The sequence below is a fragment of the Crinia signifera genome, chromosome 6 (assembly GCF_055691185.1).
Source record: "Crinia signifera chromosome 6, ASM5569118v1, whole genome shotgun sequence".
NCBI lineage: Eukaryota > Metazoa > Chordata > Amphibia > Anura > Myobatrachidae > Crinia > Crinia signifera.
The window spans coordinates 8,516,160-8,573,045 of NC_139222.1; the positions used below are offsets into that span (position 1 = coordinate 8,516,160).

The 56,886-nt window shown below is 50.5% G+C and overlaps 2 protein-coding genes across 5 annotated transcripts; one reads left to right on the top strand and one right to left on the bottom strand.

The window, feature by feature from the left end:
- Positions 1–1,489: 1,489 nt before the first annotated feature.
- LOC146009972 (uncharacterized) lies at positions 1,490–27,035 on the bottom strand. Of its 4 annotated transcripts, none has more exons than XM_083150671.1 (5): positions 26,856–27,035; positions 19,239–19,397; positions 17,604–17,795; positions 15,699–15,822; positions 1,490–3,566 (listed from the first exon to the last, which is right to left on the bottom strand). In XM_083150671.1, exons 2-5 carry the CDS (start codon positions 19,329–19,331, stop codon positions 2,632–2,634), a joined length of 1,344 nt encoding a protein of 447 aa, XP_083006797.1. In that variant the 5' UTR covers positions 19,332–19,397; positions 26,856–27,035; the 3' UTR covers positions 1,490–2,631. The 4 variants fall into 4 exon arrangements, with proteins under 4 accessions (XP_083006797.1, XP_083006796.1, XP_083006798.1 ...); XM_083150670.1 differs by having other exon boundaries at positions 19,239–19,393; positions 26,820–27,035; XM_083150672.1 differs by having other exon boundaries at positions 1,490–3,563; positions 26,820–27,034.
- On the top strand, positions 27,035–35,081 carry LOC146009944 (uncharacterized). Its single transcript, XM_083150614.1, has 6 exons — positions 27,035–27,473; positions 31,100–31,297; positions 31,708–31,831; positions 32,567–32,664; positions 32,793–32,904; positions 33,367–35,081. Exons 1-6 carry the CDS (start codon positions 27,375–27,377, stop codon positions 34,443–34,445), a joined length of 1,710 nt encoding a protein of 569 aa, XP_083006740.1. The 5' UTR covers positions 27,035–27,374; the 3' UTR covers positions 34,446–35,081.
- Positions 35,082–56,886: the final 21,805 nt, after the last annotated feature.

A 56,886-nucleotide genomic window follows, 5' to 3' on the forward strand; every position in this document is an offset into this window, starting at 1 on the left:
TCGATAGCTAAAACTATCGATGGTTATCCATCAAATAGTTTGCCACTATCGATGGCTGGGTGCAGAATTGCCATCGATGGCGTCTGCACGAATGGCCATCCCTAGTGTATTTTCCTTGTGTATTTGCCCGGTAATTAGCAGCCGTATTTTCAATAGGTCACTTAGTAAATTAGAAATCACCATTCTTTTGAATGGTGATTCCTAGTCGTATTCGGTCGATGGCGTAAATACAAATACGAATGTGCCATGAATACGAATTGCCGAAATTTCGGCATAGACATCTTTCTGTGCAGTGCATGAATCTGGGCCGCTGCAATACGATCGTACGGAACTGATCTGTCACTGAGAGGTATAGGTCCGTTTCCGTGGACGGCAGAGGTCGGACAACTGAGAAAAGGCAAACCGCATCAGACAGCGCAGGGGCGGTTTCATGAGAAAAAACATTCTTTGCTGGGGCAATCGCTGATCATGGGTAAATGTCACTACGGGAGACGTCTTATCCAATTACACTTGAGCCGCCAAGGAACCTCATGGTTCGTATGATCTCGAGCTGCATTGTGCTCTGGACCACAGCTCTTTTGTAGAACTAGGTATAGACCGTGGAGGCCGATCCTCACAGCCGGATGTTCCGGAGTACTCAGTGACGGTCTTCTCCACAGGAGGCAGCCATCAACGTGTTTCGGGCGGGAATGCACTTCTTCAAGATGAAACAACTGCTTTGTTTGTTTTGGGGTTTTTTTATTCGGAAAACTTTATTTATAAAACAGGAAAAGGTCATTTATTTTTTTGGGCGGGAACAACATGTAAAAAAATGTAAAAAAGCCCAAGTTGAATATGAAAAAAGTTGAATATAGGTTTAGACGCTAGGGGGTCTCGTATATGAAGGGTCTAGTTAGAGGGTCAACTTTAAATCAATAGCAGCGATATACCGGAGAAAACCAGAAGGCAAACAACAAACCAATATTACTACAGAAGGACGCTATTACGTTATATGTGGCCTACGTGACAACACTTCCAGAGTGCCCTGCAAAGGTGTTTTTATCATTACAGCCAGGGTAATCCCATGCAGCGCGGCCAAGATGGCCGCCTCACTTGGTAACTTGTGATAAAACCTTAAGTCCTGTTGCTGATAGTGTGCTATATAAATAATACGTACTTACAGGAACTGCAACAGTTGTAGCATGGACAAATATCAAAACTGTAGTGGGTGTGAGAGGTGTAGTTCAACAACAACTCGATCACTGGTCTATAAAAAGGAATTCAATTCAAAAGCTATGGGCCCAATTTGTTTGATCGCACAGGTTTAGAATTCGCACTATCGATGTACTGCGTCTGTGTACTGCCCCTGGATTAGTTCTTCTTAGCCCAATCCAGAAGGCTTTTGTCATTTCTACATGTGGTTACTGCCCCCCCCCCCCCCAACCCCCCATCAAACTAATGACCATTTCCAGTTTTCATTTTTCACATTTATTTTTTATTGAAGCTTTTGCATCGATGTAAATAACTCCAACAATCACAGATAAACAAACCGAATAGAAGAAAAAAAACCACAATGGGACTAATAGCTCTGATAGTACAACATGTTGAAAATATCACATACTGTAATGGTAAGTACTGTATAAAACAGAAAGAAAGAAATTAAATCAGCCATATATACATATTGCTTTAAGGATACATAGCTTCAAATCTTCCAATTTTCAAGTTTTCCAAATCCTAGAAAAGGAGGCGGAAGCTACGTCCGTATCCCGCGTCCTGGTAACAAACAATGAGTTAACAGGATCAGCAACCTCAAAGTCTTCCTGTAACAGGGGAGGCACATTTGCCAATGGGGTAGTAAAACCAGTAACGTCAGGCATTCTGAAAGTGTATACAGTATACACAAGTCACTAAGTGAACAAAAAATAATATAGGATAACATCAAAATGAATAGTGTACCAGAAAGAGCAATGTACTAAAGCAGACAGTGAATCCAATTCAATGCACTAATACAATACGCCACTAGGCGGTGCTGTTGCTGTGCCACTAAACGAATTCACCTGAACAATACATAGCAAAGTCTATTAAATAACTTTATAGCCTTCGATAGTGTATAGCGATCAGCAGGCTCTTCCTCCAGGTGAGTAAGGAGAAGTAACACTGGGTTCAGAGGAATCCTCGCTGCTTAATCTACACAATACTGCATAGCTTGCCCCCCCCTGAGGAGCCCGTGAAGTGGAGGATTAAAGCGCACAGCAACCACTTACTCCCTACAGACTGTGCACCATCTTTTTGCTGTTTATCCAGATTATCCAATGTGAACCATCGAGGTAGGGGGACAAGCTAGCCCACACTTCCACAGACAATATCATGCTCCACAAAAGAGCTGTTATCATTAATCCCTTTTTTCCCCCCACAAGTGCCATCTTTTGTATATTCAGCAATGACTTCTGTGTAAAACATTTCCCACACTCAGAACATGAAAAGGGATTCTCACTTGTGTTTTATTTGATGATAAACAAGAATGGATTTATGTGCAAAACGTTTTCCACACTCAGAACATGAAAAGGGCTTCTCACCTGTGTGACTTCTCTGATGTTTTTCACAAAAGTCATTGCTGGATATACATTTCCCACACTCAGAACTTGAAAATTGCTACTCGCCTGTGTGAATTCTCTGATGGCTAACCAAAGTTTGTTTAGCGATAAAACCTTTCCCACACTCAGAACATGAAAATGGCTTCTCACCTGTGTGAATTCTCTGATGGATAACCAAATTTTGATTAGAGGTAAAACATTTCCCACACTCAGAACATGAAAAGGGCTTCTCACCCGTGTGAATTCTATGATGGGCAACAAGGTTTTGTTTAGTGCTATAACCTTTCCCACACTCAGAACATGAAAAGGGCTTCTCACCCGTGTGACTTCTATGATATACATCCAACGAATACCTCTGTGTAAAACATTTCCCACACTCAGAACATGAAAACAGCTTCTCGCTTGTATGAACCTTCCGATGCACATACAGCGAAGACTTCTGTGTAAAACATTTCCCACACTCAGAACATGAAAATAGCTCATCACTTGTGTGACTTCTCTGATGTATAGCCAGCGATGCTTTCCGTGTAAAACATTTTCCGCAATCAGAGCATGAATATGGCTTCTTACCAGTGTGCGTTTTCAAATGAATGACAAGAGGTGATTTGCACGTAAAACTTTTCCCACACACAGAACACACATAAGGCCCATTGTCTTTGTGAATTTTTTCATGATTATGAAGCTCGGATATGTGTGTGAAACATTTCCCACACTCAGAACATGGAAAAGACTTCTTGTCCGAGTGATGTGGCTGGTGGCTAATATATTTATCCTCCCCTATAGAAACTCTATGAGCTGTACCAAGTGGTACAATGTCTGATGTATCATGCAGAGAGGGACCACAGGATGTATTTGCACTGGGAGGTGCCGGATCTATATGTGGGGTAATGGGGATCTCTCCTGGAGAATTCTGCGTGATGTCATCTTCTATTCCACACTTAGCAGGTAACGGGATATGTTCTGCCGCGGTATTCCCGATGTTCTGTCCATCTGCTGGGAAGAAGTCATTATTAGTAAAGTGAAGATGCTTTATAGTACAGGTTGCGTATCCCTTATGGGAAATGCTTGGGACCAGGAGACTCAGACTACACGGAAGACGGGACAGTAACTGATCTATCAGGAGAGGACGACGACCCAGCAGTCAGGAATGTAGTACGTATATATAAAGGTGCAGCACAGAGCAGGGTGACGGGATGGGACAGAGGGGGTGGTTGACAAGGACAGAACAGCAGCTGTACAAAGCAAAGGGCGGAGCAGCAGACAGAGAGAAGTGGGCAGCACAGAGCAGGGTGACGGGATGGGACAGAGGGGGTGGTGGACAAGGACAGAATAGCAGCAGGGAGGGGCGGCGCTGTACAAAGCAAAGGGCGGAGCAGCAGACAGAGAGAGACGTAGGAAGCACAAAGCAGGGTGACGGGATGGGACAGAGGGGGTGGTGGACAAGAACAGAACAGCAGCAGGGAGGGGCGGCGCTGTACAAAGCAAAGGGCGGAGCAGCAGACAGAGACGTAGGAAGCACAAAGCAGGGTGACGGGATGGGACAGAGGGGGTGGTGGACAAGAACAGAACAGCAGCAGGGAGGGGCGGCGCTGTACAAAGCAAAGGGCGGAGCAGCAGACAGAGAGAGACGTAGGAAGCACAGAGCAGGGTGACAGGATGGGACAGAGGGGGTGGTGGACAAGGACAGAACAGCAGCAGGGAGGGGCGGCGCTGTACAAAGCAAAGGGCGGAGCAGCAGACAGAGACGTAGGAAGCACAAAGCAGGGTGACGGGATGGGACAGAGGGGGTGGTGGACAAGAACAGAACAGCAGCAGGGAGGGGCGGCGCTGTACAAAGCAAAGGGCGGAGCAGCAGACAGAGAGAAGTGGGCAGCACAGAGCAGGGTGACAGGATGGGACAGAGGGGGTGGTGGACAAGAACAGAACAGCAGCTGTACAAAGCAAAGGGCGGAGCAGCAGACAGAGAGAAGTGGGCAGCACAGAGCAGGGTGACGGGATGGGACAGAGGGGGTGGTGGACAAGGACAGAATAGCAGCAGGGAGGGGCGGCGCTGTACAAAGCAAAGGGCGGAGCAGCAGACAGAGAGAGACGTAGGAAGCACAAAGCAGGGTGACGGGATGGGACAGAGGGGGTGGTGGACAAGAACAGAACAGCAGCAGGGAGGGGCGGCGCTGTACAAAGCAAAGGGCGGAGCAGCAGACAGAGAGAGACGTAGGAAGCACAGAGCAGGGTGACGGGATGGGACAGAGGAGGTGGTGGACAAGGACAGAACAGCAGCAGGGAGGGGCGGCGCTGTACAAAGCAAAGGGCGGAGCAGCAGACAGAGAGAAGTGGGCAGCACAGAGCAGGGTGACGGGATGGGACAGAGGGGGTGGTGGACAAGAACAGAACAGCAGCTGTACAAAGCAAAGGGCGGAGCAGCAGACAGAGAGAAGTGGGCAGCACAGAGCAGGGTGACGGGATGGGACAGAGGGGGTGGTGGACAAGGACAGAATAGCAGCAGGGAGGGGCGGCGCTGTACAAAGCAAAGGGCGGAGCAGCAGACAGAGAGAGACGTAGGAAGCACAAAGCAGGGTGACGGGATAGGACAGAGGGGGTGGTGGACAAGAACAGAACAGCAGCAGGGAGGGGCGGCGCTGTACAAAGCAAAGGGCAGAGCAGCAGACAGAGAGAGAGAGACGTAGGAAGCACATAGCAGGGTGATGGGATGGGACAGAGGGGGTGGTGGACAAGAACAGAATAGCAGCAGGGAGGGGCGGCGCTGTACAAAGCAAAGGGCAGAGCAGCAGACAGAGAGAGAGAGACGTAGGAAGCACAGAGCAGGGTGACGGGATGGGACAGAGGGGGTGGTGGACAAGGACAGAACAGCAGCAGGGAGGGGCGGCGCTGTACAAAGCAAAGGGCGGAGCAGCAGACAGAGAGAGACGTAGGAAGCACAAAGCAGGGTGACGGGATGGGACAGAGGGGGTGGTGGACAAGAACAGAACAGCAGCAGGGAGGGGCGGCGCTGTACAAAGCAAAGGGCGGAGCAGCAGACAGAGAGAGACGTAGGAAGCACAGAGCAGGGTGACGGGATGGGACAGAGGGGGTGGTGGACAAGAACAGAACAGCAGCAGGGAGGGGCGGCGCTGTACAAAGCAAAGGGCGGAGCAGCAGACAGAGAGAGACGTAGGAAGCACAAAGCAGGGTGACGGGATGGGACAGAGGGGGTGGTGGACAAGGACAGAACAGCAGCAGGGAGGGGCGGCGCTGTACAAAGCAAAGGGCAGAGCAGCAGACAGAGAGAGACGTAGGAAGCACAGAGCAGGGTGACGGGATGGGACAGAGGGCGTGGCGGACAAGGACAGAACAGCAGCAGGGAGGGGCGGCGCTGTACAAAGCAAAGGGCGGAGCAGCAGACAGAGAGAAGTGGGCAGCACAGAGCAGGGTGATGGGATGGGACAGAGGGCGTGGCGGACAAGGACAGAACAGCAGCAGGGAGGGGCGGCGCTGTACAAAGCAAAGGGCAGAGCAGCAGACAGAGAGAGACGTAGGAAGCACAGAGCAGGGTGACGGGATGGGACAGAGGGGGTGGTGGACAAGGACAGAACAGCAGCAGGGAGGGGCAGCGCTGTACAAAGCAAAGGGCAGAGCAGCAGACAGAGAGAGAGAGACGTAGGAAGCACAGAGCAGGGTGACGGGATGGGACAGAGGGGGTGGTGGACAAGGACAGAACAGCAGCAGGGAGGGGCGGCGCTGTACAAAGCAAAGAGCAGACAGAGAGAAGTGGGCAGCACAGAGCAGGGTGATGGGATGGGACAGAGGGGGTGGCGGACAAGGACAGAACAGCAGCTGTACAAAGCAAAGGGCGGAACAGCAGACAGAGAGAAGTGGGCAGCACAGAGCAGGGTGACGGGATGGGACAGAGGGGGTGGTGGACAAGGACAGAACAGCAGCAGGGAGGGGCGGCGCTGTACAAAGCAAAGGGCGGAGCAGCAGACAGAAGTGGGCAGCACAGAGCAGGATGACGGGATGGGACAGATGGGGTGGCGGACAAGGACAGAACAGCAGCTGTACAAAGCAAAGTGCGGAGCAGCAGACAGAGAGAAGTGGGCAGCACAGAGCAGGATGACGGGATGGGACAGATGGGGTGGCGGACAAGGACAGAACAGCAGCAGGGAGGGGCGGCGCTGTACAAAGCAAAGGACGGAGAAGCAGACAGAGAGAAGTGGGCAGCACAGAGCAGGGTGATGGGATGGGACAGAGGGGGTGGTGGACAAGGACAGAACAGCAGCTGTACAAAGCAAAGGGCGGAGCAGCAGACAGAGAGAAGTGGGCAGCACAGAACAGGGTGATGGGATGGGACAGAGGGGGTGGCAGACAGGGACAGAACAGCAGCAGGGAGGGGCGGCGCTGTACAAAGCAAAGGGCGGAGCAGCAGACAGAGAGAGAAGTGGGTAGCACACTTGGCAGACACGGCGCTGCCCCAGCATATACCGGCTCCCATTACTAGTAGTTTAATAAATAGAAGGTAAGATAGGAAGCGCTTGAGATAAAGAATCTATACATTTATTAAATAAAACACAAACAACGGAAACACAGGACATGGACAAGAATTAAATAGTAAACGCCACAATCCGGTCAGTAACTAACTCTGGGATATCGTCCGCATTGAATTATTTGAAAAGAGCAAATCCTGCCAAATAACGTTCCCAATAAAGGTCTCCAGCATCCCAATTATTCCATCACTTAAAGGCAATAGATCGGACTTCATAGAAGAAATATGATGATCTTTGGCAAAGTAACAGAAGCACGAATCCCATAAACAGCGTCAGTATCTGCAATGCAGCATTATCACACAGGATTCACAGTGTCAGTACCTGCAATGCAGCATTTTCACACAGGATTCACAGCGTCAGTACCTGCAATGCAGCATTATCACACAGGATTCACAGTGTCAGTACGTGCAATGCAGCATTATCACACAGGATTCACAGCATCAGTACGTGCAATGCAGCATTATCACACAGGATTCACAGCGTCAGTACATGCAATGCAGCATTATCACACAGGATTCACAGCGTCAGTACCTGCAATGCAGCATTATCACACAGGATTCACAGCGTCAGTACGTGCAATGCAGCATTATCACACAGGATTCACAGCGTCAGTACGTGCAATGCAGCATTATCACACAGGATTCACAGTGTCAGTACGTGCAATGCAGCATTATCACACAGGATTCACAGTGTCAGTACCTGCAATGCAGCATTATCACACAGGATTCACAGTGTCAGTACATGCAATGCAGCATTATCACACAGGATTCACAGTGTCAGTACATGCAATGCAGCATTATCACACAGGATTCACAGTGTCAGTACCTGCAATGCAGCATTATCACACAGGATTCACAGTGTCAGTACATGCAATGCAGCATTATCACACAGGATTCACAGTGTCAGTACGTGCTGCATTGCAGCATTATCACACAGGATTCACAGCGACAGTACGTTCAATGCAGCATTATCACACAGGATTCACAGTGTCAGTACGTGCAATGCAGCATTATCACACAGGATTCACAGTGTCAGTACGTGCTGCATTGCAGCATTATCACACAGGATTCACAGTGTCAGTACGTGCAATGCAGCATTATCACACAGGATTCACAGTGTCAGTACCTGCAATGCAGCATTATCACACAGGATTCACAGTGTCAGTACCTGCAATGCAGCATTATCACACAGGATTCACAGCATCAGTACGTGCAATGCAGCATTATCACACAGGATTCACAGCGTCAGTACATGCAATGCAGCATTATCACACAGGATTCACAGCGTGAGTACGTGCAATGCAGCATTATCACACAGGATTCACAGCGTCAGTACGTGCAATGCAGCATTATCAAACAGGATTCACAGCGTCAGTACCTGCAATGCAGCATTATCACACAGGATTCACAGTGTCAGTACATGCAATGCAGCATTATCACACAGGATTCACAGCGTCAGTATGTGCAATGCAGCATTATCACACAGGATTCTCAGTGTCAGTACGTACAATGCAGCATTATCACACAGGATTCACAGTGTCAGTACGTGCAATGCAGCATTATCACACAGGATTCACAGTGTCAGTATGTGCAATGCAGCATTATCACACAGGATTCACAGCATCAGTACGTGCAATGCAGCATTATCACACAGGATTCACAGCATCAGTACGTGCAATGCAGCATTATCACACAGGATTCACAGCGTCAGTACCTGCAATGCAGCATTATCACACAGGATTCACAGTGTCAGTACGTGCAATGCAGCATTATCACACAGGATTCACAGCGTCAGTACGTACAATGCAGCATTATCACACAGGATTCACAGCGTCAGTACGTGCAATGCAGCATTATCACACAGGATTCACAGTGTCAGTATGTGCAATGCAGCATTATCACACAGGATTCACAGCGTCAGTACGTACAATGCAGCATTATCACACAGGATTCACAGTGTCAGTAACTGCAATGCAGCATTATCACACAGTATTCACAGTGTCAGTACGTGCAATGCAGCATTATCACACAGGATTCACAGTGTCAGTACATGCAATGCAGCATTATCACACAGGATTCACAGCGTCAGTACCTGCAATGCAGCATTATCACACAGGATTCACAGTGTCAGTACGTACAATGCAGCATTATAACACAGGATTCACAGCATCAGTACGTACAATGCAGCATTATCACACAGGATTCACAGTGTCAGTACCTGCAATGCAGCATTATCACACAGGATTCACAGTGTCAGTACATGCAATGCAGCATTATCACACAGGATTCACAGTGTCAGTACATGCAATGCAGCATTATCACACAGGATTCACAGTGTCAGTACCTGCAATGCAGCATTATCACACAGGATTCACAGTGTCAGTACATGCAATGCAGCATTATCACACAGGATTCACAGTGTCAGTACGTGCTGCATTGCAGCATTATCACACAGGATTCACAGCGACAGTACGTTCAATGCAGCATTATGACACAGGATTCACAGTGTCAGTACGTGCAATGCAGCATTATCACACAGGATTCACAGTGTCAGTACGTGCTGCATTGCAGCATTATCACACAGGATTAACAGTGTCAGTACGTGCAATGCAGCATTATCACACAGGATTCACAGTGTCAGTACCTGCAATGCAGCATTATCACACAGGATTCACAGTGTCAGTACCTGCAATGCAGCATTATCACACAGGATTCACAGCATCAGTACGTGCAATGCAGCATTATCACACAGGATTCACAGCGTCAGTACGTGCAATGCAGCATTATCACACAGGATTCACAGCGTGAGTACGTGCAATGCAGCATTATCACACAGGATTCACAGCGTCAGTACGTGCAATGCAGCATTATCAAACAGGATTCACAGCGTCAGTACCTGCAAAGCAGCATTATCACACAGGATTCACAGTGTCAGTACATGCAATGCAGCATTATCACACAGGATTCACAGCGTCAGTATGTGCAATGCAGCATTATCACACAGGATTCTCAGTGTCAGTACGTACAATGCAGCATTATCACACAGGATTCACAGTGTCAGTACGTGCAATGTAGCATTATCACACAGGATTCACAGTGTCAGTACGTGCAATGCAGCATTATCACACAGGATTCACAGTGTCAGTATGTGCAATGCAGCATTATCACACAGGATTCACAGCATCAGTACGTGCAATGCAGCATTATCACACAGGATTCACAGCATCAGTACGTGCAATGCAGCATTATCACACAGGATTCACAGCGTCAGTACCTGCAATGCAGCATTATCACACAGGATTCACAGTGTCAGTACGTGCAATGCAGCATTATCACACAGGATTCACAGCGTCAGTACGTACAATGCAGCATTATCACACAGGATTCACAGCGTCAGTACGTGCAATGCAGCATTATCACACAGGATTCACAGTGTCAGTATGTGCAATGCAGCATTATCACACAGGATTCACAGCGTCAGTACGTACAATGCAGCATTATCACACAGGATTCACAGTGTCAGTAACTGCAATGCAGCATTATCACACAGTATTCACAGCGTCAGTACGTGCCATGCAGCATTATCACACAGGATTCACAGTGTCAGTACGTGCAATGCAGCATTATCACACAGGATTCACAGTGTCAGTAACTGCAATGCAGCATTATCACACAGGATTCACAGTGTCAGTACCTGCAATGCAGCATTATCACACATGATTCACAGCGTCAGTACGTGCAATGCAGCATTATCACACAGGATTCACAGTGTCAGTACGTGCAATGCAGCATTATCACACAGGATTCACAGAGTCAGTACGTGCAATGCAGCATTATCACACAGGATTCACAGCGTCAGTACGTGCCATGCAGCATTATCACACAGTATTCACAGCGTCAGTACGTGCAATTCAGCATTATCACACAGGATTCACAGCGTCAGTACGTGCAAAGCAGCATTATCACACAGGATTCACAGCGTCAGTACGTGCAAAGCAGCATTATCACACAGGATTCACAGTGTCAGTACCTGCAATGCAGCATTATCACACAGGATTCACAGTGTCAGTACCTGCAATGCAGCATTATCACACAGGATTCACAGCGACAGTACCTGCAATGCAGCATTATCACACAGGATTCACAGTCTCAGTACATGCAATGCAGCATTATCACACAGGATTCACAGTGTCAGTACATGCAATGCAGCATTATCACACAGGATTCACAGCGTCAGTACCTGCAATGCAGCATTATCACACAGGATTCACAGCGTCAGTACATGCAATGCAGCATTATCACACAGGATTCACAGCGTCAGTACATGCAATGCAGCATTATCACACAGGATTCACAGCGACAGTACCTGCAATGCAGCATTATCACACAGGATTCACAGCGACAGTACCTGCAATGCAGCATTATCACACAGGATTCACAGTGTCAGTACCTGCAATGCAGCATTATCACACAGGATTCACAGTGTCAGTACCTGCAATGCAGCATTATCACACAGGATTCACAGCGACAGTACCTGCAATGCAGCATTATCACACAGGATTCACAGTCTCAGTACATGCAATGCAGCATTATCACACAGGATTCACAGCGTCAGTACATGCAATGCAGCATTATCACACAGGATTCACAGCGTCAGTACCTGCAATGCAGCATTATCACACAGGATTCACAGCGTCAGTACATGCAATGCAGCATTATCACACAGGATTCACAGCGTCAGTACATGCAATGCAGCATTATCACACAGGATTCACAGCGTCAGTACATGCAATGCAGCATTATCACACAGGATTCACAGCGTCAGTACCTGCAATGCAGCATTATCACACAGGATTCACAGTGTCAGTACATGCAATGCAGCATTATCACACAGGATTCACAGTGTCAGTACGTACAATGCAGCATTATCACACAGGATTCACAGTGTCAGTACCTGCAATGCAGCATTATCACACAGGATTCACAGTGTCAGTACGTGCAATGCAGCATTATCACACAGGATTCACAGTGTCAGTACGTGCAATGCAGCATTATCACACAGGATTCAGTGTCAGTACCTGCAATGCAGCATTATCACACAGGATTCACAGCGTCAGTACGTGCAATGCAGCATTATCACACAGGATTCACAGCGTCAGTACATGCAATGCAGCATTATCACACAGGATTCACAGCGTCAGTACATGCAATGCAGCATTATCACACAGGATTCACAGCGTCAGTACATGCAATGCAGCATTATCACACAGGATTCACAGCGTCAGTACGTGCCATGCAGCATTATCACACAGTATTCACAGCGTCAGTACGTGCAATTCAGCATTATCACACAGGATTCACAGCGTCAGTACGTGCAAAGCAGCATTATCACACAGGATTCACAGCGACAGTACCTGCAATGCAGCATTATCACACAGGATTCACAGTGTCAGTACCTGCAATGCAGCATTATCACACAGGATTCACAGTGTCAGTACCTGCAATGCAGCATTATCACACAGGATTCACAGCGACAGTACCTGCAATGCAGCATTATCACACAGGATTCACAGTCTCAGTACATGCAATGCAGCATTATCACACAGGATTCACAGTGTCAGTACATGCAATGCAGCATTATCACACAGGATTCACAGCGTCAGTACCTGCAATGCAGCATTATCACACAGGATTCACAGCGTCAGTACATGCAATGCAGCATTATCACACAGGATTCACAGCGTCAGTACATGCAATGCAGCATTATCACACAGGATTCACAGCGACAGTACCTGCAATGCAGCATTATCACACAGGATTCACAGTGTCAGTACCTGCAATGCAGCATTATCACACAGGATTCACAGTGTCAGTACCTGCAATGCAGCATTATCACACAGGATTCACAGCGACAGTACCTGCAATGCAGCATTATCACACAGGATTCACAGTCTCAGTACATGCAATGCAGCATTATCACACAGGATTCACAGCGTCAGTACATGCAATGCAGCATTATCACACAGGATTCACAGCGTCAGTACCTGCAATGCAGCATTATCACACAGGATTCACAGCGTCAGTACATGCAATGCAGCATTATCACACAGGATTCACAGTGTCAGTACGTGCAATGCAGCATTATCACACAGGATTCACAGTGTCAGTACCTGCAATGCAGCATTATCACACAGGATTCACAGCGTCAGTACATGCAATGCAGCATTATCACACAGGATTCACAGCGTCAGTACATGCAATGCAGCATTATCACACAGGATTCACAGCATCAGTACCTGCAATGCAGCATTATCACACAGGATTCACAGCGTCAGTACGTGCAATGCAGCATTATCACACAGGATTCACAGTGTCAGTACGTGCAATGCAGCATTATCACACAGGATTCACAGTGTCAGTACCTGCAATGCAGCATTATCACACAGGATTCACAGCGTCAGTACGTGCAAAGCAGCATTATCACACAGGATTCACAGTGTCAGTACGTGCAATGCAGCATTATCACACAGGATTCACAGCGTCAGTACGTGCAATGCAGCATTATCACACAGTATTCACAGCGTCAGTACGTGCAATGCAGCATTATCACACAGGATTCACAGCGTCAGTACCTGCAATGCAGCATTATCACACAGGATTCACAGCGTCAGTACCTGCAATGCAGCATTATCACACAGGATTCACAGCGTCAGTACCTGCAATGCAGCATTATCACACAGGATTCACAGCGTCAGTACCTGTAATGCAGCATTATCACACAGGATTCACAGCGTCAGTACGTGCAATGCAGCATTATCACACAGGATTCACAGCGTCAGTACCTGCAATGCAGCATTATCACACAGGATTCAGTGTCAGTACATGCAATGCAGCATTATCACACAGGATTCACAGTGACAGTACATGCAATGCAGCATTATCACACAGGATTCACAGCGTCAGTACGTGCAATGCAGCATTATCACACAGGATTCACAGTGTCAGTACCTGCAATGCAGCATTATCACACAGGATTCACAGTGTCAGTACATGCAATGCAGCATTATCACACAGGATTCACAGCGTCAGTACGTGCAATGCAGCATTATCACACAGGATTCACAGTGTCAGTACCTGCAATGCAGCATTATCACACAGGATTCACAGCGTCAGTACGTGCAATGCAGCATTATCACACAGGATTCACAGCATCAGTACGTGCAATGCAGCATTATCACACAGGATTCAGTGTCAGTACATGCAATGCAGCATTATCACACAGGATTCACAGTGACAGTACATGCAATGCAGCATTATCACACAGGATTCACAGCGTCAGTACGTGCAATGCAGCATTATCACACAGGATTCACAGTGTCAGTACCTGCAATGCAGCATTATTACACAGGATTCACAGTGTCAGTACATGCAATGCAGCATTATCACACAGGATTCACAGCGTCAGTACGTGCAATGCAGCATTATCACACAGGATTCACAGTGTCAGTACCTGCAATGCAGCATTATCACACAGGATTCACAGTGTCAGTACCTGCAATGCAGCATTATCACACAGGATTCACAGCGTCAGTACCTGCAATGCAGCATTATCAGGATTCACAGAGAGAAGCGATATGCAGTAGGCTGGGGGGAATCGGTACATCTCTCAGTCCAGACTTAGGTCTACAGTCATTAGGTCGACCTCGGAAAGTCGACTGGCCCCAAGGTCGACAGGGTTAAAGGCCGACATGGGTCAAGGTCGACATGGGTCAAGGTCGACATGATTTTTTCCACTGTTTTTTTTACCCGAATGTCGACACAGTCAACATGGACACAGTTGGAGTTGAACCGCAGCCCCTCGCATCGCTCGCAATGCTTCGGGCACAGTGCCTCGCTACGCTCGGCACACTATTTTATTCTCCCACCACGCCCTAGTGGATGGTAGGGCATGAAATACCGCCTGTCGGCACATGTCGGCTCAAAAAACAGTGAAAAACTCATGTCGACCTAATGACTGTCAACCTAAAACCATGTCGACCTTTAATCATGTCCACCTTGACCCATGTCGACCTTTAACCTTCCGGGGTCGACCTAAGTCTGGTATGACAGGTGACGGGGCGAAGGGGGGGGGGGGGCGGTCAGCAGGACTGGGTAGCACTGGAGGAAACCCAGCAGATAGAGCGCAATAGGCACAGGGGTTCTTGACAAACAAACTACCCTCTGGGAGTGCGCACACACAGGGCACACACAGCGCACACACAGGGCACACACAGCGCACACACAGGGCACACACAGGGCAGTCCCAGATTTACACCAGGAATATACATAAAATAAATATACAACAAGGCTGCCCCGTTTTATGTGTCCATGTTGCCAGGGTCCTGTTGAACAGATATTGATAGCAAACTATAATAAAGGCCCTGTAGTAACGGGACAGGTATATTATCTCACAGCCCCTCACTGACCACCGCTGTCTCTGTAATTACAATAGGTACGTGCAGCAGGGCACAGGACAGGTTACAGACAATACTGTCATTACTAAGAATTATCTGTCCTATGGATCTTATAATATAAAATCTTCTTCTTACCCAGTGATGTGAGGGGTCGGTGATTCTCCATCATCACGTCCTTGTACAGATCCCTGTGTTCCTCTATATACTCCCACTCCTCCATGGAGAGATAGACAGTGACATCCTCACACCTTATAGGAACCTGACACACACAAGGATACAGTCATCACCCAAACATATCCCCCGGTGTTACTGTATAACGTCCCATTCCCAGCAGTCACCTCTCCGGTCACATCCCCCCCGGTGTTACTGTATAATGTCCCATTCCCAGCAGTCACCTCTCCTGTCACATCCCCCGGTGTTACTGTATAACGTCCCATTCCCAGCAGTCACCTCTCCAGTCACATCCCCTGGTGTTACTGTATAACATCCCATCCCCAGCAGTCACCTCTCCAGTCACATCCCCCGGTGTTACTGTATAACGTCACATTCCCAGCAGTCACCTCTCTGGTCACATTCCCCGGTGTTACTGTATAACATCCCATTCCCAGCAGTCACCTCTCCGGTCACATCCCCCGGTGTTACTGTATAATGTCCCATTCCCAGCAGTCACCTCTCCGGTCACATCCCCCGGTGTTACTGTATAACGTCCCATTCCCAGCAGTCACCTCTCCAGTCACATCCCCCGGTGTTACTGTATAATGTCCCATTCCCAGCAGTCACCTCTCCGGTCACACCCCTCGGTGTTACTGTATAACGTCCCATTCCCAGCAGTCACCTCTCCGGTCACATCCCCCGGTGTTACTGTATAACATCCCATTCCCAGCAGTCACCTCTCCAGTCACATCCCCCGGTGTTACTGTATAACGTCCCATTCCCAGCAGTCACCTCTCCGGTCACATCCCCCGGTGTTACTGTATAACGTCCCATTCCCAGCAGTCACCTCTACGGTCACATCCCCCGGTGTCACTGTATAACGTCCCATTCCCAGCAGTCACCTCTCCGGTCACATCCCCGGTGTTACTGTATAACGTCCCATTCCCAGCAGTCACCTCTCCGGTCACATCCCCCGGTGTTACTGTATAACGTCCCATTCCCAGCAGTCACCTCTCCGGTCACATACCCCGGTGTTACTGTATAACGTCCCATTCCCAGCAGTCACCTCTCCGGTCACATCCCCCGGTGTTACTGTATAACGTCCCATTCCCAGCAGTCACCTCTCCGGTCACATACCCCGGTGTTACTGTATAACGTCCCATTCCCAGCAGTCACCTCTCCGGTCACATCCCCCGGTGTTACTGTATAACGTCCCATTCCCAGCAGTCACCTCTCCGGTCACATCCCCCGGTGTTACTGTATAACGTCCCATTCCCAGCAGTCGCCTCTCAGGTCACATTCCCCGGTGTTACTGTATAACGTCCCATTCCCAGCAGTCGCCTCTCCGGTCACATTCCCCGGTGTTACTGTATAACGTCCCATTCCCAGCAGTCACCTCTCCGGTCACATCCCCCGGTGTTACTGTATAACGTCCCATTCCCAGCAGTCACCTCTCCGGTCACATCCCCGGTGTTACTGTATAACGTCCCATTCCCAGCAGTCACCTCTCCGGTCACATCCCCCGGTGTTACTGTATAACGTCCCATTCCCAGCAGTCACCTCTCCGGTCACACCCCCGGTGTTACTGTATAACGTCCCATTCCCAGCAGTCACCTCTCCGTTCACACCCCCGTTGTTACTGTATAACGTCCCATTCCCAGCAGTCACCTCTCCGGTCACACCCCCGGTGTTACTGTATAACGTCCCATCCCCAGCAGTCACCTCTCCTGTCACATCCCCCGGTGTTACTGTATAACGTCCCATTCCCAGCAGTCACCTCTCCGGTCACATCCCCTGGTGTTACTGTATAACATCCCATCCCCAGCAGTCACCTCTCCGGTCACATCCCCCGGTGTTACTGTATAACGCCCCATTCCCAGCAGTCACCTCTCCGGTCAGCAGCTGAATGATCTTGTTGGTGAGTTCAAGGATCTTCTGGTCATTGTGCCTCTCATGTATCAGTGAGTGAGGTGGTGGCACCAGGATGGGGCTCTGGGTCCTGCTCAGTCTTTTGGACATACGGGGTCGGCTTCTGTATGACACACGCTCCCCAGCTTTTTTCTTCACTACTATTTGATCCTGTGTATTAAGAGACAGTATAGTTATAGAGATAAGAGTGATGTCACTGTGACGCTCCCAGACCCCGTCACCTCCCCGGTCAGGTCCCTGTGTCAGTTATAGAGATAAGAGTGATGTCACTGTGACGCATCCAGACCCCCTCACCTCCCCAGTCAGGTCCCTGTGTCAGTTATAGAGATAAGAGTGATGTCGCTGTGGCGTTCCCAGACCCCCTCACCTCCTCAGTCAGGTCCCTGTGTCAGTAATAGAGATAAGAGTGAGGTCACTGGGGCGCCCCCAGACCCCCTCACCTCCCCGGTCAGGTCCCTGTGTCAGTAATAGAGATAAGAGTGATGTCACTGTGACGCCCCCAGACCCCCTCACCTCCCCGGTCAGGTCCCTGTGTCAGTAATAGAGATAAGAGTGATGTCACTGTGACGCTCCCAGACCCCCTCACCTCCCCGGTCAGGTCCCTGTGTCAGTAATAGAGATAAGAGTGATGTCACTGTGACGCTCCCAGACCCCCTCACCTCCCCGGTCAGGTCCCTGTGTCAGTAATAGAGATAAGAGTGATGTCACTGTGACGCTCCCAGACCCCCTCACCTCCCCGGTCAGGTCCCTGTGTCAGTAATAGAGATAAAAGTGATGTCACTGGGGCGCCCCCAGACCCCTCACCTCCTCAGTCAGGTCCCTGTGTCAGTAATAGAGATAAGAGTGATGTCACTGTGACGCTCCCAGACCCACTCACCTCCCCAGTCAGGTCCCTGTGTCAGTAATAGAGATAAGAGTGATGTCACTGTGACGTTCCCAGACTCCCTCACATCCCCAGTCAGGTCCCTGTGTCAGTAATAGAGATAAGAGTGATGTCACTGTGACGCTCCCAGACCCCCTCACCTCCCCGGTCAGGTCCCTGTGTCAGTAATAGAGATAAGAGTGATGTCACTGTGACGCTCCCAGACCCCCTCACCTCCCCGGTCAGGTCCCTGTGTCAGTAATAGAGATAAAAGTGATGTCACTGGGGCGCCCCCAGACCCCTCACCTCCTCAGTCAGGTCCCTGTGTCAGTAATAGAGATAAGAGTGATGTCACTGTGACGCTCCCAGACCCACTCACCTCCCCAGTCAGGTCCCTGTGTCAGTAATAGAGATAAGAGTGATGTCACTGTGACGTTCCCAGACTCCCTCACATCCCCAGTCAGGTCCCTGTGTCAGTAATAGAGATAAGAGTGATGTCACTGTGACGCTCCCAGACCCCCTCACCTCCCCAGTCAGGTCCCTGTGTCAGTAATAGAGATAAGAGTGATGTCACTGTGACGCTCCCAGACCCCCTCACCTCCCCGGTCAGGTCCCTGTGTCAGTAATAGAGATAAGAGTGATGTCACTGTGACGCTCCCAGACCCCCTCACCTCCCCGGTCAGGTCCCTGTGTCAGTGATAGAGATAAGAGTGATGTCACTGTGACCTCACCTCCCCGGTCAGCAGGTAGATGATCTCCATGGTGAGGTGTAATATCCTCTCAGTCATGTGACTCCTGTCCTGGTCCATTTTCGGGGACTCCATACTAGTCGAGTGTTACATTCACGTGACTTCCAATAAAGCCTATTCAGTTACACAGAGCTCAACTACCTGGGAATAAATAGAATAATGACTCCACAGAGCAGACATCCAACATTAACATTCCGTGGACAGATCGCTTTATTCTTCATGGGTCATATATATTTATATATGAGAGTACAGAGGTGTGTATTCTGAGTGTCTGCACTATACAGTTCACCCGCAGAACCGAACCCACACAGTGTGTACCCAGCGGCCCACATTGCCCCTTGAGCCCCAATATATTCCTTGGAAAAGAAAGAATGTGCCAGCTCTGGCTGAAATCGTGCAAGAGGATTCATAATAATAACAGTTTATTAATTAATATTAAAACTTAGTATAAAATATAATATAACAATAATGAATATAATCCGGGGTCTCCCCAAAATTCACAAATCCCTCACATCACCACCAGGGTATCCCATTGTATCAGATATTAATTCCCTCACGGCAAATTTGTCCCATTACGTTGACCATTTTCTTCAACCTTTCTCCTTGAAGTCCTACATTAGAGACAGCACAGATGTCGTAACTAGAATAGAATCTATGGCATGGAGAGAAGGGTATGCCTTCCTTACACTCCATGTAACTGCACTTTATACCCACATCCAACATAAATTGAGATGTGAGGTAATAGAGAGAAGATCAATTCAAGGTTTAATATAAGAATTTTTTTTAGAGAGTATTGAATATATATTGGCACACAATTATTTTATTTTTCATGACACTTATTATTTACAAATATTGGGAACCGCCATGGGGACCAGGTTCGCACCAAGTTACGCCAACCTATACGTGGGTGAAGTGGAGGAGACCCATGTGTGGGGAGGTGGACAGGGGAGGGGCACAAGCCTGGTCTTCTATGGCCGTTACATAGATTATCTCATTTTAATTTGGGATGGGGGACTCTTCTTCTGCTACAGTTTGTTCAGTCACTTAATTCTAATTCCTATCATTTATCTTTCGCACACACTTACGATTTAAGATCTGTCAACTTTCTAGATGTGAACCTCGACGTTTGCGACAATGAAATTATCACATCAAATTTTGTTAAATACAAACTCATACATTTCAAAAGTGCTCATGAGGCACCATGGAAATTAAATGTAACCCAAGGGTCAACTCTTGCGCCTTAGGCGCAATTGTACGAACACTCAGACTTTTGTAGAACAGGCTCAAGAGCTATTAGAATCTTTTGGAGAAAAAGAATATCCTAGAGAATTTTATGGATAAAGCCTACATAGATGTACTCAAAATGAATAGAAGAGACCTTTTAGTTCCCCAAGAAAAAGAAAAACGAGTAGGGGAGATAGAGATTCATAAGCGATTACAAAGATTGTGCGCAAGAGAACAAAACTTTAAAAACAATACTGGCTCCCAGACATCTAAAAAAAGAAGTATATAATCGAATCAAAACTAATCTTGGCTTATTGATAGGCCTAATGGTATGTAAAGATGCGAAGAGACAAGGCGCACTATGTGTACATACATACCACGAGGACGCGCGTCAGTTACTATTTCGGCATCAGAAAAACCCAACAGACCATTTATGAACCGCGACTCAGATGATGTGATCTATTTATTAAGGTGTGGTTGCAATTTATCATTTATTGGATGGACCACAAGAGCGTTACATGTCCGATTATGGAACACCGTCGCAAATTTTAAAAGGTTTTTTTTTGTGCATATCGTATCTCTCCATTTCAAATTCTGAAAACCTTATCAATTGTAGTCTTTTTATATATATATATATATATATATATATATATATATATATATATATATATATAGTAAGACCATGAGTCTGAAGCTGCACACACAGTACCAAAAATAGGGGAGTGCTGAAGCTCACAAAAATGGTATAATACAAAAATGCATTAAAGAGCCAGCAGCATCAAAGTGAAAAAACGTTTTATTTAGGCATATAAAGTGCAAATCGGTTCATTAAAAAAGAGGGAGCGTCTACTTAGCATAATGATGGGATCACAGACATCCTCAGAACGCAATCCCTCAGATAATCAGTCATGCCGCTCGACAGGCTGTTTCGGTGCCAGAATGCACCTTAGTCATGAGTTAAATGTCCTCCGGGCTTTGCAGGGTGGCTTACGTGACCTGAGGACATAGCGTTGATCGGTAACCAGAGATAGAGTGAAAGTATGACGTCCCGCAGGTCACGTGGTGCGGATACATCCCCCGGGCTCCGTAGACTAGTGACACAAATGATTTCGGGACGTTGCGTAGCTCGGCAACTGACGACATACTAACAACATGATTCCCCGCCGATCAGGTGTGCGGGCATGTGATCGGGAAGGGAGGGATGTTGTCGAGCAACTCCAGGGCGCATGATTGGCAGTGAACGGGGACCCTCTTACCAGCCACTACCCCGACGTGGTCATCAGATAGATGCCAGAGGCCTTTTAAATATTTCTGTGAAGGAGGGAATTAGATACGTTCATTTTGGCACCCGTGGCCCGATTTCCGGGCCACGGATCATTCAATAATGAGCCTCATTACAGGTGTGTACAAATATAACCCACTAACTGTTATCTATGACTAGAAAATGGTGTAACCGTGTTGACTTTTAGCCTAGGTAAAACGGTTTGTCTTCTGTGTATGTGTGTGTGTGTGTGTGTGTGTCATATAGCTGTATAGTGTGTTAATCAGAATTTAGACTCCCATTGTGTTACAGGAGAAGGCAGACAATAGAACTATCTGATACAGGTTTACGGAGATCAAGTACTGTACAATCTTGTCAAAATCCAAATATACTGAAGTATTTGACAAGATTCACCACAATTCAAAGTACACAGACATGAAGGAATATTTGACCTAAATTAGAATTCTATACAACAATGGGTTTGTCAATATGAATTCACTAATCAAGGTCTCCAAATGAATGTATATGTGGATATGATCCCTTGACCACCACCCAGAATTCTAGTTTAAATACAGGGTCACTGCAGACTGATTTGAGCTTCCATTGGACCTAAGATTGAGGACAGGGTGCTTGTGACTGACCACAGATCCAGGACTACACAGTGAGAGGAGGCTCCCTGGAAACACACCCTGGGCGAAATGTAATAGGGTGCGATTTTTGGACGAGTTCCAAACTCGCCAGAAATCGCACCTTTAAAAATCGCGTTTTTTGCCGCGAATTCGCATATGTAATGAGATGCGAATTAGCGGCAAAAAATGCGATTTGCCGCGATTTTTAGTCATGAAAATGTGCGCATTTTCATAAATGCGATTTTGAGATCTGTGCATGGTTCTGTTAATAAAAATGTGTAAAAGTGTTTTTATAAAAAAAAAACGGCGTGGGGTCCCCCCTCCTAAGCATAACCAGCCCCGGGCTCATTGAGCCGGACCTGGTTCCAAAAATACGGGGGGACAAAAAGCATAGGGGTCCCCCGTATTTCTGAAACCAGCCCCGGACTCTTGGACCGGTCCTGGTTCCAAAAATACGGGGGACAAAAAATCTGGGGGTCCCCCGTATTTTGAAACCAGCACCGGGCTCCAACAGCCCGCGGTGTCATGCCACAGCCGGGGGACACTTTTTATACAAGGTCCCCCGGCCAAAACATGAGCACCGTGGCTGGTCAGCCTTGGACGGGGTACCTGGAGGAGTGGGTACTCCCCCAATAAAGGGGTCCCCCCCCCCCCCAGGCTTCACCCGTCCAGGGCTGAAGCCCGGGGCTGTCACCGGCGTCCGTGGCCAGTGGACGCCGGCCTGATAGGGTTAAATCCATCATACATATCATTACATTGCTTTTTACCGGCGAACTACAAGTGCCAGCAGACCTCCCCCGCATGCTGGGACTTGGAGAACCACAAGTCCCAGCATGCGGGGCATTAATGGGCCCGCTGGGACTTGTAGTCCACCTGTAAAAAGAATGTTTATAAAAAACACACACACAGAGAAGTACAAGTTTATTACACACACACACCTCAATTTTACACCAGCATACTTACCATTCCTGGATCCAGCGCTGGTCTGGCTGCTTCACAGCCGGCTCCCCCCGCACTGACAGGCAGCGGGGAGAAGCGGCTTTCTCCGTTGCTTCTAACAGCTTCTGTAGCGCTGTCCGAGTGCTACAGAGGCTGAGAGCGTGATTGGCTGAGCTACAGTATGCGTCTCCATGGAGACGCATAGCTCAGTCCTGATTGGCTAATCTATGCGTCTCCATGGAGACGCATACTGTAGCTCAGCCAATCACGCTCTCAGCCTCTGTAGCACTCGGACAGCGCTACAGAAGCTGTTAGAAGCAACGGAGAAAGCCGGTTCTCCCCGCTGCCTGTCAGTGCGGGGGGAGCCGACTGTGAAGCAGCCAGACCAGCGCTGGATCCAGGAATGGTAAGTATGCTGGTGTAAAATTGAGGTGTGTGTGTGTAATAAACTTGTACTTCTCTGTGTGTGTGTTTTTTATAAACATTCTTTTTACAGGTGGACTACAAGTCCCAGCGGGCCCATTAATGCCCCGCATGCTGGGACTTGTGGTTCTCCAAGTCCCAGCATGCGGGGGAGGTCTGCTGGCACTTGTAGTTCGCCGGTAAAAAGCAATGTAATGATATGTATGATGGATTTAACCCTATCAGGCCGGCGTCCACTGGCCACGGACGCCGGTGACAGCCCCGGGCTTCAGCCCTGGACGGGTGAAGCCTGGGGGGGGGGACCCCTTTATTGGGGGGGTCCCCACTCCTCCAGGTACCCCGTCCAAGGCTGACCAGCCACGGTGCTCATGTTTTGGCCGGGGGACCTTGTATAAAAAGTGTCCCCCGGCTGTGGCATGACACCGCGGGCTGTTGGAGCCCGGTGCTGGTTTCAAAATACGGGGGACCCCCAGATTTTTTGTCCCCCGTATTTTTGGAACCAGGACCGGTCCAAGAGTCCGGGGCTGGTTTCAGAAATACGGGGGACCCCTATGCTTTTTGTCCCCCCGTATTTTTGGAACCAGGTCCGGCTCAATGAGCCCGGGGCTGGTTATGCTTAGGAGGGGGGACCCCACGCCGTTTTTTTTTTATAAAAACACTTTTACACATTTTTATTAACAGAACCATGCACAGATCTCAATGATCTGTGCATGGTTCTGTCAAATTCGCCTGTCAGAACCTGGTCTATTTTTTTTGCGATTTTTGGTAACATTGACCAAAAATCGCACCCTATTACATTTGCGAGTTGTATACTTTATAATGGGAAAACATCTGGATGCGAATTGAAATGTGACTAAAAATCGCACTTCGAAAAGTGCGATTTCGCGGTAAAAAGTGCGATTTTTTACCGCGATTTTCAACCTATTAAATGTGCGATTTTCGGAAAATGTGCGATTTCGGCCGTTTTTGACCAAAAATCGCACATGTCTAAAAAATCACACCCTATTACATTTCGCCCCCTATGTTTGGACTCTGGCTACCTCTTGTCACTGCCTTTGAGGAACGTGGTTATAAGTAGCATTTCTTGTTTGTTAATGATTTTGAAAATAAATGATTGTTAAACTGTATTGAGGTGTCCCTGATTCTCACTATACTTCCGATACAATAGTCCCACTGGGAACAAATGGTTTATAATATATGTGTTATTTATGACCGCCTCCATCCTAAGTGAGTAATAAACGAATGTTTCACAAGACAACTCTTTTAATGAATCTGAATAAATTCACATGTGAATTACCTCTACAGTCAGTATATGGACACATCTAAAACCCCAATAAGAAGAGGATACGCCACTATTCTCTAAGGGAGGGGTGGTTTTTTTATTTTAGATCAGCGCTGGTGTTGAGGATCGACCCCAAATTTGGTATCTTCGGATGCCTACCTGCATACCATATTTCTATTGACCGCCATAGGGAAAGGCGGAGTTTGGGATCTGACTTCTTCCTAGCAGCTTGCTCATATTTGGGCATGTGTTGTTGCGCAGGACTTTGAAGTTTTTGTTGGGAACTTTTCTTTGTGGAGTATATGGACACAGACCATACATACGCTCCTGAGGAAGCCGGAGTAGAGAGTCCAGGGAAACGCGTTGAGGTACACCGAAGATTTCTCACAACCTGCTGCTGGTATATACATCCTGAAACCTATAGCACCACAAGAACTGGTCACCACATTTTTGGGACACTCAGCAATTGTAGTGTTCATTCTAGCACCCGCCAGCTTTGAAAACCCATGCAGTTCCTGTTACCTGCCTGGGGTGTCGCGGTCTGCTGTGGTGTTTCTAACACAGGCCTGGTTTGCATATCAGTGCTGATATACAGACCACACTGTGCTAGAAGCACTACAGCAGACAGCGACACCCCAGGCAGGGAAGAGGAACTGCATGGGTTTTCAAAGATGGCAGGTGCTAGAATGAACACTACAATTGCCCCTAATTCAACCAGACAATTAAGTGGTGCGCCATCTGGAATCCTGAGCTCTTGATATTATAGAGCACCTGGGGATCTGTGGGAGACATCGTTGCAAACATCTGGGACAACAGCACCAGCCCTGATTGCTCCAAGACCCAGAATCTACACACCAGCACAGATATAACAGGTATAACTCTATTCATAATTCCAAGTTGGAATCGATTTTTTTTTTATATTCATTATTGTTATATATTATATGTTATACTAGCTTTTAATTATGTTATATTAATTATTTCATAAACTGATATTATGAACAGTCTTGCATGATTTCAGCCAGCGCTGGCATATGCTCTCTCTTTTCCATATTGCATTTATATGGGGAGTGACTACACCGTGCCAACTGCTGATTTCCTACCCCCCCCCCCCCCAGCTCTAACCTGTGACCCCACATTGCCCCAACATCTCCCTGACCTGCCCCAGCAACCTGTGACCCGCATTGCACCAACAACCCCCTGACCTGCTCCACCAGAAACCTCTGACCCCCACATTGCCCCAACATCTCCCTGACCTGCTCCACCAGAAACCTCTGACCCCCACATTGCCCCAACATCTCCCTGACCTGCTCCCCAGCATTACCCCAACATCTTCCTGACCTGCTCCACCAGAAACCTCTGACCCCCACATTGCCCCAACATCTCCCTGACCTGCTCCACCAGAAACCTCTGAACCCCACATTGCCCCAACATCTTCCTGACCTGCTCCACCAGAAACCTCTGACCCCCACATTGCCCCAACATCTTCCTGACCTGCTCCACCAGAAACCTCTGACCCCCACATTGCCCCAACATCTCCCTGACCTGCTCCACCAGAAACCTCTGAACCCCACATTGTCCCAACATCTCCCTGACCTGCTCCACCAGAAACCTCTGACCCCCACATTGCCCCAACATCTCCCTGACCTGCTCCACCAGAAACCTCTGAACCCCACATTGTCCCAACATCTCCCTGACCTGCTCCCCAGCATTACCCCAACATCTCCCTGACCTGCTCCACCAGAAACCTCTGACCCCCATATTGCCCCAACATCTCCCTGACCAAGCCTTTCAGTCAGTCACCTCACCCAATATAGTACTGACGGGTGCCGGATGGTACTGACCGCTCGGGTCGGCGGTAAGAAATTAGAATAAACGCCGCCCGGTGCCTGATCAGGAATGAGGCTTCTCCTCCAGTCCGGAATCGCCGCTAGAGGCAGCAGAGACTACACAGTGCCCCCGGCACTTCCCTGAAGACCGCGCCTCGCTCTGAGCTAAGGGCAGGTCTCACCCAAAATGGCGCCTGTACAAGGGACCGCAACGTGACCTAAAAAGCTTGGAAGCCTGAGGCGGAGACACAACACGCTCATCCCCCATGGTTCACAGGGAGAGGGCTACCTATAAAGCTTGGGATCACGTGGTGACTCCTGCGCATGCGCCATATTGTGTGTGTCCGGCTGCTGATGGTGTACAACAATGCAGGGACCAGGATAATGGCCGCAGCAGGATCGGGAATACCCCGCTCACATCGCCGCCCATAGGAGTTACGTGTTTTTTTATGCGGCTTCTATATATTACTTGTGATCTGTGAGGGACTGGGGATTGTTCCCTAACTACAACATACATCCCACCCGGTATATGTCATGGATTCCCCGAGGATGGAGCAGGACAAGAGCCTTGTGTCTGACAGGATATTACACCTCGCCCTGGAGATCATTCATCTGCTGACCGGGGGCGGGGAGGTGAGGTCACAGTGACATCACTCTTATCTCTATTACTGACACAGGGACCTGACCGGGGAGGTGAGGGGGTCTGGGAGCGTCACAGTGACATCACTCTTATCTTTATTACTGACACAGGGACCTGACTGGGGAGGTGAGGTCACAGTGACATCACTCTTATCTCTATTACTGACACAGGGACCTGACCGGGGAGGTGAGGGGGTCTGGGAGCGTCACAGTGACATCACTCTTATCTCTATTACTGACACAGGGACCTGACCGGGGAGGTGAGGGGGTCTGGGAGCGTCACAGTGACATCACTCTTATCTCTATTACTGACACAGGGACCTGACCGGGGAGGTGAGGGGGTCTGGGAGCGTCACAGTGACATCACTCTTATCTTTATTACTGACACGGGGACCTGACCGGGGAGGTGAGGGGGTCTGGGAGCGTCACAGTGACATCACTCTTATCAGGGCCGGCGCTACCCACTCAGCAGCTCCTGCAAAGCAGGGAGGCGCCATGCTGAAAAGGCGCTGTCTCCCTCCCTGCTCTGCTAAAGCTGCCTCAGCCCTCACTGTCACTGCCTCCTGTCTGACAGCGGGCGGGCGGCAGTATAAAGAGCTGCTCCCTGCACTGCGAGTGCAAACAGCCTGCAAGCCGCCCGAAGCGCCTGTCTGACAGCGGGCGGCAGTATGGAGAGGCTGAGCAGCTCCCTGCACCGCACACTCACTGTCATCCTCCTGCGACCTGCCCCCTCTTCCTCACGGACACTTGTGCTGATGCATGTAGCGCTGTCTGTGAATGCCTGGATGACATGTCCTGTCCGGATCCGCCCCCTACCCATTGCTCACTGCGCATGTCAGCTGTCAATCAAATGACGAACAGGCAGCAGCGCCGCCTCCCCTTCCTTCCCTCTTCTCAGTGTGCTGTGCCAGTGCCACTGCCAGTCCTCAACACTCCGCCCCCTCTATCTCCTCCCCTCTTCTTCTATCTCCTCCTTCTCTCCCCTCAGTCACGAGTGCTGCACATACTTTTTGTACTGCTTTCGGATCGCATCGCACACACATTGCATGCATGCCGTGCGATGCGATCTAGCCCATAATGTATGCGATTCTCGCAGCGTGTATGGGCACCTTTAGTGCCTGCAACATTTCACGGACACAGCACTGAGATGGTGTATGCATACATGTACATGCACCCGAGATCCTCCATAGGATCGCATGTTGCATACACTCTCATCATTGGTCTGCAGCTAGTTGCAATGGCTATGTGAAAGGGCGCAAAATGTATGGTTTGCAGGAGGGCGCCGGACACCCTAGCACCGGCCCTGACTCTTATCTCTATTACTGACACAGGGACCTGACCGGGGTGGTGAGGGGGTCTGGGAGCGTCACAGTGACATCACTCTTATCACTATCACTGACACACGGACCTGACCGGGGAGGTGAGGGGGTCTGGGAGCGTCAGTGACATCACTTGTATCTCTATTACTGACACAGGGACCTGACTGGGGAGGTGAGGGGGTCTGGGAGCGTCACAGTGACATCACTCTTATCTCTATTACTGACACAGGGACCTGACTGGGGAGGTGAGGGGGTCTGGGAGCGTCAGTGACATCACTTGTATCTCTATTACTGACACAGGGACCTGACCGGGGAGGTGAGGGGGTCTGGGAGCGTCACAGTGACGTCACTCTTAACTCTATTACTGACACAGGGACCTGACCGGGGAGGTGAGGTCACAGTGACATCACTCTTATCTGTATTACTGACACAGGGACATGACCGGGGAGGTGAGGGGGTCTGGGAGCGTCACAGTGACATCACTCTTATCTCTATTACTGACACAGGGACCTGACTGGGGAGGTGAGGGGGTCTGGGAGCGTCACAGTGACACCACTCTTATCTCTATTACTGACACAGGGACCTGACCGGGGAGGTGAGGGAGTCTGGGAGCGTCACAGTGACGTCACTCTTATCTCTATTACTGACACAGGGACCTGAATGGGGAGGTGAGGGGGTCTGGGAGAGTCAGTGACATCCCTCTTATCTCTATTACTGACACAGGGACCTGACCGGGGAGGTGAGGGAGTCTGGGAGCGTCACAGTGACGTCACTCTTATCTCTATTACTGACACAGGGACCTGAATGGGGAGGTGAGGGGGTCTGGGAGAGTCAGTGACATCCCTCTTATCTCTATTACTGACACAGGGACCTGACCGGGGAGGTGAGGGGGTCTGGGAGCGTCACAGTGACATCAGTCTTATCTCTATTACTGACACAGGGACCCGACCGGGGAGGTGAGGGGGTCTGGGAGCGTCACAGTGACATCACTATTATCTCTATTACTGACACAGGGACCTGACCGGGGAGGTGAGGGGGTCTGGGAGCGTCACAGTGACATCACTCTTATCTCTATTACTGACACAGGGACCCGACTGGGGAGGTGAGGGAGTCTGGGAGCGTCACAGTGACATCACTCTTAACTCTATTACTGACACAGGGACCTGACCGGGGAGGTGAGGTCACAGTGACATCACTATTATCTCTATTACTGACACAGGGACATGACCGGGGAGGTGAGGGGGTCTGGGAGCGTCACAGTGACGTCACTCTTATCTCTATCACTGACACAGGGACCTGAATGGGGAGGTGAGGGGGTCTGGGAGAGTCACAGTGACATCACTCTTATCTCTATTACTGACACAGGGACCTGACCGGGGAGGTGAGGGGGTCTGGGAGCGTCAGTGACATCAGTCTTATCTCTATTACTGACACAGGGACCTGACCGGGGAGGTGAGGGGGTCTGGGAGCGTCACAGTGACATCAGTCTTATCTCTATTACTGACACAGGGACCCGACCGGGGGGGTGAGGGGGTCTGGGAGCGTCACAGAGACATCACTATTATCTCTATTACTGACACAGGGACCTGACTGGGGAGGTGAGGGGGTCTGGGAGAGTCACAGTGACATCACTCTTATCTCTATTACTGACACAGGGACCTGACCGGGGAGGTGAGGGGATCTGGGAGCGTCACAGTGACATCAGTCTTATCTCTATTACTGACACAGGGACCTGACTGGGGAGGTGATGGGGTCTGGGGGACTCACAGTGACATCACTCTTATCTCTATTACTGACACAGGGACCTGACTGGGGAGGTGAGGGGGTCTGGGAGCGTCACAGTGACGTCACTATTATCTCTATTACTGACACAGGGACCTGACTGGGGAGGTGAGGGGGTCTGGGAGCATCACAGTGACATCACTCTTATCTCTATTACTGACACGGGGACCTGACCGGGGAGGTGAGGGGGTCTGGGAGCGTCACAGTGACACCACTCTTATCTCTATTACTGACACAGGGAGCTGACCGGGGAGGTGAGGGGGTCTGGGAGCGTCACAGTGACATCACTCTTATCTCTATCACTGACACAGGGACCCGACTGGGAGGTGAGGTGGTCTGGGAGCGTTACAGTGACATCACTCTTATCTCTATTACTGACACAGGGACCTGACTGGGGAGGTGAGGGGGTCTGGGTGCGTCAGTGACATCACTCTTATCTCTATCACTGACACAGGGACCTGATTGGGAGGTGAGGGGGTCTGGGAGCGTCACAGTGACATCACTCTTATCTCTATCAAGCCACAGGATTACACAACAGTGAAGAGGGATTCTGGGGAGTGTGTGGCACCCAGCAACTGTCCACGTGTGTCAGGAGGACTAAGCAGGACCCCGAGCCCCATCTCTGTGCCTCCACCTCACTCACTGATACATGAGAGGCACATTGACCAGAAGATCCTGGAACTCACCAACAAGATCATCCAGCTGCTGACCAGAGAGGTGAATGCTGGGAATGGGACGTTATACAGTAACACCGGGGGATGTGACCGGAGAGGTGACTGCTGGGAATGGGGCATTGTACAGTAACACCGGGGGATGTGACCGGAGAGGTGACTGCTGGGAATGGGGCGTTATACAGTAACACCGGGGGATGTGACCGGAGAGGTGATTGCTGGGAATGGGATGTTATACAGTAACACCAGGGGATGTGCCTGGAGAGGTGACTGCTGGGAATGGGATGTTATACAGTAACACCGGGGGCTCTGACCGGAGAGGTGACTGCTGGGAATGGGACGTTATACAGCAACACCGGGGGTATGTGACTGGAGAGGTGACTGCTTGGAATGGGACATTATACAGTAACACCGGGGGATGTGTCTGGGTGATGACTGTATCATTGTGTGTGTCAGGTTCCTATAAGGTGTGGTGATGTCACTGTCTATCTCTCCATGGAGGAGTGGGAGTATATAGAGGAACACAGGGGTCTGTACAAGGACGTGATGATGGAGAATCACCGGCCCCTCACATCACTTGGTAAGAGGAGACTGTCATGTAGTGTAATGGAGAGAGCAGCTATGGGGCCACCTAGATACACAGCATCTGATAATCACATATATACCATGTCCTCAGTCACTGTGAGTCTCCTACAGATGGGTCAGTAACAGGAATACCCCAGAGAGATGTCCCCGTCCTCTGTATTCCCAGGATAATATCATATATACCATGTCCTCAGTCACTGCGTGTCTCCTACAGATGGGCCCAGTAACAGGAATACCCCAGAGAGATGTCCCCGTCCTCTGTATTCCCAGGATAATCACATATATACAATGTCCTCAGTCACTGTGTGTCTCCTACAGATGGGCCCAGTAACAGGAATACCCAAGAGAGATGTCCCCGTCCTCTGTATACCCAGGATAATCACATATATACCATGTCCTCAGTCACTGTGTGTCTCCTACAGATGGGCCAGTAACAGAGATACCCCAGAGAAATGTCCCCGTCCTCTGTATTCCCAGGATAATCACATATATACCATGTCCTCAGTCACTGTGTGTCTCCTACAGATGGGCCAGTAACAGAGATACCCCAGAGAAATGTCCCCGTCCTCTGTATACCCAGGATAATCACATATATACAATGTCCTCAGTCACTGTGTGTCTCCTACAGATGGGCCCAGTAACAGAGATACCCCAGAGAGATGTCCCCGTCCTCTGTATTCCCAGGATAATCACATATATACCATGTCCTCAGTCACTGTGTCTCCTACAGATGGGCCCAGTAACAGAGATACCCCAGAGAGATGTCCCCGTCCTTTGTATTTCCAGGATTGTACAGAGGAGAATGGCGGTGTCCCACAGGAGGAGCAGGTAGAGTCTCACAAAATACTAAAATACAGATGAGTATAAGCAAAATGATGTGTACTGAGGGTTTGTTGAATGTTCATGTAATTAAATTGTATATTATATAAGTAATTACATTTTTTTGTGTTATATAGGGTGAAGCTCTTTTTCATGTTAAAATAGAAGTTCTAAAAGTTGAAGAGGAGACGGATGTGATGGGTGATCAGCAGTGTAAGGAGGAGGAAATCCCTACAGGTATCAGCACAGGTGAGTAATAATCACTAAGTACAGAGTCACATATTCTCCTTGTTCTGTCGCTACAGCAATCTCTTATCTCATACATCAGGAGCCATCAGCCCCTATTATACTCCTGCTCTCCCCCTCACATCATGTCACTGTGTGTTACCAGCCCAGAGATCTGACCAGTCTCCTCCCCGCACTCTTGTGTATCTCATACATCAGGAGCCATCAGCCCCTATTATACTCCTGCTCTCCCCCTCACATCATGTCACTGTGTGTTACCAGCCCAGAGATCTGACCAGTCTCCTCCCCGCACTCTCTGGTGTATCTCATACATCAGGAGCCATCAGTCCCTATTATACTCCTGCTCTCCCCCTCACATCATGTCACTGTGTGTTACCAGCCCAGAGATCTGACCAGTCTCCTCCCCGCACCCTCTGATGTATCTACATTGTCTATTGTAAATGTAACTTTTTTTTTTTTCCTCAGCAGATGGGCACCATCGTGGGAAGCTTTTGGAGGAACATCTCATGTTATGTCCAGGCTTAGGCCATAATGACCTCACTCAACAATCTCCAGGAGAAACCCCCATTACCCCAAATATACATGTAGTGCATCACAATGCAGAAACAATGCCTTCTGTACATAAGCAATGTGTCCCTCATACCTCAGACATTGTTCCACATAGTACAACTCGTAGAGGTTCTAGAGGAGAGAAAGGGATTGTACAGAAAACAAAATATAATAGCGATCAGCCTGCTCGCATAGACAGGAAGCCATTTTCATGTTTTGAGTGTGGAAAATGTTTTCCATTTAAATCCAGTCTTGTTACACATTTAAAAAGTCACACAAATGAGAAATCTTTTTCATGTTTTGAGTGTGGGAAATATTTTCTATATAAATCGGGTCTTGTGTTGCATCAGAGAACTCACACGGATGAGAAGCCCTTTTCTTGTTCTGAGTGTGGGAAATGTTTTACACATGAATCACGTATGAAAAACCATAAGAAAACTCACACAGTTGGAAATACATTTTCATGTTCTCAGTGTGGGAAACATTTTCTAGATAAATCTGGTCTTGTGTTGCATCAGAGAACTCATAGAGAGAAGTCCTTTTCTTGTTCTGAATGTGGGAAGTGTTTTACCACTGAATCACGTATGAAATTCCATAAGAAAACGCACACCGATGGGAATCCGTTTCCATGTTCTGAGTGTGGGAAACGTTTTCTATATAAAGCGGGTCTTGTGTTGCATCAGAGAACTCACACAGGCGAGAAGCCCTTTTCTTGTTCTGAGTGTGGGAAATGTTTTATATCTAATTCAGCTTTGATTTCTCATACAAAAAGGCACAAAGGTGAGCTGCCGTTTTCATGTTCTGACTGTGGGAAACGTTTTCTATATAAATCGGGTCTTGTGTTGCATCAGATGATTCACACAGGCGAGAAGCCCTTTTCATGTTCTGAGTGTGGGAAATGTTTTATCACTCAATCAAAACTGAAGATACATCAGCCAAAACACGAGAGGAAAAAGACTCGTAAACTGAAAGCTAATCTTTTAAGACATCGTTAAGTGAAAGATATATAATGATTCGATTTGTTGACGGAGCAAACCGTATCGGCTGCACGAATCGGACTCCTACACCTATACACATGGATTCTACGGAGCTGTGAGCCGTTCAACATTACATTCGGTATTGACCCACAACTGAAAGCAACGGCTGTTGGCCGCCTCGCGTTTCCAGGTGGGAAATGTTGGACGGCAACGTCTCGCATGCTCTTTTCTCCATGCTGCTAGGAGAACCGACATCTGTGGCTGCTAGCCGTCCCTGGCGGCAAACATTTCTACATCTCACTGCCTCCACTGCCAGGAGAGGTAATACTTGCGTTCTAATGGGTGCTTGGATGGAGACTTGGGCAATATATATATATATATATATATCACCAGATAGGGTTTCGGTGAATGACAGAACATGCAACAAGTTCTATGCCGGTCCTTCCAGTTAAGCAGTGTTTTTTCGCCCTGATTGGTCAGAGCATGGGAAAAGGGCTTCTCTGATTGGTCACAAGCAGCTACACCCACATGGGGCTTTAGCTGCAATCAAGTACTTTGGACTGTTGCATAGATACAACCAGAGAGATGAACCGTATGTCGTTAACACATATTAGTTACATGATGTGATTAATAAAAAAAAAATGCTTATGAAAAGTGTGGTTTTTTTTTTTAAATGATTATTTATACATCCAGGAGGGAACCGGTGGAGTTCCAATCTTTATACATATATAATGTGTTTTATACCTACATTATTATAAAACGACTTTCAAGAGGACCCCAGCAGCAATGGGTGGGTGTTTCTTTGGATCGCTCGTCGCTGCCAGTAAGTTTGACTACTTGACCCGCTCAGTAAACATGTCCCTATCGCAAGTAACGACTGGGAACTCCAGTGTCTCCTGCCAGGACTGGTGCCATCACCCCCCCCCCCCCCCCCCCCCCCCCCCCATTCTATAACCAAGGCTCAATACTTTTTCTATCAATGGCGTGAGAACCAGGTGGTTTCCCACCATTCATGCACAAGCAATAAAACGAGAGTTGTGGTAGACTTACCTTTTTGTTAACTCTCCGACGAGGTATATCGGAGCCACAGGGCTAACATAGGGGGTTAAAGGCGGATCCAGAGAACAGGGCACCATCCGGGAAAGCTTTTAGGTTTTGCAGAATGCACGGCTCCTCTTCCCTATAACCCCACCGCCATGCTCTGCTCCTCAGTTTTGTTAACGAGCTCGAAAAGGAAGAAGAAAGAAAATAAGGTACTCTTTACCTAGAAGGGTGCCCATCGCGGGCATCGCATGCACTAAAAAATTGCATGCGATTCGACCGACGCGATGACCGCGATTTCCCATAGGGACCAATGTTAAATGTCCCAATTGACCCGATTTACCATAGGGAACAATATTAAATGGCCCACAGAGGCCAAATAGGCACCCTGAAGTGTGAAATGGCCCCCCCAATTATTAACGCCACCCCACGATCAACGTCAACCCGAAGTGTGGCGAGTGGCGGCGGTACGTGTCCTCCGACCTTTTCATACCCCCACTATCCACGTCGGCGTGGAGTTGAGAATAGAAAGTGTGTTGAGCGCAGCGAGCCCCTCGAGGGGACGCGGACACCTTCACAGGTATCTGCGTCCCCTCGCGGGCTTCACAGGTGTCCGCCTCCCCTCGCCACGCTTCGGGCTCGCTGCGCTCGCCACACTTTCTATTCTCAACTCCACGCCAACGTGGATAGTGGGGGTATGAAAAGGTCGTAGGACGCGTCGCTCGCCACGCTTCGGGTTGACGTTGATCGTGGGGTGGCGTTAACAATTGGGGGGGCCATTTCACACTTCAGTGTGCCTATTTGGCCTCTGTGGGCCATTTAACATTGTTCCCTATGGAAAATCGGGTCAATTGGGATATTTAACATTGTTCTCTATGGGAAATCGCGGTCATCGCGTCGGTCGCATCGCATGCAATTTTTTGGTCACATCGCCGCAATTTTTTTTTCCTTACGATGCCCACGATCAAAATCGTGGGCGCCCTTCTAGGTAAAGAGTACCGAAAATAATTATATATCGGGCGTCTTAGGGTGCGCTCCCATGAACCTTGAAGGAAGCGGTAACACAGGCAAATCTTCCATAAGTCTCGTTTTCTTCTTCGGGTTTCATGGTCACCTCAGGGTTAACATCGGGGATGTTCTAAACAGTACTCAAGGGGAGGTACTTGCCTGAGGGACCAGAAGTATCTGGCGACCACTTGAGGCATCCTGGAAGGCGAAGGTCTCAAAGGCATACAACCTAATGAATGTGTGGACAGAGGACCACATCGCCGCCGCGACGTGCAACCCATGACGGTCCAACTCACCTGGTAGAACGTGCAGATATTGATGCTGGTAATGGAAGATCCGCCTGCTCGTATGCCTGAGCGATCACCATTCAAATCCGGCGGGCCAGCGTCTGTTGGTTAGTTGGCCAACCTCATTTATAGAATACATATAGGACAAACAACGAGTCAGATTTTCTAATAGGACTGGTACAGTCCAGGTAAATGGGGGGGGCTCGAACTACGTCTACCGCTCATTAGAGGACAGATCCCGTGAGTTAAAGGCAGGGACCCCAATTTCTTGATTTAAATGAAATTTGGAAACTACCTTAGGTAGATGGAAAGGCCTTATTCGAAGGACAGCCCTGTCATTATGAAATATCTGGAAAGGAGAGTGACCAGAGAGTGCCCTCACTCAAACCCTTCTTGCTGATACTATTGGTAGTAACAACAGCACTGTAGCAGTAAGCAACTTGAAGTCTACTGTTTGGCACTGTTCAAATGGAGGACCATATAGAGCCTCCAGGACCACAAATAAATCCTGCTGGGCCTTAGGAGGGACTTACGGAGGCTGAATACGCAGTACACCTTGAAGAAAGGTACATATGTAAGATAGAAGTGCTATTTTCCTTTGGAACCACACCGAGATAGCTGAGATGTGGACTTTAAGGGATGCCGATCTCAGACCTAAATACAATCCTCTTTGCAAAAAGGCAAGGATACTTTCTGTCTTTAATAACTTTGGATTATAGTGTTTAGACAAACACCAGGAGAAGTAGGTAAGCAATGTTCTATAATATATTCTTGCTGAAGCCGGCTTATGAGCTTTAAGCATTATTTGAACCACCTTACGCGAGAAACTCTTTTCTTTTAAGATCGATAATAGAAGCGCCATGCCATTAAAGACAGGCGCGCCAGATCTGGGTGTAATCAAGGGCCTTGGCTGAGAAGATCCAAGAGTTGAGGTAAGAGATGAGGTTGATCCACTGATAGGTGTTGAAGGTTGGAGAACCAATGTCTTCTGGGCCACGCAGGAGCCACTTCTCTTGTTTGAGTTTCCTGAGCACCCGAGGGAGCAGGGAAACTGGAGAAAGAGCATATGGAAGACTAAGAACCCAATGCTCCACTAGAATCAGGAAGACTTCTAGGTGAAAGGACCAATTCCCAGCGTGAACATCTTGGCTACTTAGAAAGTTCATAACTCCGGGATGAACACAGCCGATTACGCTGGTATGTGTTGTTTGGCCAACTTGAGTATTCTGGATACTTCCTTCATAGCTCTGGCACTGTGAGTGCCACCTTGATGATTGATATAAGGCATTGTCTGATTGGACCTGCACAGGTCTGCCTCCTGTACCTGTAGTAGTACATTGTACACCGCCCGTAGCTCCAGATCATTGATAGAAAACTGAGCTGCTGCCGAGGTCCGTTTTCCTTGCAAGGATTAGGATTCTACTACGGCTCCCCAGCCTCGCAGACTGGCATCTGTAGATAGGAGGAGCCAGCTGTGGATCCAAAAGGGCCGACCCTGGTTCAGGTGATCGCTGTTGTGGAGCCACCACGTTCGAGACAATCGTACCTTCGGAGTCAGGTGATCCACTAGAGTACCTAGGAGGTGTGAAGAAGCAGCCCAGGGAGACTCCTGTGCAGGCACAAGTGCGAAGGACTGGCCTGGGGGGGATGTAACAGTTCACACAGGACATCCTGAATGACAGACCTGCAGCACATAAATTACATAAGAGAAGGTTTGGGGATTCTGTCTGATTGCGCCCTTTCCTGGTAGTCATAGTGACAAGCAATAAAGGTTCACACACACACCCACACTCTCTCTACAGGTATAAGCCTCAAGGGTGACCTAGTGTGATAATCTGTATGTGAAAGGTATAATACGTGAACACTTGGTTACACTATAAATGGTAGACAAGGTCTATGCCCACCCAGTGACCGTATACCGAACACTCCTGATCACAGGGTGTAGAGAAAGAAAAGCAGACATTAGAGAACACTAGCGCATCAGACCACAGAGAACACCGGCACATCAGACAACAGAGAACACTAGCACATCAGACCACAGAGAACACTAGCACGTCAGACCACAGAGAACACTAGCGCATCAGACCACAGAGAACACTAGGACAACAGAGAACACCAGCACATCAGACCACAGAGAACACTGGCACGTCAGACAACAGAGAACACTAGCACATCAGACAACAGAGAACACTAGCGCATCAGACAACAGAGAACACTAGCACATCAGACAACAGAGAACACCGGCACATCAGACAACAGAGAACACTAGCACATCAGACCACAGAGAACACTAGCACATCAGACAACAGAGAACACCGGCACATCAGACAACAGAGAACACTGGCACATCAGACAACAGAGAACACTAGCACATCAGACAACAGAGAACACTAGGACAACAGAGAACACCAGCACATCAGACCACAGAGAACACTAGGACAACAGAGAACACTAGGACAACAGAGAACACCAGCACATCAGACAACAGAGAACACTGGCACATCAGACAACAGAGAACACTAGCACATCAGACAACAGAGAACACTAGTACATCAGACCACAGAGAACACTGGCACATCAGACAACAGAGAACACTGGCACATCAGACAACAGAGAACACTAGCACATCAGACAACAGAGAACACTAGTACATCAGACCACAGAGAACACTAGCACATCAGACAACAGAGAACACTAGGACAACAGAGAACACTAGGACAACAGAGAACACCAGCACATCAGACAACAGAGAACACTGGCACATCAGACAACAGAGAACACTAGCACATCAGACAACAGAGAACACTAGCGCATCAGACCACAGAGAACACCGGCACAACAGAGAACACTAGCACATCAGACAACAGAGAACACTAGCACATCAGACCACAGAGAACACTGGCACATCAGACAACAGAAAACACTAGCACATCAGACAACAGAAAACACCGGCACATCAGACAACAGAGAACACTAGCACATCAGAGAACAGAAAACACTAGCGCATCAGACAACAGAGAACACTGGCACATCAGCCAACAGAGAACACTGGCACATCAGCCAACAGAGAACACTGGCACATCAGAGAACAGAAAACACTAGCACATCAGACAACAGAAAACACCGGCACATCAGACAACAGAGAACACTAGCACATCAGAGAACAGAAAACACTAGCGCATCAGACAACAGAGAACACAATCACATCAGACAACAGAGAACACTAGCGCATCAGACCACAGAGAACATTAGCACATCAGACAACAGAGAACACTAGCACATCCGATAACAGAGAACACTAGCGCATCAGACAACAGAGAACACTAGCACATCCGATAACAGAGAACACTAGCACATCAGACCACAGAGAACACTAGCACATCAGACCACAGAGAACACTAGCGCATCAGACCACAGAGAACACTAGCGCATCCGACCACAGAGAACACTAGCACATCAGACAACAGAGAACACTAGCACATCAGACCACAGAGAACACTGGCACATCAGACAACAGAAAACACTAGCGCATCAGACCACAGAGAACACTAGCACATCAGAGAACAGAAAACACTAGCACATCAGACAACAGAGAACACTGGCACATCAGAGAACAGAAAACACTAGCACATCAGACAACAGAAAACACCGGCACATCAGACAACAGAGAACACTGGCACATCAGAGAACAGAAAACACTAGCACATCAGACAACAGAAAACACCGGCACATCAGACAACAGAGAACACTGGCACATCAGAGAACAGAAAACACTAGCGCATCAGACAACAGAGAACACTGGCACATCAGCCAACAGAGAACACAATCACATCAGACAACAGAGAACACTAGCGCATCAGACCACAGAGAACATTAGCACATCAGACAACAGAGAACACTAGCACATCCGATAACAGAGAACACTAGCGCATCAGACAACAGAGAACACTAGCACATCCGATAACAGAGAACACTAGCACATCAGACCACAGAGAACACTAGCACATCAGACCACAGAGAACACTAGCGCATCAGACCACAGAGAACACTAGCGCATCCGACCACAGAGAACACTAGCACATCAGACAACAGAGAACACTAGCACATCCGTCAACAGAGAACACTAGCACATCAGACAACAGAGAACACTGGCACATCAGAGAACACTAGCGCGTCAGACCACAGAGAACACTAGCGCGTCAGACCACAGAGAACACTAGCGCATCCGACCACAGAGAACACTAGCGCATCAGACCACAGAGAACACTAGCACGTCAGACCACAGAGAACACTAGCACGTCAGACAACAGAGAACACTAGCGCGTCAGACCACAGAGAACACTAGCGCATCAGACCACAGAGAACACTAGCGCGTCAGACAACAGAGAACACTAGCGCATCCGACCACAGAGAACACTAGCGCATCAGACTACAGAGAACACTAGCACATCCGACAACAGAGAACACTAGCACATCAGACCACAGAGAACACTAGCACATCAGACCACAGAGAACACTAGCGTATCCGACCACAGAGAACACTAGCGCATCGGACCACAGAGAACACTAGCACATCCGACAACAGAGAACACTAGCACATCAGACCACAGAGAACACTAGCACATCAGACCACAGAGAACACTAGCGCATCCGACCACAGAGAACACTAGCGCATCCGACCACAGAGAACACTAGCGCATCCGACCACAGAGAACACTAGCGCATCCGACCACAGAGAACACTAGCACATCAGACAACAGAGAACACTAGCACATCCGACAACAGAGAACACTAGCACATCCGACAACAGAGAACACTAGCACGTCAGACCACAGAGAACACTAGCGCATCAGACCACAGAGAACACTAGCGCATCAGACCACAGAGAACACTAGCGCATCAGACCACAGAGAACACTAGCGCATCAGACCACAGAGAACACTAGCGCATCAGACAACAGAGAACACTAGCGCATCAGACCACAGAGAACACTAGCGCATCAGACCACAGAGAACACTAGCGCATCAGACCACAGAGAACACCGGCACAACAGAGAACACTAGCACATCAGACAACAGAGAACACTAGCACATCAGACAAGAGAGAACACTAGGACAACAGAGAACACTAGGACAACAGACAACAGAGAACACTAGGACAACAGAGAACACTAGCACATCAGACAACAGAGAACACTAGGACAACAGAGAACACTAGCACATCAGACAACAGAGAACACTAGCGCGTCAGACCACAGAGAACACTAGCGCGTCAGACCACAGAGAACACTAGCGCGTCAGACCACAGAGAACACTAGCGCATCAGACCACAGAGAACACTAGCGCGTCAGACAACAGAGAACACTAGCGCATCCGACCACAGAGAACACTAGCGCATCAGACTACAGAGAACACTAGCACATCCGACAACAGAGAACACTAGCACATCAGACCACAGAGAACACTAGCACATCAGACCACAGAGAACACTAGCGTATCCGACCACAGAGAACACTAGCGCATCAGACCACAGAGAACACTAGCGCATCAGAGAACACTAGCGCGTCAGACCACAGAGAACACTAGCGCGTCAGACCACAGAGAACACTAGCGCATCCGACCACAGAGAACACTAGCGCATCAGACCACAGAGAACACTAGAGCATCAGACAACAGAGAACACTGGCACATCAGACCACAGAGAACACTAGCGCATCAGACCACAGAGAACACTAGAGCATCAGACAACAGAGAACACTGGCACATCAGACAACAGAGAACACTAGCACATCAGACAACAGAGAACACTAGCATGTCAGACCACAGAGAACACTGGCACATCAGACCACAGAGAACACCGGCACAACAGAGAACACTAGCACATCAGACAACAGAGAACACTAGCACATCAGACCACAGAGAACACTGGCACATCAGACAACAGAAAACACTAGCACATCAGACAACAGAGAACACTGGCACATCAGAGAACAGAAAACACTAGCACATCAGACAACAGAAAACACCGGCACATCAGACAACAGAGAACACTGGCACATCAGAGAACAGAAAACACTAGCGCATCAGACAACAGAGAACACTGGCACATCAGCCAACAGAGAACACAATCACATCAGACAACAGAGAACACTAGCGCATCAGACCACAGAGAACATTAGCACATCAGACAACAGAGAACACTAGCACATCCGATAACAGAGAACACTAGCGCATCAGACAACAGAGAACACTAGCACATCCGATAACAGAGAACACTAGCACATCAGACCACAGAGAACACTAGCACATCAGACCACAGAGAACACTAGCGCATCAGACCACAGAGAACACTAGCGCATCCGACCACAGAGAACACTAGCACATCAGACAACAGAGAACACTAGCACATCCGTCAACAGAGAACACTAGCACATCAGACAACAGAGAACACTGGCACATCAGAGAACACTAGCGCGTCAGACCACAGAGAACACTAGCGCGTCAGACCACAGAGAACACTAGCGCATCCGACCACAGAGAACACTAGCGCATCAGACCACAGAGAACACTAGCACGTCAGACCACAGAGAACACTAGCACGTCAGACAACAGAGAACACTAGCGCGTCAGACCACAGAGAACACTAGCGCATCAAACCACAGAGAACACTAGCGCGTCAGACAACAGAGAACACTAGCGCATCAGACTACAGAGAACACTAGCACATCCGACAACAGAGAACACTAGCACATCAGACCACAGAGAACACTAGCACATCAGACCACAGAGAACACTAGCGTATCCGACCACAGAGAACACTAGCGCATCAGACCACAGAGAACACTAGCACATCCGACAACAGAGAACACTAGCACATCAGACCACAGAGAACACTAGCACATCAGACCACAGAGAACACTAGCGCATCCGACCACAGAGAACACTAGCGCATCCGACCACAGAGAACACTAGCGCATCCGACCACAGAGAACACTAGCGCATCCGACCACAGAGAACACTAGCACATCAGACAACAGAGAACACTAGCACATCCGACAACAGAGAACACTAGCGCGTCAGACCACAGAGAACACTAGCGCATCAGACCACAGAGAACACTAGCGCATCAGACCACAGAGAACACTAGCGCATCAGACCACAGAGAACACTAGCACATCAGACAACAGAGAACACTAGCGCATCAGACCACAGAGAACACTAGCGCATCAGACCACAGAGAACACTAGCGCAACAGACCACAGAGAACACCGGCACAACAGAGAACACTAGCACATCAGACAACAGAGAACACTAGCACATCAGACAACAGAGAACACTAGGACAACAGAGAACACTAGCACATCAGACAACAGAGAACACTAGAGCGTCAGACCACAGAGAACACTAGCGCGTCAGACCACAGAGAACACTAGCGCGTCAGACCACAGAGAACACTAGCGCATCAGACCACAGAGAACACTAGCGCGTCAGACAACAGAGAACACTAGCGCATCCGACCACAGAGAACACTAGCGCATCAGACTACAGAGAACACTAGCACATCCGACAACAGAGAACACTAGCACATCAGACCACAGAGAACACTAGCACATCAGACCACAGAGAACACTAGCGTATCCGACCACAGAGAACACTAGCGCATCAGACCACAGAGAACACTAGCGCATCAGAGAACACTAGCGCGTCAGACCACAGAGAACACTAGCGCGTCAGACCACAGAGAACACTAGCGCATCCGACCACAGAGAACACTAGCGCATCAGACCACAGAGAACACTAGCACGTCAGACCACAGAGAACACTAGCACGTCAGACAACAGAGAACACTAGCGCGTCAGACCACAGAGAACACTAGCGCATCAGACCACAGAGAACACTAGCGCGTCAGACCACAGAGAACACTAGCGCATCCTACCACAGAGAACACTAGCGCATCAGACTACAGAGAACACTAGCACATCCGACAACAGAGAACACTAGCACATCAGACCACAGAGAACACTAGCACATCAGACCACAGAGAACACTAGCGTATCTGACCACAGAGAACACTAGCGCATCAGACCACAGAGAACACTAGCACATCCGACAACAGAGAACACTATCACATCAGACCACAGAGAACACTAGCACATCAGACCACAGAGAACACTAGCGCATCCGACCACAGAGAACACTAGCGCATCCGACCACAGAGAACACTAGCGCATCCGACCACAGAGAACACTAGCGCATCCGACCACAGAGAACACTAGCACATCAGACAACAGAGAACACTAGCACATCCGACAACAGAGAACACTAGCGCGTCAGACCACAGAGAACACTAGCGCATCAGACCACAGAGAACACTAGCGCATCAGACCACAGAGAACACTAGCGCATAAGACCACAGAGAACACTAGCACATCAGACAACAGAGAACACTAGCGCATCAGACCACAGAGAACACTAGCGCATCAGACCACAGAGAACACTAGCGCATCAGACCACAGAGAACACCGGCACAACAGAGAACACTAGCACATCAGACAACAGAGAACACTAGCACATCAGACAACAGAGAACACTAGGACAACAGAGAACACTAGGACAACAGACAACAGAGAACACTAGGACAACAGACAACAGAGAACACTGGCACAACAGAGAACACTAGCACATCAGACAACAGAGAACACTAGGACAACAGAGAACACTAGCACATCAGACCACAGAGAACACTAGCGCGTCAGACCACAGAGAACACTAGCGCGTCAGACCACAGAGAACACTAGCGCATCAGACCACAGAGAACACTAGCGCATCAGACCACAGAGAACACTAGCGCATCAGACCACAGAGAACACTAGCACATCAGACCACAGAGAACACTAGCGCATCAGACCACAGAGAACACTAGCACATCAGACAACAGAGAACACTAGCGCATCAGACCACAGAGAACACTAGCGCGTCAGACCACAGAGAACACTAGCACATCAGACCACAGAGAACACTAGCGCGTCAGACCACAGACCACAGAGAACACTAGCACATCAGACCACAGAGAACACTAGCGCATCAGACCACAGAGAACACCGGCACAACAGAGAACACTAGCACATCAGACCACAGAGAACACTAGCGCATCAGACCACAGAGAACACTAGCACATCAGACAACAGAGAACACTAGCGCATCAGACCACAGAGAACACTAGCGCATCAGACCACAGAGAACACCGGCACAACAGAGAACACTAGCACATCAGACAACAGAGAACACTAGCACATCAGACAACAGAGAACACTAGGACAACAGAGAACACTAGGACAACAGACAACAGAGAACACTAGGACAACAGACAACAGAGAACACTGGCACATCAGACAACAGAGAACACTAGGACAACAGAGAACACTAGCACATCAGACAACAGAGAACACTAGCGCGTCAGACCACAGAGAACACTAGCGCGTCAGACCACAGAGAACACTAGCGCATCAGACCACAGAGAACACTAGCGCATCAGACCACAGAGAACACTAGCGCATCAGACCACAGAGAACACTAGCACATCAGACCACAGAGAACACTAGCGCATCAGACCACAGAGAACACTAGCACATCAGACAACAGAGAACACTAGCGCATCAGACCACAGAGAACACTAGCGCATCAGACCACAGAGAACACTAGCGCATCAGACCACAGAGAACACTAGCGCGTCAGACCACAGAGAACACTAGCACATCAGACCACAGAGAACACTAGCGCGTCAGACCACAGACCACAGAGAACACTAGCACATCAGACCACAGAGAACACTAGCGCATCAGACCACAGAGAACACTAGCGCGTCAGACCACAGAGAACACTAGCGCGTCAGACCACAGAGAACACTAGCACGTCAGACCACAGAGAACACTAGCCCATCAGACCACAGAGAACACTAGCACGTCAGACCACAGAGAACACTAGCGCCTCAGACCACAGAGAACACTAGCACATCAGACCACAGAGAACAATAGCGCATCAGACCACAGAGAACACTAGCACGTCAGACCACAGAGAACACTAGCATGTCAGACCACAGAGAACACTAGCACATCAGACCACAGAGAACACTAGCACGTCAGACCACAGAGAACACTAGCGCGTCAGACCACAGAGAACACTAGCACATCAGACCACAGAGAACACTAGCGCATCAGACCACAGAGAACACTAGCACGTCAGACCACAGAGAACACTAGCACGTCAGACAACAGAGAACACTAGCACATCAGACCACAGAGAACACTAGCGCATCAGACCACAGAGAACACTAGCGCGTCAGACCACAGAGAACACTAGCACATCAGACCACAGAGAACACTAGCGCGTCAGACCACAGACCACAGAGAACACTAGCACATCAGACCACAGAGAACACTAGCGCATCAGACCACAGAGAACACTAGCGCGTCAGACCACAGAGAACACTAGCACATCAGACCACAGAGAACACTAGCGCGTCAGACCACAGACCACAGAGAACACTAGCGCATCAGACCACAGAGAACACTAGCGCATCAGACCACAGAGAACACTAGCACATCAGACAACAGAGAACACTAGCGCATCAGACCACAGAGAACACTAGCACGTCAGACCACAGAGAACACTAGCACGTCAGACCACAGAGAACACTAGCACGTCAGACAACAGAGAACACTAGCGCGTCAGACCACAGACCACAGAGAACACTAGCACATCAGACCACAGAGAACACTAGCGCATCAGACCACAGAGAACACTAGCGCATCAGACCACAGAGAACACTAGCACATCAGACCACAGAGAACACTAGCGCGTCAGACCACAGACCACAGAGAACACTAGCACATCAGACCACAGAGAACACTAGCGCATCAGACCACAGAGAACACTAGCGCGTCAGACCACAGAGAACACTAGCACGTCAGACCACAGAGAACACTAGCGCATCAGACCACAGAGAACACTAGCACGTCAGACCACAGAGAACACTAGCACGTCAGACCACAGAGAACACTAGCGCATCAGACCACAGAGAACACTAGCACATCAGACCACAGAGAACACTAGCGCATCAGACCACAGAGAACACTAGCACGTCAGACCACAGAGAACACTAGCACGTCAGACAACAGAGAACACTAGCACGTCAGACCACAGAGAACACTAGCACATCAGACAACAGAGAACACTAGCGCATCAGACCACAGAGAACACTAGCACGTCAGACCACAGAGAACACTAGCACGTCAGACCACAGAGAACACTAGCACGTCAGACAACATAGAACACTAGCGCGTCAGACCACAGACCACAGAGAACACTAGCACATCAGACCACAGAGAACACTAGCGCATCAGACCACAGAGAACACTAGCACGTCAGACCACAGAGAACACTAGCACGTCAGACCACAGAGAACACTAGCACGTCAGACCACAGAGAACACTAGCGCGTCAGACCACAGAGAACACTAGCACATCAGACCACAGAGAACACTAGCGCATCAGACCACAGAGAACACTAGCGCGTCAGACCACAGAGAACACTAGCACATCAGACCACAGAGAACACTAGCGCGTCAGACCACAGACCACAGAGAACACTAGCACATCAGACCACAGAGAACACTAGCGCATCAGACCACAGAGAACACTAGCACATCAGACCACAGAGAACACTAGCGCGTCAGACCACAGAAAACACTAGCACATCAGACCACAGAGAACACTAGCGCATCAGACCACAGAGAACACTAGCGCCTCAGACCACAGAGAACACTAGCGCATCAGACCACAGATATAATAAGTACAATACACTGCAAGGCACTCTGATCAACTACTGTGCGGCTATGGGAGCAAGTAGGACATTGAATACAGTAAAAAGCGGTCAGCAGTAGACATTTTTACAGAGTGACCGCGTTCCTGGAGACTGGCGCCCAAAGCTGGGGGAGGGGATACAGGCCGGCACCGCCTCCCCTATGCTGGACTTCCCCCACCGGTACTAGTAAGCCCTGTGTAAAATGGGTGATGGCACCCAGACCTGCGCTCAGTGCCCTGGTGCGCCAGGGCAATCCCACTGGAATAAAATGGTGCACCAGCTTCCTGCTGGTACCAACAAAATACAGAGGAGCTGAGCATGGAGGTGGGGTTATAGGGGAGAGGAGCCGAGCATCCTGGGAATACTAAATATTTACAACCCCGATATTAACCCTGTGATGATCATGAAACACTAAGAAGAAATATTTTTTTTTGCAAGCTTAGCTCCACCCTCAACACTCCCATAAAGCTCCGCCCCAGGCTCTCATTGGCTCTCAGTTTACTGACTTGCAATGCAAGGGTGACCATCTAGCTACCATTGTATAGGATGTACTAGATGAATGACAGTTAGGAGCTGATTGGTTGCGCCGGTCGTCTTCTTTTAGAGCAGTGGTGTCAAACTCATGGCCCTCCAGCTGTTGTGGAACTACACGTCCCAGCTTGCCCTGCCACAGTTTTAGCAATCCATTATATCAAATCTGTGGCAAGGCATGCTGGGACGTGTAGTTCCATAACGGCTGGAGTGCCATGAGTTTGACACCACTGTTTTAGAGGGTTTGGATATCTATCCACGCCCTTCTATCATGACTGATCAGACACATGTACTCAGGGCCATATAGAGCCAGGCGGGGGGCCCAGTAAATGAATGGGGGTTTCAGGCGCCATAAGTACTTAATCCTAAATGTGCCCCTTAGCAGGCATGGCTAAACTGTAGCCCTCCAGCTGTTGTGAAACTACACATCCCAGCATGCCTTGCCATAGTTTTCAGCATTCCCTAATAGTAAAACTGTGGCAAGGCATGATGGGACTTGTAGTTTCACAACAGCTGGAGGCGTTTTATCCACCCATATACACATTTTATATACTTATATATAAATAAAAGGCAGACATATACACAGTAATGGTCAGCGGAGAATGATAAATCCCCTCCTGCCAGTGTGAGGGCTCCCTGCTGAGTCTGACCCATAACAGAGCAGGCCAGTCTGTAGGCTAATGTATTGTCTTCTGTGCAGGTGCCATTGTATGTATGGCGCTGCATGAGTCTCAGGTGAGAGTGGTCTTCAAGAAAATGGCCGACCCGTAAGCGGCTTATGGAATTGAATAGACAAGCTCTAGTGTTTCTGTGAGACTCCAGGATTGCAAAGATAACAGAGAAAGCTTCATCTGCGTCCCAGTCCCAGCTATACACATACCCCAGACAGCCACACTGCAGGTGATTACTGTGCGGTGTGTAGGGATCAGTGTGTACCAGTCTGCCGGGATCAGTGTCACTTGTGTGTAGGATTCAATCAGTGTGTGACCTGTGTGTGGGGATCAGTGTGTGTCATGTGTGACCTGTGTGTGGGGATCAGTGTGACTTGTAGGGATCAGTGTTACCTGTGTTTAGGTATCAGTGTGACCTGTGTGTAGGGATCAGTGTGACCGGTGTGTAGGGATCAGTGTGCGACCTGTGTGTAGGGATCAGTGTGACCTGTGTGTAGGGATCATTGTGTGACCTGTGTGTAGGGATCAGTGTGTGACCTGTGTGTAGGGATCATTGTGTGACCTGTGTGTAGGGATCAGTGTGTGACCTGTGTGTAGGGATCACTGTGTGTCAAGTGTGACCTGTGTGTAGGGATCAGTGTGACCTGTGTGTAGGGATCAGTGTGTGACCTGTGTCTATGGATCAGTGTGTGACCTGTGTGTAGGGATCACTGTGTGTCATGTGACCTCTGTGTAGGGATCAGTGTGACTTATAGGGATCCGTGTGACCTGTGGGTAGGGATCAGTATGACTTGTATGGATCAGTGTGACCTGTGTTTGGGGATCAGTGTGACCTGTGTGTAGGGATCAGTGTGTGACCCCCCCCCCCCCCCCCTGCCATTTGCCTGTGTTCCTGATAACACACTGCGTGACTGAGGGCACTGTCTCACCTCTTCACTGTCTTCTTTCTCATTCTTCTCCCTCTGCACCGCTGTCCTCTCTCCTGCTCCCTCCCTCTGCACCGCTGTCCTCTCTCCTGCTCCCTCCCTCTGGACCGCCGTCCTCTCTCCTGCTCCCTCCCTCTGCACCGCTGTCCTCTCTCCTGCTCCCCTCCCTCTGCACCGCTGTCCTTTCTCCTGCTCCCTCCCTCTGCACCGCTGTCCTCTCTCCTGCTCCCTCCCTCTGCACCGCTGTCCTCTCTCCTGCTTCCTCCCTCTGCACCGCTGTCCTCTCTCCTGCTCCCTCCCTCTGCACCGCTGTCCTCTCTCCTGCTCCCTCCCTCTGCACCGCTGTCCTCTCTCCTGCTCCCTCCCTCTGCACCGCTGTCCTCTCTCCTGCTCCCCTCCCTCTGCACCGCTGTCCTCTCTCCTGCTCCCCTCCCTCTGCACCGCTGTCCTCTCTCCTGTTTCCCTCCCTCTGCACCGCTGTCCTCTCTCCTGCTCCCCTCCCTCTGCACCGCTGTCCTCTCTCCTGCTCCCTCCCTCTGCACCGCTGTCCTCTCTCCTGCTCCCTCCCTCTGCACCGCTGTCCTCTCTCCTGCTCCCTCCCTCTGCACCGCTGTCCTCTCTCCTGCTCCCCTCCCTCTGCACCGCTGTCCTCTCTCCTGCTCCCCTCCCTCTGCACCACTGTCCTCTCTCCTGCTCCCTCCCTTTGCACTGCTGTCCTCTCTCCTGCTCCCTCTGCACCGCTGTGCTCTCTCCTGCTCCCTCCCTCTGCACCGCTGTGCTCTCTCCTGCTCCCTCCCTCTGCACCGCTGTCCTCTCTCCTGCTCCCTCCCTCTGCACTGCTGTCCTCTCTCCTGCTCCCTCTGCACCGCTGTGCTCTCTCCTGCTCCCTCCCTCTGCACCGCTGTGCTCTCTCCTGCTCCCTCCCTCTGCACCGCTGTCCTCTCTCCTGCTCCCTCCCTCTGCACCGCTGTCCTCTCTCCTGCTCCCTCCCTCTGCACCGCTGTCCTCTCTCCTGCTCCCTCCCTCTGCACCGCTGTCCTCTCTCCTGCTCCCTCTGCACCGCTGTCCTCTCTCCTGCTCCCTCCCTCTGCACCGCTGTCCTCTCTCCTGCTCCCTCCCTCTGGACCGCCATCCTCTCTCCTGCTCCCTCCCTCTGCACCGCTGTCCTCTCTCCTGCTCCCTCCCTCTGCACCGCTGTCCTCTCTCCTGCTCCCTCCCTCTGCACCGCTGTCCTCTCTCCTGCTCCCTCCCTCTGCACCGCTGTCCTCTCTCCTGCTCCCTCTGCACCGCTGTCCTCTCTCCTGCTCCCTCCCTCTGCACCGCTGTCCTCTCTCCTGCTCCCCTCCCTCTGCACCGCTGTCCTTTCTCCTGCTCCCTCCCTCTGCACCGCTGTCCTCTCTCCTGCTCCCTCCCTCTGCACCGCTGTCCTCTCTCCTGCTTCCTCCCTCTGCACCGCTGTCCTCTCTCCTGCTCCCTCCCTCTGCACCGCTGTCCTCTCTCCTGCTCCCTCCCTCTGCACCGCTGTCCTCTCTCCTGCTCCCTCCCTCTCCACCGCTGTCCTCTCTCCTGCTCCCTCCCTCTGCACCGCTGTCCTCTCTCCTGCTCCCTCTGCACCGCTGTCCTCTCTCCTGCTCCCTCCCTCTGCACCGCCGTCCTCTCTCCTGCTCCCTCCCTCTGGACCGCCGTCCTCTCTCCTGCTCCCTCCCTCTGCACCGCTGTCCTCTCTCCTGCTCCCTCCCTCTGCACCGCTGTCCTCTCTCCTGCTCCCTCCCTCTGCACCGCTGTCCTCTCTCCTGCTCCCTCCCTCTGCACCGCTGTCCTCTCTCCTGCTCCCTCCCTCTGCACCGCTGTCCTCTCTCCTGCTCCCTCTGCACCGCTGTCCTCTCTCCTGCTCCCTCCCTCTGCACCGCTGTCCTCTCTCCTGCTCCCCTCCCTCTGCACCGCTGTCCTTTCTCCTGCTCCCTCCCTCTGCACCGCTGTCCTCTCTCCTGCTCCCTCCCTCTGCACCGCTGTCCTCTCTCCTGCTTCCTCCCTCTGCACCGCTGTCCTCTCTCCTGCTCCCTCCCTCTGCACCGCTGTCCTCTCTCCTGCTCCCTCCCTCTGCACCGCTGTCCTCTCTCCTGCTCCCTCCCTCTGCACCGCTGTCCTCTCTCCTGCTCCCCTCCCTCTGCACCGCTGTCCTCTCTCCTGCTCCCCTCCCTCTGCACCGCTGTCCTCTCTCCTGCTCCCCTCCCTCTGCACCGCTGTCCTCTCTCCTGCTCCCCTCCCTCTGCACCGCTGTCCTCTCTCCTGCTCCCTCCCTCTGCACCGCTGTCCTCTCTCCTGCTCCCTCCCTCTGCACCGCTGTCCTCTCTCCTGCTCCCTCCCTCTGCACCGCTGTCCTCTCTCCTGCTCCCCTCCCTCTGCACCGCTGTCCTCTCTCCTGCTCCCCTCCCTCTGCACCGCTGTCCTCTCTCCTGCTTCCTCTGCACCGCTGTCCTCTCTCCTGCTACCTCCCTCTGCACCGCTGTCCTCTCTCCTGCTCCACCTGCACCGCTGTCCTCTCTCCTGCTCCCTCCCTCTGCACCGCTGTCCTCTCTCCTGCTCCCTCCCTCTACACCGCTGTCCTCTCTCCTGCTCCCTCCCTCGGCACCGCTGTCCTTTCCCTCTGCACCGCTGTCCTCTCTCCTGCTCTCCCTCTCTGCACCACTGTCCTCTCTCCTGCTCCCTCTGCACCGCTGTCCTCTCTCCTGCTCCCTCCCTCTGCACCGCTGTCCTTTCTCCTGCTCCCCTCCCTCTGCACCGCTGTCCTCTCTCCTGCTCCCCTCCCTCTGCACCGCTGTCCTCTCTCTTGCTCCCTCCCTCTGCACCGCTGTCCTCTCTCCTGCTCCCTCCCTCTGCACCGCTGTCCTCTCTCCTGCTCCCTCCCTCTGCACCGCTGTCCTCTCTCCTGCTCCCCCTGCACCGCTGTCCTTTCTCCTGCTCCCTCCCTCTACACCGCTGTCCTCTCTCCTGCTACCTCCCTCTGCACCGCTGTCCTCTCTCCTGCTCCCTCTGCACCGCTGTCCTCTTTCCTGCTCCCTCTGCACCGCTGTCCTCTTTCCTGCTCCCTCTGCACCGCTGTCCTCTTTCCTGCTCCCTCCCCCTGCACCGCTGTCCTCTCTCCTGCTCCCCCTGCACCGTTGTCCTTTCTCCTGCTCCCTCCCTCTACACCGCTGTCCTCTCTCCTGCTCCCTCCCTCGGCACCGCTGTCCTCTCTCCTGCTCCCTCCCTCTGCACCGCTGTCCTCTCTCCTGCTCCCTCTGCACCGCTGTCCTCTCTCCTGCTCCCTCCCTCTGCACCGCTGTCCTCTCTCCTGCTCCCTCTCTCTGCACCGCTGTCCTCTCTCCTTCTCCCTCCCTCTGCACCGCTGTCCTCTCTCCTGCTCCCTCCCTCTGCACCGCTGTCCTCTCTCCTGCTCCCTCCCTCTGCACCGCTGTCCTCTCTCCTGCTCCCTCCCTCTGCATCGCTGTCCTCTCTCCTGCTCCCCTCCCTCTGCACCGCTGTCCTCTCTCCTGCTCCCCTCCCTCTGCACCGCTGTCCTCTCTCCTGCTCCCCTCCCTCTGCACCACTGTCCTCTCTCCTGCTCCCTCCCTCTGCACCACTGTCCTCTCTCCTGCTCCCTCCCTCTGCACCGCTGTCCTCTCTCCTGCTCCCTATGCACCGCTGTCCTCTCTCCTGCTCCCTCCCTCTGCATCGCTGTCCTCTCTCGTGCTCCCCTCCCTCTGCACCGCTGTCCTCTCTCCTGCTCCCTCCCTCTGCACCGCTGTCCTCTCTCCTGCTCCCCTCCCTCTGCACCGCTGTCCTCTCTCCTGCTCCCCTCCCTCTGCACCGCTGTCCTCTCTCCTGCTCCCTCCCTCTGCACCGCTGTCCTCTCTCCTGCTCCCTCCCTCTGCACCGCTGTCCTCTCTCCTGCTCCCTCCCTCTGCACCGCTGTCCTCTCTCCTGCTCCCTCCCTCTGCACCGCTGTCCTCTCTCCTGCTCCCCTCCCTCTGCACCGCTGTCCTCTCTCCTGCTCCCTCCCTCTGCACCGCTGTCCTCTCTCCTGCTCCCTCTGCACCGCTGTGCTCTCTCCTGCGCCCTCCCTCTGCACCGCTGTGCTCTCTCCTGCTCCCTCCCTCTGCACCGCTGTCCTCTTTCCTGCTCCCTCTGCACCGCTGTCCTCTTTCCTGCTCCCTCTGCACCGCTGTCCTCTTTCCTGCTCCCTCCCCCTGCACCGCTGGTCTCTCTCCTGCTCCCCCTGCACCGCTGTCCTCTCTCCTGCTCCCTCCCTCTGCACCGCTGTCCTCTCTCCTGCTCCCTCCCTCTACACCGCTGTCCTCTCTCCTGCTCCTTCCCTCGGCACCGCTGTCCTCTCTCCTGCTCCCTCCCTCTGCACCGCTGTCCTCTCTCCTGCTCCCTCTGCACCGCTGTCCTCTCTCCTGCTCCCCCTCTCTGCACCACTGTCCTCTCTCCTGCTCCCTCTGCACCGCTGTCCTCTCTCCTGCTCCCTCCCTCTGCACCGCTGTCCTTTCTCCTGCTCCCCTCCCTCTGCACCGCTGTCCTCTCTCCTGCTCCCCTCCCTCTGCACCGCTGTCCTCTCTCCTGCTCCCTCTGCACCGCTGTCCTCTCTCCTGCTCCCTCCCTCTGCACCGCTGTCCTTTCTCCTGCTCCCCTCCCTCTGCACCGCTGTCTTCTCTCCTGCTCCCCTCCCTCTGCACCACTGTCCTCTCTCCTGCTCCCTCTGCACCGCTGTCCTCTCTCCTGCTCCCTCCCTCTGCTCCGCTGTCCTCTCTCCTGCTCCCTCCCTCTGCTCCGCTGTCCTCTCTCCTGCTCCCCTCCCTCTGCACCGCTGTCCTCTCTCCTGCTCCCTCTGCACCACTGTCCTCTCTCCTGCTCCCTCTGCACCGCTGTCCTCTCTCCTGCTCCCTCCCTCTGCACCGCTGTCCTCTCTCCTGCTCCCCTCCCTCTGCACCGCTGTCCTCTCTCCTGCTCCCTCCCTCTGCACCGCTGTCCTCTCTCCTGCTCCCTCCCTCTGCACCGCTGTCCTCTCTCCTGCTCCCCTCCCTCTGCACCGCTGTCCTCTCTCCTGCTCCCTCCCTCTGCACCGCTGTCCTCTCTCCTGCTCCCTCCCTCTGCACCGCTGTCCTCTCTCCTGCTCCCTCCCTCTGCACCGCTGTCCTCTCTCCTGCTCCCTCCCTCTGCACCGCTGTCCTCTCTCCTGCTCCCTCCCTCTGCACCGCTGTCCTCTCTCCTGCTCCCTCCCTCTGATACATCCCTCCAGCCCCCTCTGAGTCACAGGGCAGCATTCAATGCTCCCAATTCACCGGGTTTTTTTCGGCGAATCAGGCTGTTTTCACTCCTCGCGGTGAATCTTTTTCACTGAAAATCTGACTCACCCTATTGAATGTTCTCTGTTCGCCGAAAGCAAACAGTGAGTGCCGGCCAGTTCTCCGTTTCATGCTCACTGAAGTCGCTGGTGTATTTGAATGGGGTTTTCACTGGGATTTGCCGAGAGTGTATTCAATGCTAGGATGGAGAACTGCTTTCTCCATGAGTTTTGCCATGAGTCACCGTTTTGCATTCAACATCTTTTTAAGGTGAACTGGAAAGTGATCTTTTAAAATAAAGGTTTGTGTTTTTTTACACATTCGCCAGCAGGGGGCGGGGAGCAGCTCATTAGATATTCACTGCACACTGGTCCCGCTCATTACATATGCATGAGCAGGAGCAGTGCAGCGGCTCCCTAGCGAATCATTAACAGGATGCCAAGATACTGAATACTACCCACAGTCGGTGCTGCTCCCCCAGAATTCGCTTTAATCCCCCTTCCCTCTGACAGAGTCCGTGAGCCTGAGGACGGAGGAGAGTGATGAGGAGAGGAGCTGCCGCCAGCTTACTGGGATACTTTGCCCTCCATGTCCCCAGACTGGAGTGCCAGACACATTAAGTGCTCACACTCCTGGGGTGAGGTCGCTCTGTAGACTCAGGGATAATAGGGGACCCATGGTCACTCAGTGTGTGATGTGTGACTGTGATACATGTGTACTCTGTATTCTATTTAGGCAATTCTGCTGTGAGGAGACTGTACAAGTCAGGTGACACCTATCCTGTATGACACACTGATCACTGAGGGA

What these genes read in the sequence shown, in the direction of transcription:
- LOC146009972 (XM_083150671.1), bottom strand. Translation starts at nt 19,331, where the DNA reads ATGGAGTCCCCGAAAATGGACCAGGACAGGAGTCACATGACTGAGAGG. An exon ending in TCTACCTGCTGACCGGGGAG is followed by an intron (nt 17,796 to 19,238) that starts GTGAGGTCACAG and finishes CTTAATACACAG; the next exon opens with GATCAAATAGTAGTGAAGAA. An exon ending in TTCAGCTGCTGACCGGAGAG is followed by an intron (nt 15,823 to 17,603) that starts GTGACTGCTGGG and finishes TGTGTGTGTCAG; the next exon opens with GTTCCTATAAGGTGTGAGGA.
- LOC146009944 (XM_083150614.1), top strand. Translation starts at nt 27,375, where the DNA reads ATGGATTCCCCGAGGATGGAGCAGGACAAGAGCCTTGTGTCTGACAGG. An exon ending in GTGTCCCACAGGAGGAGCAG is followed by an intron (nt 32,665 to 32,792) that starts GTAGAGTCTCAC and finishes TGTGTTATATAG; the next exon opens with GGTGAAGCTCTTTTTCATGT. An exon ending in CCCTACAGGTATCAGCACAG is followed by an intron (nt 32,905 to 33,366) that starts GTGAGTAATAAT and finishes TTTTTTCCTCAG; the next exon opens with CAGATGGGCACCATCGTGGG.